The sequence below is a fragment of the Thermobia domestica genome, chromosome 8 (assembly GCF_964235325.1).
Source record: "Thermobia domestica chromosome 8, izTheDome1.hap1.1, whole genome shotgun sequence".
NCBI lineage: Eukaryota > Metazoa > Arthropoda > Insecta > Zygentoma > Lepismatidae > Thermobia > Thermobia domestica.
In genome coordinates, this window is record NC_137461.1 from 26867851 (window position 1) to 26920288 (window position 52438).

The 52438-nt window shown below is 36.4% G+C and overlaps 1 protein-coding gene across 1 annotated transcript; it reads left to right on the top strand.

Moving 5' to 3' along the window:
• The first annotated feature begins 8259 nt into the window (after nucleotides 1–8259).
• LOC145692071 (uncharacterized) lies at nucleotides 8260–37822 on the top strand. Its single transcript, XM_081767361.1, has 6 exons — nucleotides 8260–8331; nucleotides 17130–17175; nucleotides 21475–21518; nucleotides 26460–26508; nucleotides 32227–32664; nucleotides 35296–37822. The coding sequence occupies exons 1-6, from the start codon at nucleotides 8260–8262 to the stop codon at nucleotides 35562–35564; spliced, it is 918 nt and encodes a 305-aa protein (XP_081623487.1). The 3' UTR covers nucleotides 35565–37822.
• The last annotated feature ends 14616 nt before the right edge of the window (nucleotides 37823–52438 follow it).

Genomic DNA, 52438 nt, shown 5'->3' on the forward strand with positions numbered 1-52438 from the left:
CGCACGCATGAATATTCGAACTCGATAAGAAATATCACAAGGAGAATTGCACGCATGAATATTCGAACTCGATAAGAAATATCACAAGGAGAATTGCACGAATGAATATTCTAACTCGATAAGAAATATCACAAGGAGAATCAAACGCATGAATATTCGAACTCGATAAGAAATATCACAAGGAGAATTGCACGCATGAATATTCGAACTCGATAAGAAATATCACAAGGAGAATCGCACGCATGAATGTTTAAACTCGATAAGAAATATCACAAGGAGAATTGCACGCATGAATATTCGAACTCGATAAGAAACATCACAAGGAGAATCGCACGCATGAATATTCGAACTCGATAAGAAATATCACAAGGAGAATTGCACGCATGAATATTCGAACTCGATAAGAAATATCACAAGGAGAATCGAACGAATGAATATTCTAACTCGATAAGAAATATCACAAGGAGAATCGAACGCATGAATATTTGAACTCGATAAGAAATATCACAAGGAGAATTGCACGCATGAATATTCGAACTCGATAAGAAATATCACAAGGAGAATCGCACGCATGAATGTTTAAACTCGATAAGAAATATCACAAGGAGAATTGCACTCATGAATATTCGAACTCGATAAGAAATATCACAAAAGGAATCGCACGCATGAATATTCAAACTCGATAAGAAATATCACAAGGAGAATCGCACGCATGAATATTCGAACTCGATAAGAAATATCACAAGGAGAATTGCACGCATGAATATTCGAACTCGATAAGAAATATCACAAGGAGAATCGAACGCATGAATATTCGAACTCGATAAGAAATATCACAGGGAGATTCGCACGCATGAATATTCGAACTCGATAAGAAATATCACAAGGAGAATCGCACGCATGAATATTCGAACTCGATAAGAAATATCACAAGGAGAATCGCACGCATGAATATTCGAAGTCGATAAGAAATATCACAAGGAGAATTGCACGCATGAATATTCGAACTCGATTAGAAATATCACAAGGAGAATCGCACACATGAATATTCGAACTCGATTAGAAATATCACAAGGAGAATCGCACACATGAATATTCGAACTCGATAAGAAATATCACAAGGAGAATTGCACGCATGAATATTCGAACTCGATAAGAAATATCACAAGGAGAATCGCACACCTGAATATTCGAACTCGATAAGAAATATCACAAGGAGAATCGCACGCATGAATATTCGAATTCGATTAGAGAGGATCATTAAACCACTAAAAAAAAGGCTCAAGTAATGCTGTCGAGTTGATATTTCAGTTGCTTCTGGGTCAACGGACCTGTCTGGGTTATCGAATCCATATGAGTCACTAGGTCTGGCCGTGTCAGACCGGGTTTGAAAAGAGAAATTCATACCTGCTTAATCCAGACAAAAGTTTAGACCCAAGTTACCCTTTGAGCTATGCCATTTCTGCCAGTGATATAATCACTTTCTTATATTTGCTATTCCTTAGTCTTCCGTTAACCTAACAACTCTAGAAATTATTTTGAAGACACAACCGCCCTTTCTAGAGACATTTTAAACAAGATATTAACTGTTGGCAATGTTCTGAAAACATCATGTTAAAATATTCGACTTTTTACACACAACCCCGTTAAGCTATATTGCAAAAATTTATTGTTCTGGTTAACTCAGTGAATTCTAAGCCGTTGACAAATGATAAACATGGTTTCAATTTTCCGTCGCTTAAAGGGCAAGAATTTTGTTTGTCATACACTTGTACCTTCTAACGATCAACCACATTACAATCATTCACTCTTGTAAAACAATTACGATCATCATGAATATTTTAGAATAGAAATTATTGTAGAACTCGAAGTATGATTTTTTTTAAATTTTCATTCTCAAATAGGGGCACGTTAGTAAGTATGTTCTGAAATCGTTATCACATCGCATTTTAATATCAAAATTTGATTCTACTTAATTATGAAAATCTTTTCTTTTAAAATAACATATGGTTTGTATGTTTGCGAAACTTTTAAAAATAATATTCGCTGCTATATGAAAGGGAAAAGAAAGTAAGAAAAGAAAGTGATTTTCGTTTACTAACAAAGAAATGAAGTAATTTTAAAACTGCATCTACTTGAATATTGTCATTTATTCTTAATTAGCACTTAAGAGTCTTCATCCCGGCGAAATTAAAATACCGCTAATTTTACAGTAATTATGTGATATCTTCAAATAGATAAAAGATAATTGAAATATGGAACAGAGCGCCCTAGACAATATTATTTTGCGTGAGGCACCGTTATCACAAGTCACCTAGCGGCTTTCTGTTTCCAGCTGTTTAGAAACGCGAAAATAAATGTCGATTTTGAAAATGGCTCGAAATCGAAAGCAGATAAGTGAGTCGTGATAACGGTTTCTCATGTAAAATAATATTGTCTAGGGCGCTCTTGTTCCACATTTCGATTATTTTTTATCTATTTGAAGATATCACATAATTACTGTAAAATTAGCGGTATTTTAATTTCGTCGGGATGAAGACTCTTAATTGTGTATTTTATTTACTTCAACTTATTTTATATAGTTAGTCGCGTTAGCAACAGAGGATTTTGATGCATTGATACCTAGTTCATGTGTAATTCCTAGAACTGTTTGCGATAGAACCCATAATTTCTATCACTTAGTTTCCATTAGTTTTTAAAACGTAGTGTTTCGCATTTTCTTTAGTTTATAATTCTGAAAAGAGACTCTTTTCGACACATGTATATTACAATTTTCTTCTTTCCTTTTGTTATAAGTAGAGCATTATTCTTTCCGTGTAACGTGGGCTCTGTGTGTAGGACAATTGACCAAGTCAATTTTGTTTTATACGTGGGTTCCTGTCACCACGGCATGGCGCGTCCTCAGGTTGCGGATCGAGGAGAAGGCCTCTAGATATAGAGGTTAGCTGCGAATATACTGAATAAGCAGTCGCGGACAGACGACTAGGAGTGGTCCTCCAGCTTGGGGGTTTGGGTAAGGCTAACACCCTCATCCTGTAAAAAAAGGTACTTGTTCAGAAACATTCACAAAAGCCTCGGACAAGGACTGATAACTTGGCACGACATCAGTAAAAGAAAATGGACATGAGATTTGGAACATGGAATATTAGAAGTCTTTATAGGGCAGGCGCGTTAAAATCTGTAACGAGTGAGTTAGAGAAATACAGGATGGACTTAGTAGGAGTTCAGGAAGTTAGGTGGGAAGGAAATGGATCTGAGAATTCCGGAAATTTTACGTTCTTTTACGGGGAAGGAAATAAAAATCACCAGTTAGGAACAGGGTTTTTCGTTCACAAACGAATATTACCAGCCATTAAACGGGTTGAATTTGTTACTGACAGACTCTTTTATTGCTCTTAAGGGACGGTGGTGTGATATTATTGTTTTAAATGAACATGCTCCAACTGAAGATAAGGGCGACGATATAAAAGATAGTTTTTACGAAGAAGTGGAACGGATATTTGACCAACTCCCGCGATACCATATGAAGATTCTATTAGGGGATTTCAATGCGAAGGTAGGACGAGAGGATATTTTCAAACCGATTATAGGGAACGAAAGGTTGCATAAGGAAAGTAATGACAACGGTGTTAGACTCGTGAACTTTGCAACATCCAAAAACCTAATCGTGAAGAGTACAAAATTCCCACATCGCGACGTTCATAAATACACTTGGACATCACCAGACGGAAAAGCACATAATCAAATTGATCACGTTTTAGTAGATAGAAAAAGACAATCTAGCATAATTGACGTCCGGTCGTTTAGAGGGGCTGATTGTGACACTGATCACTACCTGGTAGCAGCGATAATACGGGAGAGATTATCGTTGAATAAAGGTAATACTCAATGTCCGAAAACGGAGAGATTTAATTTAAAGAAATTCGAAGAGAGCCAGGTAAGAGAGGAATACCAGATTGAAGTTTCGAATAGATTCTCGGTTTTAGAAGACTCGGAGTGCACTAGTGTTGAGGATACTTGGATTGAAATTAGAGATAGCATTAAAAGTTCAGCAATAGAAAAACTGGGTCACGCGGAAATACGTAGGAACAAACCATGGTTCGACCAAGAATGCATTAAACTAGTAGAGAAGAGAAAACAGGCAAAATTACAGTGGCTACAAAATCCGAATGAAATAACTACACAAAATTTCGCAGATATCAGGCGGGAAACTTTTAGAGCAAAGAAACGGGATTTTTTGAAAGCTAAAATTAAGTAACTTGAAGATAATAGTAAAAATAAAAATATTCGGGACATGTATAAGGGGATCAGCGAATTTAAGAAAGGCTATGAACCTCGTGCTTATATATTAAAGAAATCTCACGGAACAGTTTTCACTGATACGGATAGCCTCTTAAATAGTGGAAAGATTTCTTTGACGATTTGCTGAACACGCAGCCAAAAACTAATGTGCGTGGAGAAAAGGAGATACACACCGCAGAACCGTATATTCCAGAACCCAATCGAATAGAAGTGGAAGCCGCTATAAAGAAATTAAAGAAACACAAATCTCCGGGTGTAGATGAAATTCCGGCGGAGTTAATTTTAGCTGGAGGCGAAAAATTGTGGAACAAGGTACACAAACTCATTCTCCTTATCTGGAACAAGGAAGAATTGCCACAAGAGGGGAAAGAGTCAATCATTGTTCCAATTCACAAGAAAGGCGACAAAACTGACTGTAATAATTATCGAGGCATCTCTCTTCTGTCAACATCCTATAAAATCCTTTCAAATATTCTGTTAGCAAGATTGACTCTATACGCAGATGAAATTAATGGAGATTATCAGTGCGGATTTAGACGGAATCGATCAACTATCGACCAAATATTTACCATTCGCCAAATACTCGAAAAGAAGTGGGAATACAATACCCCGGTACATCAACTATTTATTGATTTTAGAAAGGCTTACGACTCGGTTAGGAGAGAAACATTATACAACGTTCTTACAGAGCTTGGAATACCGAGAAAGCTAATTAGATTAATTAAGATATGTTTAAGTGAATCCCATAACAAAGTCCGGGTAGGAAAATTTTTGTCCACGAGCTTCCACGTCGAAAATGGCCTGAAACAAGGAGATGCGTTGTCGCCATTATTATTTAACTTTGTGCTGGAATACGCCATAAGGAAAATCAAAGATAGCAACCAGGGCCTAGAGTTGAACGGTATTCACCAGGTTATGGCATATGCTGATGATGTAAATTTAATAGGGGATGATAGGTGAACAGTAGAAATAAATGCAGAGATATTATTAAACGCTTGCAGGGACATGGGTTTAGAAGTAAATGCAGAGAAAACTAAATACATGGAAGTGCGTCGGGACCGTAATACGGCAAATTGTGGAGGCGTTAAAATATTAAATAATACTTTTGATAAAGTGGATACTTTCAAATATTTAGGATCAATATTAACAGACGAAAATCATATTCACGAAGAAATTAAATGTCGACTAAAAGCAGGGAATTCGTGTTACTATTCGGTTCAAAATCTCTTGTCGTCGCGAATTCTGTCGAGGAATTTGAAGCTTAAAATATATAAAACGATAACCATGCCTGTTGTTCTGTATGGTTGCGAAACATGGTCGCTTACTCTGAGGGAAGAACATAGACTGAAAGTATTTGAGAACAAGATCCTGAGACGAATATTCGGACCCAAGAGGAACGAGAATGGGGAATGGCGGAAGCTTCATAACGAGGAACTACATAGTTTATACGGTTTACCCAACATTGTTAGGGTCGTCAAGTCTAGGAGGCTTAGGTGGGCAGGTCATGTAGCTAGAATGGAAGAAAGTAGAAACGCTTTCAAAGTCTTGACTGGTAGACCCATAGGAAAACGGCCATTAGAAAGACCTAGGCGCAGATGGGAGGATAATATTAAGATGGATCTCGCAGAGATAGGAATACAAAGTAGAAACTGGATCCAATTAGCTAATGATAGAAGTCTGTGGAGAGCTTTTGTGAACGCGGCACTGAACCTCCGGGTTCCATAGGCCATAGAGTTAGAGCATTATTCTTTATATTTTGTTTAATTATGTTTTATTTTTCATTATTCTTTCAAATTATTCTTTATTATGCTTTATTGTTAAATTCAATCATTGTTTTACATTAATCGTGTATAATATTTATTATTCACCGGATACTCAACAAGTGTATAAAATTTTCAACAACTTAGTGTAAGCATATTTCTAGTGTTGTTGGCGAGACGGATTTTAACATCTGCCCCAGTTTAAAACACCTCTTTGATAGTGACCAAGATAATATTCACTATACATTAAATATTCTAAATATCTTGATCTATTTATTAATATTTTATGTAACCGGTTTCTTTTATATTTAATGAACTTTCTACTTAATGCTCTGTAAAGAGATATGCTTTACTCGAGTCAGTTTTTTCTATCACTTAAGTGCGCCTTAGAGGTGCATATACGTATACAGAAAGGGAAAGTAAAAGATGTCACTGAAAGGTACAAAAAGTGCTCAGGTTCACGAGGTACACATAATAGTATAGTGTGGAGTTCTTGTGTACTATCTATCCATTGTTAGCGGAAAGTTTTCTTCTTTTCCTTTTTTTTTTTTTTTTTTTTTCTCCACATCAAAGGATTACAACGAAACAGGGAGTTGTATTGTTTGTAGCGGGCCATATTCTTTGTGAAGTTTTCCCAGGCAACGAATGTCATTGGATTTTATATAAGTATATCTTTTAAAATGGTAGTGGAGGGAGAATAGTTACTTTGGAGGGAGAATCAGCACTAACTTTGGATTTCTTAGAAACAACACTGTCGCGCCAAACTGTCGGCCTTTGTTGAAAGTAGTGTCTAGGAGATGTTATTTACTGTTTCTGTGTACTATTCTTGCCAAATCATTCATTTCGACAGTGTTTGTGAAATCGAATATACCACTTTGGAACAATATAGGAGGGGGTTAGAAGCGGTACTACGAAAAAAAAATAGTATAGTAATAAAATGTAAAATATATGCTAGGTCTTTTTTTCTCTGTTGTAGGGTAAACAATCACTGACATTACGGGTTGAATATTTCGCTTCTTTGAATACGAGGAAGGCATTGGAAACAGACCAGTGATGCATTTCTTGGATATGCTTCTGCTGAACAAGCACAGAAAGTTCTGATAACAAAGATCAACTCCACAATGTTACAAGAAGAGATTTATACGGAAAATTTGTTTACAGTTTAATGATAAGCCACGAGGTGCATTATTGGAATGAATTACAACGTTTTTCTTTTAGATCGCCTACCTCAGTCTATCCTTGGCGCCGTGCCTGTTCAGCATTAGAGCGATTGAACATGTGAGAGGAGTCTCTGATTCGACGTTATTTTTGGTAGATGACATAATGCCATGAATTCCCATTGCCTCCAACACTCTCATTCCATCCATTATTTGATAATCTCTCTCTTTCGTTACTTATCCATTTCAATCTAAAGAGCATAAACATTGGACCTTTTTGTATTGCTTAAAGTGATTTTTTCTTTTTTAAAAAATAGGAAAATATACCGAGAGTTCGTGTTGTACAGAATAATAGTCACAACTTTAACACAAAAGTGACACAACTCGAAAATGACTCTCATCAAAGTGGTCCTGAAGGATACAAGAGTTTAGTGTAAAGGAAACCATCATCTTCACTTCGTTCTTGGGAATAATTGTGTCATTAGTTCGTCCCAGTTAATTATTCAACTCTGGTGTGTAGGGTTCCTGATTCGATCCCCACTCAAGTAAGTTTCTGGTGGACAACATTCTGTTCATGGGTTTCCTCATAGTACTCCCGTTCTCTTCCACATTATCATTCCACCAATTATTCCATCATCATTAACATGTCTCAAGCATCCGTCTCCTTTAGCCTAAAGAGCATAATGGTGGAACGTAAAACTTAAATATTTCAATATTTCAAATATTCAGATCGCTCTCCAGAAAAATTGATGATTTTGAGTTGTGTTAGTTGTTCTGCTAAAAGAGCAATATGTGGCAACATTGCTTTGTTCGCTCCGTATTGTAATTTACGGTTGACTGAAATGGCTATATATTTTTTTTTTTAATTGGTCATATTAAATAGCTTTTATATTTTTAAAAAAGAGCAATAACGTCAGGGAAAATAACAAGATACTTTTATTTTAAAATCATTTCCTGACTCCATTTTTTTCCTAAAATACTATTCAAGTTTAAAGTGTTTTTTCTACTTTCAAATACTAGGTATATATATATGACACTCAATGAGGTTTATAGACAAACTTGGCAGTATGGGAGCTTCGGCAGGAATTCTCTTTCTTGCGTTTCTAGCAACGGTAAGAATTTTCCTACCTTTACTGCATTTAAGAGTTTGGGAGTTTTATGTGCCAGTTTTTCCGAAAGATTGTGATATATGATATACAAGATATATATTAGAGTTAGGATTTGAAATTAGATATCATGGCTATCTGTATCTATGGCAATGTTAACCCGTCACATACGAGGAATGACGTCCTTAAGCGATCACATTATCCGAGGAAAAATAAGAAAGAAAGGATTGGGGAAGGAAGGGGCCTGGGGACCTGCATGCTAGGTATCATCCCAGTATTCATCCGGTGTAAACGAAGAAAATCCATGAAAACCTTACTCAGTACAGCTGACCTAAAAGAGATTTTAGACTTTTTCGACCGAGTTTCCCTCATACAAGGATATATGACAGAATCTGTGGTATTTCTTTTTAACATTGAAGTAGACCCATTTTGTAGTGTATTTAGAATTCATATTGTCAACTAATTTCCGGCTTACGGCGTTCTTTAATATGTGTCCTTCATCTTTCCGAAATGTTTTAGAAAAATAGCTTTCTACGATCTAATGCAACTACGATAGTTAACAAGGGTGATAAAAACAAAGTGGAAAGAGAGTACCAAAGCGCATTGTTAGGATTTACTTTAACAGGTTGACTACCAAGGCATTATCGTGCGCATTGCCCCGAGGTCACATTACCCTTTTTTACATTATCAGTTTCGTTTGACCCCACAATTGCAAAAAATGCAGACTTTGGTGATGTATGCAAGTTGACGACGTAATTATGCCCGAGAGCCATCTTCGGTACTCATGGCCACCGAGATAAATTTTTTCTCTTCCCATCTTCTGGAACAGATCAAATGTTTTTGTTTGTCTAATATATAAAAGATGAGATTGATTTTGTGGATGAACGAATCACGGGAAAACTCCTGAACCATTTGAAACGAATTTTGGAATATACTCATCATAGCTCGAACTAGGTTTTTTAAATCAAATTAATTTGATTAGAATGCGTATGCTAAGGGGGAATGAAGCATACATTGTGCGAAAATTTGATATAAATGACATGAATTCTCCAACTTAGGAAAATGGAAATCAGTCCACAAACTCATTATAAATAAACGGATACTAGTGTTTCAACGGTTTTGAAATTTTCCATTTTAAAGTTTATTGCAAGTATTACATATTAAGAGAAATGATATAGAAATACGTAATTATTTCTTAATATTTCAATCTTTAAAAAAAAAACAGAAAAAAACCTTACAACAATACAAATCTTACAAATTTTACAACAATAATTTCTGGGAAGAGTTTTTTTTTTTTTTTCATAGGATTTCCATAAAACTTCTTTGAAGCGATTTTGTTGATATTTCATTAATACGTGTAACTCTTGTGGGTGATTCTTGTAGACAATTTTGTTGAACACTGTTCAAGCTATGTTGTTTATATTTCATTTATAGTAAGGTATACACCATTTTTATTGGTAAAAATTACAAGAGGTATTTTGTTCTTTGGATGATTTTTTCTTCTAAAGAAGTTTTTTTTTTTTTTTTTTTTTTTTGTAGTAAGCTTGGTATAAGTTTGTTCATTTTCTTCAGTAATAATTGTAGCGTGACATGGTTTAGTATAAGACATGGGAAGAAAATTACAGAACCACACACAAAAGGATAAAAGTTCTGAGTACCGGACGTTAAGGTATGGATTAGGGATGGCCATTTCCGGAAAAAGAGTTTTCCGGTTTCCGGAAATCACATTTTCCGTTTTCCGTTTTTCCGGAAAATTTTCCGTCTTCCGATTTTCCGAAAAATTTTCCGTTTTCCGATTTTCCGGAAAATTTTCCGTTTTCCGGTTTTCCGGAAAATTTTCCGTTTCCGTTTTTCCGGAAAATTTTCCGTTTTCCGATTTTCCGGGAAAATTTTCCGTTTCCGTTTTTCCGGAAAATTTTCCGTTTTCCGATTTTCCGGAAAATTTTCCGTTTTCCGTTTTTCCGGAAAATTTTCCGTCTTCCGTTTTCCGGAAAATTTTCCGTTTCCGTTTTTCCGGAAAATTTTCCGTTTCCGTTTTTCCGGAAAATTTTCCGTTTTCCGATTTTCCGGAAAATTTTCCGTTTCCGTTTTTCCGGAAAATTTTCCGTCTTTCCTTTCTAATTATCCAGTTTCCGGAAGAATTATATTCCGTTTTCCCTGAACATGTGGTCATCCCTAGTCTGTAGGAAGTTTAACCTTTTAAAGAGTTCTGGTATATTTATATACAATGGCGTACTATCGTCTTTGACCGCTTATTTAGGTTCTATAACAGGTATTTAAGCCGGGATTTTTTTATTATTATTTTTCAAGTCAAGGATAGACCAAAGAACACCGCAGATGCGTTTTGGAACCGGATGGTCAACTTGGCGGCGCCAAGTGGTGCGAAGGGACGTGACTTTTTTTCTTAAGGCAAATTTCAAAATTTCTTCACGTCTTTAGTTCTCAAGATATCAGATTGAAACTTGCATAAGGATTGTGTGTAGACCTATCTTTGGATATTTATCATTTTTTTTAGATCCCTACGTGAAACCGGGGACGGGCCCGAGGGGCCCAAGTGTTACGAAGGGGTGATTTTTCAGAAAAATTCCTTTTTTTTTTTTCGATTTTCCGGTTAAGGTTTATGATACCGACACGTGGTACCGTTGGTAAGTATGCCCTATCGTGAGAAAAACGAGGTATGAACCATGATCCGACGATAAATAGTAAGGAAGCAGTAGCTGCTTGAGTGAAAGTCTAAAATTTTGGACATCCTTAAAGGGTTAAACTTTTTGCAATCTGACGTCTTTGCTACATTTCTATCTGATAATTCATTGTTAAGAGCTCTTCTTTGTTCTATCAATCTCTCAAGCTTTTCATGTATGCTGTTCCACCGAGTTTTAACTTGCTGTATAAGGAAATGTACTTCCAATCCTAATAACCTTTACTGTTTTTCCAGTTCTGACGTTGCCAACGTACTATATTTAAAGTGGAAAACAATCCGACTAACAACACTTAACATTTTCTCGATTTTGTCTATTGCAATCCCTTATTTATAGAGAGTTGTAGGGTCTGAGCAAAACAACATATGCTTGCATATGGAAGTTCTCGTACTGCACTTGTGATATTACTAGCATTGTCATAGACAATTGCATGTATTTTATCTAAAATGTTCCACTACTCTGCAACATGTGCTAAGTGCTGAGTTGGGTTTACCCTTGTGTGCCTCACTTCTATTTCAATTATTTGAAGGACTGAACTTATTGAACTTAGATGGAAGCATATAGTGGGCTGTGATTGTAATATAACTTTCCGTAGCCTGCGAAGCCCAGCTATCTGTTGTCAAATCAATCGATTCCGCAGCCACACTTCTCCTTAGACAACAAGGCCTCAATATGGCGAGTTACAGTTTGCCTGGATGGTGAGTGGTAACTTGGTTCTACTTCATTCATAAATTCAAGAAACCGAATTGCTTCAACGAAAGGCAAAGGAAGTAGATCCTTTGGTACCATATTACTTATTTTACTATGAAGCATCTCTGCTCTTGCGGAAGAACAAGGTTTAGGGTCTCTGAGATAATACAGAATTCTTTTCTGTTTCTTACGTACTACTATGTTCCCTTATTTGTAAAACATTTTTTCTGGGATCTTTCTGTTACTTTAGATGCATTTGAGCGTGCGCCAGGTGAAGCGATAATCTGAGATATAGAGGTAACAGCACCTAGATTATCATCTACGTTTATGAAATAATAATAATAATAATAATAATAATAATAATAATAATAATAAAACACTTTGATTGCATTAGTTCATAATTTAGTAACAAAACATGAATGTAGAATAATAAGTAGAGCAACCCACATTATGCTTTATTTTTTTCCAAATTATGCTTTATTATGCTTTATTATTAATTTCAATCATCGTTTTACATTAATCGTGTTTAAAGTATAATATTTACTATACATTAAATATTCTAAATATCTTGATCTATTTATTAATATTTTATGCAACCAGTTTCTTTCATATTTAATGAACTTTCTACCTAATGCACTGTAAAGAGAGGCTTTACTCGAGTCAGTTTTTTTAATCACTTGTGTGCGCCTTAGAGGTGCATATATACAGAAAGGGAAAGTAAAAGATGCCACCAATAAGTATAGAAAGTGCTCAACTTCAAGAGGTACAGATAACAGTATAGTGTGGAGTTCTTGTGTACTGTTCATTGTTGGTGGAAGTTTTCTTCTTTTTGTCTATTCTTTTCTCCACGTTAAAAGATTAGACCAAAAAGTTTACAGAAATAAAAATAAGCTTTTCATTGTTGCATTGTTATGTTCTCAATGATTTTGCATTGTAAATATTGTTTCTTAAAAATATTAATACAGTATGTTAAACTTGAAGTTAAAGAGATTTTTTAAAGAACTGCGCTATATCTTTTAAATTATGCTTTATGCTTTATTTTCTAAAGTTATGCTTTTAAAATTAGTTTCTTCTGGACCCTTAGACAGTCACAAGCATGTTCAAGGTACCAACCATATGTGTAAATAGCTATTATGCTTTTTATGCTTTGTATGCTTTTGGGTTGCTCTACTAATAAGTAAAACTTTCAAATGCATACAGAAACATAGATAATAAGTCAGCATTGAGAACTGAATTGATGTATCGATGACTAGGTGGAATCGTCCTTCAGTTTAAGAGAAATTAGCGGAAAAAGTTACGAAGAGAATTATGTGGAATAGATCATTATATGAATAGCTGGCGCTAGTTTCAAGTAGTGCTACATACTATGGTATTTATAGTCAATAGTACCGGTATTTGGAATTCGTGACGCTTATAGTTGCAAGATGGTAACACTAGGGTAAAGTGTAAAATTGAATTACATCAGTAGAATTGAATTTATCTTACGGTTAAAAGTCTATGGCACAGGTCGGATGTAACTGAGTAATAAACTTACAACAACAACAACAACAACAACAACAACAACAACAACAAAAAATCGGGACGATAGGGTGCTCGAATCGAACATCGGCCTTCTGAATGTTAATCCGGTGTTCTAACGCCTGAGCTCAGTTGGAATACGTAGTGTACTCCCGCCAGTACCAAAGTGACCAGAACTTTTACTTTCAAAAACGGGACGCATACGAATCGGCGACGGGGGGGGGGGGGTAACTTCCACATTGCATTTTGGGACTCAGTAGTGTTTTCAATTTACAAAATACACAAGTAAGAATGATAACACAACGTTTCTAACTTAAGTACTACCCAAAAATACTTTCAACTACTTCAACTCTCAGAATTACCACTCGATTCCCACTTGAACCACAGAATACTCAATTCTCATTTGAATATTCAGAAGTTCTAGGCACGGCTGAACCTTCCCAATGAGTGTCGGTACAGAAGAGCGTAGAATTTGGATTGACCATTTATATTTTGAATAATAATTACGGGACATCTGGTTCATTTTTGCTTAAAAACGGGACATTTAGGCGTCCCGTTTGAGAATCAGAAAGAAACGAGACAACGGTTGAAAATAAGGGACTGTCCCGGCTAAAACGGGACGTCTGGTCACCTTGGCCAATACTACTGCGTGTGGATTCTATAGAATCAATCTAGGGCGCCGATTTCTCTGTAACTTTGGGGATCCATTCAGATGCAGAAGGTATATATGAGGGTTTTAAGACAAACTGAATTCAAATTGTGCAAAATATTGTATATTTATAAATAGATTGCGGGGTCCACATGAACTTTGAGGGGGCTGCCCCCGGCTCCCCAGGATCTGTGACCTTGACAGGTCACCGTGATCACGATAAGCAATGAAGAAATGGTTGGAATATAAACATACCAGTTGTATTAATAGCACACTGCCAGCTCTACTACCAGAGTTCTGCCCTCAGGTACACGCATAATCGGGGATTCCCCGAAACACACGCATGATGGGAATTTTCCGGTGCAAACGAATGATCTGCAAGCTCTCACGCAAACAAAAAAAGTACATGATTAAGCAAGTGTACAAATAGATGTAGGAGGAAGGAATGTTTCGTCGCTGATTTACTCGACCTTTTCTCTCCTATCCACTGTTAAGTTTGAGTTGCGTTTCTTTAGCACTAGATGGTGAAGAGCATTGCCTCATTTACAGGTTGTTTTCGCGTAGCATTTTTCGTTATATTTCTTAATGTAAGACGACCAATGTCACTATTCCAAGTGAACATTTTCATTTTCCGGAAAATTTTCCGTCTTCCGTTTTCCGGAAAATTTCCGTTTCCGTTTTTCCGGAAAATTTTCCGTTTCCGTTTTTCCGGAAAATTTTCCGTTTCCGTTTTTCCGAAAATTTTCCGCCTTCCGATTTTCCGGAAAATTTTCCGTTTCCGATTTTCCGGAAAATTTTCCGTTTCCGTTTTTCCGGAAAATATTCCGTTTCCGTTTTTCCGGAAAATTTTCCGCCTTCCGATTTTCCGGAAAATTTTCCGTTTCCGATTTTCCGGAAAATTTTCCGTTTTCCGATTTTCCGGAAAATTTTCCGTTTTCCGTTTTTAATTTTCCGGTTTCCGGAAAAAATATTTTCCGTTTTCCGTTTTTCCGGAAAATGTGGCCATCCCTAGTATGGATTCGATGTATTCCGTTGAACAGAATCCAAATTTCAAAATCTCAGGACGATTGACCGTTTCAATTCCTTCTTTTGTGGGTGAAAAACTTGAGCGATTTTGGAGAGGAAAGACACACATAATACAATTTATGCAAAAATGAAAAGAAAAATGTTCAGTTCAGCTTTCCCCCACGGTATAGATTCGATATATTAGATTACATAGAATCCAAGTTTTAAAACTCTACACACAGAGCCCGAAACAACTCAAAACGACACAAAAATGCATGTCTTCAAATTTGGACATACTTTAATGTGTACAAATGAATTGCCTTCTAATGGTGGACATAAGGAAATATGTCGATTTTTTGGCATTACGGATATGTCCGCCATGAACATAAAACACGTGAGCAACTATATAGCATGTCAAAATGATCTACTGCCTTGTTTTCATTAGTTTTGACGGATTAGTATGTTATGTTTTGATCACTGGGGCAATGTTTGAGATGATATAATTGTACGTCAAAAATGTATACACATTCGCGGGAACGTGAGGCGGTTGTCGTTTGTCTCTTGTTATCAGTGTTACGAGTGTAGCACTTTGTCGCTTGATCTAGAAATTTCTAAGGATGTTTTTATCAAAAACATTTTTTTATTTATATTATTAGAACAGAAATTTAGCACCTTTTAAATGCTGTCTAGTGACTAAACTAGCATTATTTCCACTAAAATTAATATTTCTAGCGTCTTCTTGCAATGTGTTTACTCATAGTATTATTCATGTTATTGGCAGTGTGTTTAGTATCATTCCACATGGGTGTGTGCCCTATAGACTGTAACAGTAATGACGTCAGTTCCTTTCCGTTACCATGGTGATCGCCATGTTTTTTTCTATACAAACGTGTGAAGGGAATGGTGTATTTTAAGATTTAGTACAAATAAGGATAACGGCTGTAAATTTAGTTACAATTATAAAATGTTTTAACGGCTAATAAAGTTGGTAGGAAAGGGTATAGATTTAGAATATGGAAATGCGTTTAGGAAACTACGAATAAAATCAAGAAAATTCATAAAGAAAGACTAATAACTAAGTAACTTATTTCTAAAAGAGCCACATCTCTAAGTGATAAGGTAGAAATCAAATGTAAAAGTATTATGTAAAGTAAAAGTTATTATCATGTAATCCACCTTAAGAAGCAATTATACACAATACTCCCTAACGTGCAAATGAACAAACTGTCGACACAAGGAAAACTGTAAAAATATACGATTTTTAAAAGGGAAAAATATTTTAGAGCAATATTAATTTTATTGGCCCATTTACTTTTCGTATGACCACTTGTACACCATATTAGTATCTACAATATTACAAAATAAAGGAAAAAAAAACAAGCCTTTGGAAATTTTCAATCCGGACTATTAGTGGATATTGGTCAGATATTTTTTTTTTTATATTTCCTGTCAACCTTTAAAAAAAACATTTAGAAACAGTACAATAAGAAAACATCCAATTATAAAAGGTTCACCCATATATTATAAACAACTGTTAAATATTAATCATGTTCATATACGCAATGTTGTAATACTTATATCAATGAATAAAAAAATTCCCAGAATTATTTAAGATTAATATCTGATTATGAATAAGATGAATACATTTGTTTTCTCTTTGTATTTTAGTTTCATTGATTTAAAATGTTTAAAAAAAAAACTTAAATATTTCATTCGCTCTAATGTTTGCAATTTAAAAATAGTTTATTTCTGTTTTCGCTTTGCATTTAGGTGCTTTGTTATTTAGGCAACTTGTTATTTAGAAAATAAAATGGCGATCACCATGGCAACGAAAAGGATGTGACGTCACACTATTTCAGTCTATTACGTACAGGTTTGACATATATTTTGTATGCCATACCTTGTCCTTCGGGCTCTGTGTGTAGGACAATTGACCAAGTCAATTTTGTTTTATGGAAGAAAAATGTGTGTCCTCCCTATCCAAAATCTCTCAAGTTTTTCGCACGTAACAAAAAATTGACATGGTCAATCGTCTTGGGAGTTCGAAATGTGAATTCTATGTAACAAAATACATCGTAACCACACCATGAGGTCTGCTGTACAGAACTTTTTTGTGTGTGCATGTTATTAATACGTTAGTCCCGTTTGTTATTTTATTATTATTTAAATATCAGACCACAACACATAATCAAATTCTCTAAGAAACCTACATTAAGTTAAATAGGCTTTTTTCTTATTTTCAGGCTAGGTTGCAAGAAGCTGTTCCTCCTCAGTCAAATTTAGATAACGGTAAGTTTATTTTAAACTTTTGGCAACAATATACGTATTTTGTTTAAACACTGTAAAACTTTTAGAAAGTAATACGAGGGTAAATCAAAACGTTAGTTGCACTGCTTAAGAAAATACGATAGAAATTTTACAATAACTTTATTTGTATCGTAAAGTTCCATTCACAACCTACTTTTCAACGTAATTATCTAAGTTATTTAAGCATTTGTCAAGGCGTGGTGCATGTTTTTCTATGCTTTCTGCAAAGAAATCCTGTCCAATGCCCGATGATAATTCTTGGGTTGCTGCTTTCACCTTGTCATCCGAGTGGTATCGTCGCTTTGAAAGTTTCTTATTGTTATGCATCTGTTTGCAAGAATGCATTCATTCACACGAGCAGCAATGTCCGGATTTGTCGCCGTTGATAGCCTTCCTTCGCGCTCAGCAACGTCAATATCTGTACGTCTAGGGTTGCCATATCACCTGATTTTAGCGGGTGTCACCCGATTTTCAGGTCCTATATTTGTACCCCGCTTAATAATCATCTGTTAATCACCAAAAAGCACCCGCTTTTTTGGATTGGAGAAAAATCTAAGACAACTTTGTTGATAAGGTGTTGTTATATTCAACGTAAACAGCTACATTTCTGTGTTACGATTTCAATTCCGAATGAGTTAAATTTGGACTCGCTTTTAGGCTCAGGCTCTGAGCGATTTCCCCAGTGCGCATGCGCAGAGCTCTTTGCTAATAAGAGATTTGCTCTAATGCACAGTGTTTTTTCTCTCTTATGATAAAAATTTAGAGATTATTCTGTGTTTCTTAGGGGAAAAAACCGTTTGAACAATATCTGCCATATATCGCTTTCTTTCTTTCTTTTTTGTTTGAAAACTTACCTTACAGATATCCTTACAATTACAGATATCTTACTGTATTACTTACTTAACACTTGCTTTACAATTTGAGACTCACATTTGTTGAACTTAACAAAACATTAATGGCAAAAACTAAATTTGCTTTACTTTAGTTTCGTTAGAAAAGTACTTTGGAAGTGTCACTTAACAAAAGAATAAAGTGGGGGCGCGGTGGCTCAGTGGTAGAGCGTTCACCTCCGGTGCTTGGGGTCACTGGTTCGATCCCAGCTCGCGTCGTATGGACTTTGTGGTGGGTGTCGTGCTCGTGGGTTTTCTCGGGGTTCTCCCGTTTCCTTCCACTTTCTTCATTCCACCCTTTCATTCATTTCTCATCTTCACCGTCTCCTTTAGCCTAACCGGCATAACCGTGGGACGTTAAACTTAAAAATTTCATTTCATGTCAAAAGAGAAAAAAGACCGAAGGATCCCAGGTCAGTATTTGTAATACACAAGTTGACATGAATATTTACAGTTTAGAATTCCCCACTTTTCTAAGTTTAAAATATGGCAACCCTATAGCACGTCCGTTGTCAAACACGTTGCACCAGTTGGCGATACCTTGAGGTGACATTCCGTTTTCACCATACATTTCATGCCACTGTCGATAAATTTCAGTACAGGTATATATCGGTTTCTAAGAGGGTTGGTTTCAAAATGGAATGGTTAACTTTAAATATAATTACTAAAAGGTTACTAAAGGAGTTAGCATTGTTTCCATAGTGATATTCTAAAGAGAGTTATTGACTTGATATTGGTAGAAACCTGATATTAGTAGTATAGTGGTTCATTGTTTTAATTTTAGATTTTCAAATACCTCATAAATTAAATTCAAATAGATGCAGATTTATTGAATAACAAATCAAATATTACAGAAGTTGCAGACATGGTAATTGAATATTGTCAGAACTTAGTACACTAAATGTCTGCTATCAATAATTACAAAATTAAATAAAGCTTCACCAAGATCTGAAGGATCTGGTAGCATAGATTGGCCTATCAGGAGACCTCCATGAGAACTGATAAAATACATTCTCATATCAAGAGCAAATTCAACATAAAGAAAAGGTAAACTTACATGAAATAAATCGAGAACGGATAATTCTCAAATCTCGAAGCCAGAAGTCCTTTATGTTTCATCCGTATCTATCGTCAGTGTTTTCTCTATAGCTTCTTTGTCGCTTCTCCGTCGGTTCTTCTCGACAGTAAAATTTGGGAAATATTTATATGAAACATGAAGTACTTTCACTGGCTTTTACTACAAAACAACTCGGACGTCATACATCCTTGAATTCTATTTCTAAGTTGTTTTCGTATTTGAAAGTTTTCTTCACATCCTATCTATACACTATATATGAAATTGCTGTACATACATGATCAAAAGTTTTTTGATGCCTTTAATTTTAATAATAAAAATTTTAATATTTCATAGATCTTTTTAAACGTTGTTAACAATAGTTAACACAGGTACACGTTTTCGCCCCACAAAAACCGAATCACTGCACGCATTTTCAATTCAAACGCCACTTGCAAATATCGAGACATGTTTACAATTGATTATCAGAACATCTCCATTTGCCTCGTGAAAGCGTCTATGTCACACGATACACCAGACATTGCCACACAGTTTTGCAGTATGTCGTCTGTGCCGTCTTTAGCATTGCCACACAGTTTCCTCATAATAACCTTTGATCGAAAATATTTACGAAGGAGTGCAACTAACTTTCTGACTGACTTACGTAGTTGAACTTTAATTTTCTAGTAGAAAATTTAAATTTAAGTACAGTAGAACTCCGATTACCGAATCAATTGGCACCGGACCCCATTCGGATAATCAAAAATTCGGATAATTGGATTTTTTTCGAAAAAAGGGTCTATTTTAATTAATTACTGTATGTACTATATGCTACTTTATATGTATAATGCTGAAAATGAAAAAAAAATATTTTTTCAAAGAAAAAGAGCTTTTAATTAATTAAATGAAAAGGCAACACTTTTACATATTAAGCGTACCTAGATGTAAGCGTATGTACAATTGCTGTACATTAGTACAGTATATACTATACTATACAGTACATGTTCACGCTGGACCTACACTAACTTCGCGGAGGGAAGAACAATAGCGCCAGTATATATAATAATTTCGCGAATCGCAGTACGTTTAGGTCTTTTATTCCTAAAATTCTGAAAACGATTCGGATAATCAGCTATTCGGATAATTGGAGTTCTACTGTATATTATAAACTTTATTGAATTAATTTCCGATGTAGATTCAGAACGTGGAGACTACCTTTTCCAAAACTTATGGGAAAAATTTGTTGGTTATCAAAATAAGGATTTAGAACCCTGCTTATATTGGTCGCAATCATGGAAGTCATGTACCAAGTGTACTTAACAACCATGATTACGTACTTGTACCTCAGATGCACTGAATTACACGTAGAGCACTCGCCTCTAGTGTGACGGGTCCATTAGTTGATCCGAGACTGTGTGGGCTTATGATGGGTAACATCATGGTGTGGGTTTAATTATATTAATAATAGTAATTAGGATTTTGATTGTAAATGTATGAAATCTGTTGGAAGAGTATCCTACTTTTGTTTGGCAAAAATACATTTATCGATTTGGAAATCCGAAACACTAATCTCCTTCAAAGTAGTCTCCTTGGTTATGCACACACTTCTCTCAGCGCTCTCCTACCATTGTTGGAAATAGTTCTAGAATGGAGTTCTTAGAATAGCGAGCAATCGTGCTGTCGTATTCCACATCATGTCTTCTCTTGACTCAAATCGGGTCCCTATGGGGCGCCTGACAACACACAGGACTGTTGTGTTTGGCGATGAAAACCCGAATCAAATTTCGTAGACATTCTCCTCATGCCCAAATTCTCGTTCAAAATTGAATGTTCCGATCGGATTGAATGGTTTCCGCCTGGGTTTTGCCAAGCTTTGGACAAAGTTTGATGCCATATCGCTGCTCAAGTTTTTCCTGTCATTATACAAAAAAAAAAAAAAAAGAAAGAAAAAAAGAAAAAAGAAAAAAGTAAACTGAAATCTGACGACCGCTCACTACACGTCTTCACTCGTTGGCCGACTGCCAGCGATTGACGCTTCGTGCAGGCGGGAAAAGGAATTCACGACTGCGCATGCGTGTTCCCTCTACATCCAGACTGAAGAAAGCATCCCACCCTTCATTGGTTTACGCTGAATAAAATAAGGTTCGATACTTTTTGAACTCACCTCGTACACTGTAAATTTTGAAATCCATTACAAACATTCTATTTTATTATTCGCTCAACGCACAAATATAACATGTAAATGTAACATAATGTAATATAGCATAGGCCAAGTTCATTCCCTAATTTACTTATCAATATTAAAATGTGTAACTATTTTTTTCTTTACATTTACAGATGAATATCCCCAGCTATATGAACCTTCCGAAAACTTGGCTTTGGTAAGTACTCTGATATTTATATTGTATATTTAGGTAATATGAATTAAAATGATGACCTGTCGGATATTTTTTTGTGAAATGTAGTTATTCTATAAACAAATTCGTTGCTCTATATGTTGACTTGCTGATTTTCGCAAAGAATTTGATCGCGAGCGCTAAACCACGACATGTACAAGAGACGAAACAGATGTTTACAAAATAGCCCTTCCTTCACCTCCGAGAACTTGGAGACAATTGAGCAATCACTCACTCGGTAATGGACTTACACTACCATCGATTGTGGCGAATAGAACCAGGAGCGTAACTACTATGGCGCGAAACCCCGGTATACGGGGAGCCCGATACTTCCAAATGGCCTTTTCACCTTAGTCTCCTAATAGGTCGAATCAACATGCTTTTCAGTTTTGTATTAGTCGGCAATATTCAGCCACTCTCTCCTTTTTTTAGGCTATATCTGAAGGAAGAAGCAATTAAACTGTGTGAAAAGTGGAATGTTCAGACATCATTTAGATGCAAACGATTCAAAAATATCAAATGTCATTTTGATGAGTTGTGTGAAGATAGTAGTTCCAGTGACAGTAAATCAAAGATTAGAATTAGCATCTATATTAAACTATTTGGCATTCTAAATTCACTCATGTTGTCGTTTTACATCTATGTGTGATACAGTATCCAAACTTTCCTTTTTGTTTCCTGCCAATATAATTCATCTCACTGATGATGAAGTTCTAAGAAGGGTACAGATACTTCAAGCAACTTACAGCTGTGACATTGGTTCTTTGTTCCCGATGGTAGTAATTTGTTTTGTGAAACAGTTGAAATCTGAAATAAGTGGTCAGCATTCTGTGTTTGACCTACCAAGGCTCTTAACTGTGAAATATAAATCATTGGCGTCTAGCTTTTCTGAACTTAGTACCGCGTGTTTGTTGTTTTTGACGCTTCCTGTCTTTTGTCAGTTCTGTGGAAAGATCGTTTCCAAAATTTAAATTAATAAAAACTATGTGAGAAGCATAATGGCCAAACTAGATTAAGTAACTAGATTTGCTCTCAGTAAATGTTGACGAAGCTGAAAATATGGATGTAGGGAGTTAGTAAAGGACTTTGCTGACAGGAAAGCAAGAAGGAAACCATTCAATTAATTCCTGATACTTTTCATGACAACTGACGTCACTGAATGCAAAGAGTTAAGTCCATCTTCCTTTCTGAAGCTTATTGAATTAATTACATGTATAACTAAGTGGTTTCCATTTATGAATATTTAAGCCTAGTAGTTACATGCATTTAACTCATTATTCACAAATACAAGGAAATATAGTTATTTATTGTTATCTATCATTTCACAAAAAATGTGTGAGTTCCCTGGGTATTCTCTTGCGGGGGGGGGAGCATAAAAGAAAGTTACGCCACTGGATAGAGCGCACTGTAACGTACAATCGCTTCACAATAAACTCCATGACATTACTTTCGGAACAGATCTTCTATAATTTATTAAGAATAAAATGCAAAAACAATAATGGAGCTATTAAATGACCTTAGAACAAGTGTAAAACATTGACTGTCAGCAACAGAAGACAGCACCTATCTCTGTTTCCAATGTATTTCCTAGGAAACTACAATATTCAAAAATAATTAAATCAACTTCAAAAGTTGAACATTCAAACTTTGTCCAATTTCATTTCAAAAATTAATAAGTTGAGAATAACTAAACAGTACACTTTTTGATTATTTTATTTTCTTCTTCATACAAAAAAAATTAATTTCACTCTGCCAAAGCATGGTTCCCACAATAAAACTCTCACAACAATGAAAGAAACGAATTATCACAAAAATGCACAGATTATTAATTCAATTTGTTCTTGGATAAATCTTAAATATAGTAAAATTCTGCTTATGCAGGTATACGTATAGCTAAATTATACTCCGGAATCGTTTCTCCCACTATGAAACTTTATTTCAAAGTTCCCTTTTCTATAAAGAGTCTATCGCCCTGCGCCTCGAAGAACCGCTATTTGACGTTTTTGTCAAAAATGACTTATGCCGTGAAAATAAACTTGAAAGCTGTAAGGCAGCGTCCCTTATAATGTGATAAGTGAATATTCAATTGTTTCGTCACAACTACGAAAAAAATACATTGAAATTAGACTTCAAGTTCTAATCACGTACGTATATTGATTCTAAATGTGCTTATAAAGGCACAAAAGATAAACCGACATGTGTTACGTAAACATAAAAATAGTAATGTAATATTGTTGAAGCAAGCTACAACAATGTCCAGTGCATAATATACGCCGAACCAGTTTTGTTCTATTTTTCAAGTGTTTCCGTGTATATTTGGCAAACTTTAAAGTTTGGAATTGATTTTGTTTCTTCTGGGAAGTTGTGATTTTAACACATAACCGTCCTTCGAGGCCCAGCGACGATATTACAAAACTCACCATGATGTAAAATCCTCTAATACTTGGGTAAAATATGGTATCCCAATGTCCTAGCAGCTAAGGGAAGGATCTCCATAAAGCTCCGAGTATGCTAAGTGGAGTAAATTTAGGATCCCCAACTGTCCAGAGAGCAAGCAGAAGGGAATTAAAGGTACAAAGCTCCACGCAAGGTGAGTGACTGAGGTTTAGGAGTCCTACAGAGTTCCGAGCAAACTAAACACTTTGGGTTAGGTTCCTCTCAAAGTTCCAGGCAAGCTGAGAGGGTGGAGGTGAACCAGCCGATAACTGATCAGTGTTACTGTAATCCTCCTTGTCAAATAGGTGCTCCAATGTAGCGGTAGCGCTAGCGATCCATTGTCACATGACCAAGATATCACTAGTGTTCCTGTAGTCTGCCAATGTAGCAAGTAAAAGTAGGACTCACATGGTTAATGCTTCTAAACATAAGCACGTGTAGGTTGTTTGTCAACAGAGTCACGTGAGGGATGTTACAATATTCATCTCTTGCTTTGATCGAATTATTCCCTCCAAAATACACTGGAAACACAAGAGATATGTGTTGTCATTTGTTTCTGATTAGCTCTCATTTAAACTTACCTGAAATTAACCCATTTCCAGAATTCAACAACAGTAGTGCGAATAATCGGAATTTCTGAAAAGCTTCCGCATTTTGTCAAAAATAGAATATTTATTTTTCCTAGTTGTGAGAAATTTTTCCACATTTTGTATACGTGGAAACTTTTAAGTTGGATCTGAGCTTGTCCACTCATTGTTGTTTTTAAACACTAAGCTATTTGCCTACTTTGCAACCAGACACCACGTTTCATTAAAACGGATGCATTTTAGCAAAGTTATCTAGAGCAAGCATACTATTGGTATGTAATTAAACTATGGCAGTTAACTGCTATATACTTGTAATACAACAACAAAGCAGTTTCTTTCCATCCATGAAATTTGCCAATGCATGCATCGACCAAACAGATCAATAAGACCCGCTATTTTTTGAACCAAGTCGTTGGACTGATGTATGAGTCACTTGGCACAGCAGAACCGCTCGTCAGACGGTTACAGTGCTCTAACTTGAACAGTCAGTGTGATGCTCCTGAGTACAATGAGGAAGACCACCGATATATAGTTAAATAGAGAGCAGATTGTGATGGCTAGATAGCTGGAAACAAGCATCCCGGAAACAGCGCAATTCATTAAGCATTCGTGGTCTTCAGTGTTACTGCTTTCCAAACATGGGGGAAGAATAGTGAAACTAGCAGGAAATCATAAGACTTGAGGCAGACATACCTCAATAAAGATGTCGAACTTAGTAGACTAGGGAGAGGTACAATAGGATATTGTGCAAATTGTTATATAATTAATAGGATACTTTAACAGACTTTACCAGTGGACAAAGCAAAAGTATGTCTGTGCACACAGTTAACCGTACAGTGTTCGATATGGACCTCCATAGCCGACGTTCCACACGTGTATCAATGTTAACAGAAGGCATCATCGATAACGACAGTATAGGCATGTGACTATCATCTTTGAGCCGCAGAGCAATGGCACAACATTCCTGGTTCGATGAATCATGATGCACCTACCTTCATCACATCAATGTCCGGACTACAACTGTAGTCTTCGAGAAGAACAGCTGTCGACGTACACAGTAGGATGACGACAGACGACGGTGGCTTCATTTTGATTTGGGAAACCTTCTATGGTGTGCATGCATGTGGAGGGCACTATGACGACCCTGGCTATTAGCAGCTCATTACTGATCACGTACATCCAATTATGTCAATCATATTTCTAGCTGGGAATGGCTTCTTTTAGCATAACAACTCTCCTTGTCACAAGGTGAACGTTGTGATGCATAGTTTCGAGGAGCACAGTGGTAAAGTTTAATTACTGCAATAGCCACCAAACTCACATGATCTTAATCCAATTGAAATCATGATTGAACGTCAAATCCGAACTTACCGCAGAACTTATAGAAATTGAATTATTTACATGTAAACATAATGTATCATGCCTCCAATTACCTACCAGGCTTTAGTTGCTTCCATGCCAAATAGCATTGCTTCTATCCTGCGAGTCAAAAGTGGACATACCAAACATCAAGTCGGTAATTATAATGTTCTGGTTGGTCATGTACTTCCTATCTGTATTATTTCGGGTTGTATTTTAGGTAGGTGATATGATTATGTATATCATAAAACATTAGGATGTAAATAGGAACTTCAAATAGTTACAAGTCTATATTTTCACTCTATAACGTTAAGAGGAAAATACCTTAAATTACAATTTAAATATCAATCTTAAACATATTCTACCATAATCAATTTGAGAACATTGAGCACAGAGAACATACTTACTTATTAGGCAGTTGCTTGGGTGCATCGTTATTATCATTTCAGTACAAGCGCACCAAGTTTTATAATTACAAAAAACTTTTACATACTTTATCAAATAATAATGACGTTAATAAGTTTCTTTTTTCATTACATTTTAGCAAACCGATGAGCAACCATTAGAAGAAAGAAAGTATTTGCCACTTGCAGGTAGGTTGGACTATGTATGATAGTAATAACAATCAAAGTTTTATTTTCATTAAAAAGTATATTAAACAACGATTTTGCTTCCTAAATGTATTGAAATCTATTACATCTTCTTTAGGTATTTCTTGTATGATACAAGAATTTTGTTAAGCATTTAGCCATGAATTAAGTATTTAACCGCTTTTAATCGTATTAGCTGTCCTTAACATTAACATAGTTGAAAACAAAATAACCTGATTAAGCCATCATACTGTCATGAAAAGAACATCCAGCATTAATGCGGTCGAATACAAAACAAATGAATTATTAAATTATGGTAAACACAAGAAAGGAACTTCAAACATTAACTTAAACTAAAACAAGCAAAAAAAATCTGATTATATCAGGATAATCCGATAAAAGATGGATCTAACATTGACCTAATCTAAAACGGAAACAAATTAAAACCTTGAATAAAATATAGTAAACCTATAAAAGAAATCTTGAACGTTAACTAGTCGAAAACGAAAAGTATTCATATTCAAAAGATTTTCGTTGTGTTTGTCTCTACTATCAGCAATTATTAAAGTAAATGTAAAGCTTCTCCATAACTTTTATCAGGTCAGCTTGATCATTATTCAGTTTCCCAGCACATTACAAAGCAAACCTTTTACTCTGCGTACCGCTCGTCATTGCTCAAAATCGCATCTTAATGTCTTTAAGTCAGGTTTAAAATTTTATTTGTTTTAGGCAAGGTCAGCGATAGAATTTTTGATAGATATAAGCTTAAGTGTTTTCAAAACTATAGCATATAGCATAAACTATACCATAGTCCGTACACAATCATTCACTCGTAAATATAAGTATAAAATATAAGTATAATATAAGTATAATATTGATAAGTATAAAACGTTAAAATATATATAAAAATACCTTGTTAGTTTCACTGGATTATAAAAATGTTAGTTGGATACACGTCGCATATTCCTGCAACACCCTATTATATTCATGAACAAGGTGACTCGTAAATCCCTGAAATCCTTGGCTAGAATACCAATCAAATAACATGCAACACGTAATTGTTTGGAGATGCAAATATAGAATCTCATTGATATACTATTAAACAGTTAGTGGCAAACTAATCAGAACAGTTCCTTCTATAAGACGTAGTCCATTAGATCCCTTAGGAATTATAAAGATCTGGTTTGTTGATGGCTGACAGTTATTGTGTTTTATACATAGGTTTAGGACGGTTGTAGGATAATGAAGAATTTAAGACAATATTGTGAAAAAAGCAAAGAGTTTATAAAAGTTTCCTGTGTTCACGTAATCTATATTGTGTTAATAGGTTTGTGTGTCACTAATACACATGTTTAGAAAACAACTAGACTTTGTCGTGTAACTTTCTGATTTACCACTATATTCAGCTTTTAGGTTATAACGTACCATATTTTATTACGCTAGAATAATAGCAATCTCTTCAGTTTTGTTTACATAACTCGCAAATGCTAAATGTTTCGACTGTTGCAGAAGTATTACACAATACTCAATTTCATCTCGTATACATGTGGGAAATTATAGGTATTACTGTCACAATAATGTGGTTGCAAACTTCCTGATGATTAACAGCAAATGAGAGCATAAAAGCACAAATCTCTATAGAAAATTGCTCAGCGTAAATCTGGTGGCCGGGAAGACAATCGGAACTCGTCATCAAGTCTGTTCGTCCAATCCAATCTTGTTGCAAGTTTGCTTCCCGTATTGTCAATGTTGAACAAGATAATATGACAGAAAAGCGTCTTATTCTAAGAGGAATAAGAATTATATCTTTATTGTATTGTGTTCAGCTACTCTTTAATATGTTTAAGAAAGTAATCCTTCTATATATCATCTGTGTATGTTTTCGAAGTTATTTCCTTTTAGTGAATTCTGAACATGCTCAAAGATACAACGTATCTGTATCGATCTCCAAAATTTTCAGATTACACTTATTCCTTCTCCCTTTACATACAAGATTTTTTTATTTCTTCTTATATGTTTCATCTTGAGTATGAAAGAATTAAAGAAAATATGAACTTGAAAAATCTTCTGCATTTCGATGCAGAACTCATGATGCATTTCTTTGCTGTCATTTCTGAGGATGTCGAAGCTTACAAGATTTAACGCTCCACCTCCAACGTGGAATTTGCCACACTATTTGATTGTGAGATATCAGTTCCTACATTTGCAGGTCTAATAAATTTGAAAATACTATGAACATACACTTGTCTAAGAAGATTCACAGTTTTTTTAATCGGTTCTGGTTTTCGAAACAAGAAACGTAGTCCAACGCCACCTTCAGCAGGAACCTTTTTCTGATTAAGCAATGATATTGTTAAACATATATTCAGCTTTTCTGTAATTATGTTTGAAATTGTCGTTGTACTGTTAAAACAGATATAATTTTTAGATGTCTAAAATGACGAAACATTCTCATGCTGATTCTATGGTCTATGTCAGACATTTTCAACTTGTCTTTACATAAAAACGAAGCAGTTTCTTAGAATATAAGAAATGATAGAGGAGCAGGTAAAGACGGTGAGAAGATGAGGTAGTAAATGGAATAAAGATGTGTTGAGATTGTATTAGTAGTCATACATCCATTAGCGTATATCCAAAACCTTGGTACTACGCCTGTTATATTCTTGTTTCCCTGTTTTCATTGTCTATATAAATGTCCAAGATCCATTGCATGCTCGTCCTGTGTTCACGTTTTTTACTAAGAAAGACTAGTAATAAAATATGCAGTTAGAAAAAACTGTAATATTAGAATTGTTCTATCTGTCTCCTGAATGCTATCAGGGCAATTACGTGAGCAGCCAGGGTGTGGATTCTATACTTTTACTTCACAAAAATCGACAATGACTGCTTTGAGAACTGTCTCAGTGAATTCAGTACACATTCATTTGCATAAGAATCTGCATATATTGACATTTTGTTTTAAATACTTGGAGTATTCATGTTTCCATTTCGTGAGATTTTATATAAATGAAATGTTTAGTTTAATGTCCCACGTTTATGCACCAAGGCTTAGGGAGAGGGAATTTATATAAATGGCCATTCTTTTTTCAGAATTCATATAGTTTGTAAGTGTAAACGATAATTTTTATTTCGTTATTTTCTCTGAATCGTGTAGGCTTTTAAACGCAAAATTAAACCTCTAATTGTTGCAAATAAAACATACAATTTTGAGTTAATTATTAAGTTTCTGTAATTCGGGCTTATTTCGGGCTCACTTGACTATCAAACGAGCTCGGGCCGGACTCGAGACTAAATGCAAAAACATAATTTCGGACTCGGGTCGGGCCTCACATTATGAATGCATCAGCCGGGCCCGTTCGGGGTTAAAAATTCCGGCCCGTGCAGACTTCTACTGTAGGTCCCATGGGAGTTACGCGTATTTTAACATATTTAAAGATTATCACGACTGATTACATTTAGCTAAAAGCCTGTGTTGAATAGGATGGTCCTGTAAGGTGAGACAGTCTCGTAGGAAACGACATTTAGAACGAGAGTTGATTTTCCATAACAATCACTTCACCCGTCTACTGCACAAGATTCAAATCTTAGCCTGGTTTCGGAGTTCACGTTAATATTGTAGTCCCTCCTTCATAACCATGGTGTTGCATAAGGATAGAAAACACAAAAACTCAATCCATTTGGAACAAAAAACCTTCCGTTAAAAGTATAATATAATCTAATAACATATGTACTTGAAAATTATATTTTTATTATTTATTTACGTAAATTTCATTTGCCAATTCATTTTGATTTTATTTGCAATTGCATTTTAACAAGATTCTCATCAGTTTAAAGATACAAATCAACGTTTGAAAGTTAGAAATATATCACAAAGCCATTAAAGAATTTTTGTGTACACCTCTTTCAAATGATACTTATGCCAACTGCTCTGTATCTAATATCCTAAATTCATCTCTATTTGAATGTAGATGTCTGTTTCTTTCACAAAGATATTACTGAAGAAATTAAGCGAGATAATTATTTTTCATATTATATTACTTCAAAATAACATATTATACTAATTACAAAAAAGTTCGTATGCTACTTCATTGCAATGCATGAGACATTTTTTTCAAATAATACTCACGTAATCATGAAACTTATTGGTATATATTTTACTACTGAATACTTTTGAGAAAATATCCATTTTAAAGGATCCCAAGGTCCTCCTCCTTTGGCGCGGTGGCTCAGTGGTAGAGCGTTCACCTCCGGTGCTATGGGGTCCCTGGTTCGATCCTAGCTCGCGCCGTGCGGACTTTGTGGTAGACAAACGCGGGTTTTCTCGGGGTTCTCCCACTTTCTTCATTCCACCATTTCATTCATTTTTCATAATGATCGTCTCCTTTAGCCTAACCGGCATAATCGTGTGATGTAAAACTTAAAGATTTTATTTCATTTCATGTTATCCGGTATATAATGTGTGTTTATGATGACACAGGCAGGTGGATCTTACCAGTTTCAACCATATTAATTTGGCATTTTATAGGCTCAAGAGGTTTTAATTAAGCTCGGAAGCTTAAAGTATAGATCAGTTTGGCATTTGAAATCTTATAAGAACGAATTCATCTGTACAGACAATCGCATATTTTCGGAGTACTATTTATTCGTAATAATTAATCCTGAAAGATAGATTAATGGATTAGAATTGTCATTCTCTTATGCACAGGAAGATCGACGACAGAGTAGTTTGATGACCACTGATATATTGATTAATCACTGCCACTGTCTGTTTTGTTAATCAATATCATAGTTGCTTATCAACAAGAAAAGATCTGGATAATTATGCAGAAACTTACATAGTCCATTTCCATTACAAACATTTGATGTGCTTTGACAGTGATACCATAAGCTTTAACAGTGCGTGTGCTCAAACTAAGTGGTTTAATTTTTGTTGTCCATTCTTTTGTATCTCTAAAAGCGTTTATACATATTGCAAGGTTGTATAAGCACCTAAAGTGTAAGCAACCTCTATAAACACGTGCTTCATTCACAACCACGTACTATTTGGTTCAAACATTATCACCAGCAGACAATAGAAAGAGAACACCAGGAAGGCACGAAGTTGTTTCCGAAGAAACCCGAAGATGGACGACCCTCTCCTCACGTACCACCCCTTCAGAGGACACTTATAAAAGAGAACCACAAGTGGACACACAAGTATCAGTTAACAAATTATCATCAACCTACCAACACCTCTCTCCGTGGGCCGCATTCGGCTATGGAGATATCATACTAAACCTTATCTCTGGAAGCTGCATTCGGCGAAAAAGATATCCTACAACGACCTTCCTCCTGGGGCTGCATTAAGCTACGGAGGAATCCTATCTCCCGAGGTTGTGTAGGACAAAGGAGATTCCTTGTAATCACCTACCTCTGAAGTTGAAATGAACGAAGGGGCTTTTACTTTAAGCTAAGACGACAATACCTATATATACGAAGCCACTACCGTGTGCTGAGGATTCTTTAAACACTAAGAAACATTTTAGTTATTACACAGAAATTTTCTACATTATTATGGAGATATATTTTTAAATAGGTGAAGGGCTTAAATCCCGGACTGTTGTATTAGATTCTACCGAAAACATTGCAATATACTTGACTCATTGCTTTTATATTAGAATATGAAGTGTTAACTAGGAAACATTCAGAAAGCTACACATAAGCTTCTATTCTTTGTTGCAGCATCAGATGGCTCAGATACTGTTGGCAATTTGGCACTTGACTCCATCTCTGAATTGCGAAGACACAGAAGATCAGCTGAAGTTAGAAACAAGGAGAATGAGAATCAAGAAAATCGCAAAAAGCGTGACAGTTATGATACTAGGCGTGAACGTGACCGAGATAGATATGACGACCGTAATTCCAGAGGTCGAGACAGAGGAACTGATGAATCTGATCGTTATCGATCCAGAAATAGAAACAGTGATAGATATGAGTCTGATCGTTATCGTTCCAGAAATAGAGACAGTGATAGATATGAATCTGATCGTTATCGTTCTAGGAATAGAGACAGTGATAGAAATGACTATAGTAGTTCTTCCAGATACAGTGATCGACAGAACAGCAGATATGGAGATAGGCGAGAAGACAGTTACAGAAGCAATCGTCGAAACAAACGAGGTATGGACTAATGAGTCGATCACTTCATGTGTTATGCTATTTCAGTCTAAAGTCGAATCAAACTGTAGCTTCTGACGTAATATGTTAAAGATCTCATGAAGGGATAAGTATTTACTAATTTTACCTGTAAATATTGCTAAGAACACGTATTTTAATACAGGAAATCATTGATCCGACTTAAACTCTGCACCACAACCACTATTATGAACTTTGGCTGTGTTAGTAGAATATATATATATATATATATATATATATATATATATATATATATATATATATATATATATATATATATATATATATATATTTGGATCTAAATTGGTTGGAACTTTTGTGTCCCTTTCACAGCCGAGGCTATGTAAGACGATAATCTTCAGTTTAAAATAGAATCCGAGCCACAGTAATGGGTCCATATTTTAAAACCATTGCACATGAAATCTAGAAGTCTTATCCTTAGTTAGAATTAATACTTCAATTTGGAACGGCAGTAATATGCATACACATTTCGGAAAATAATTTTATATTGTTATACGATTCTCATTTTCGAAACAAATATTAATGCTAAATAGCGAAAAAGCAACACAAAATTTCATTTAATTTAATTGTACCTAAAATTCTAAATATCTAGTTAAAGTACATAAGATTTTAAGGCTTTTAGGGTAAAATTTAATTGATAAGGTAAACTTTGATTGATAAATTTTGTATCAGCTAACTTTTGCAATAGTTTCTGGATCGGTATGACTGACCTTAATGTCCACATAGTGACCAATTGATTCTACATTCATTTTCTTTATTTCGAAATTAAAATTATTATTGATGTGAACACTAAATGTAATACTGTCCTTAAAAATACAAAAATGTTAAACTTGTCTAAAGAAGTAATCAATTAACGGATTTTAAATAATCTCCATGATATACACTTCAGAATTAAATCGCCAAAATAGCATTATTTACAACACATTGCATAATGACATATACTTCATCAACTTCTCTTTATCTACAGAATTCAATTGAGAAGCCTCAAAGTGAAATGATAAAAACACTCCCAGGTTTGAACATCACTTACATTGAAAATTTGATCGAGATCAGTCTGGTGCTTCAAGAGGTAGGAAGTCACAAACATAGTCATTTTCATTTACATAAATATGCGCAGGATCAGATCCAGGATTGTCTGACGGGGGGTGCACAAATAACTACCAAAATAACCAATCACAATTTAACTCTTCAAAGTGACATGTGGCAATATTCCTTACCCCTGATAAGACTGATGCATAGAACGGAGGAAAGTATTTTAAAGAGAGTCGCAATGGTTATGCAGGAAAAAAAATGTCCTTCTCTCCTCCTGGCTTTTGTTTCCCTACGTACTTGACAAATGCTATATCGTTTTGCTTGGTGCATCCTTTTCCTTCAAAGTTTTGAAAATCGACTTAAACTATTGCTTTTGCAAAGCTCTGCTTTCTTTTAAGCCTCAAACGGAAACATGATGGCAAAAAGTTTCGGAAAGTGTTGCTATTTTCACTGCTAGCTACTCATTTTAGATAGTGTATATTTACAAAGAAGGGGAGGGGTGCACGTGCACCTTTGCACACCCCCTATATCTGCCCTGCCTAGGTGCATCGATAGATAGATATAACTTCACTGGCATGTTGACTGTTACGAACCTAAAGCAAATAGTAGCATTTTGTAAGTGGGGGAAGGGTGGGGAGAGGTATTTTCTCAACATACATGTGTAGGATAAAATTGCAGCAAAACTTATGTTGAATGGAACTTGAAGGAAGAATAAATACATCTATAACGAAAGAATTTGAAAGTCCCTTGCTCTGTTACTCATTTGCTGGACGACGAACGGCGATGTAACATGACTGGGCGTCAAGAAGTAGTTAAGAAACGCGATCAATCTTATAACACACCACATTGAATCCATACTTTTATGCAGCTCCGATAGGAAACTTGCCACTTGCATAAGCGCAAAATGCGCATTGTCCAGTAAGAAGGAACAAAATGAATATAGTTACTTTAGTATAACTCGACATAGATTTCTCTAATTTATATATGGAGGGACTTTCTCCAGCATGATAGATTGGAATGGATTACATAGGAGTAAACATTTTACCACAGAGACATCGTTTCTCCTCTCATCCGCAAAAGTGTGTTTTCAAAGATGAATCTATTCTATTCTATTCTAAAGTAAAGTCAATTCTATTCTAAAGTAAAGTTTATACAATTCATTTCTAGTAGATGCTCTGTGACGTCATACTCACCATATCAATACAATCCACTCATGGAACATATGGAAGAGATGAGAAATCTGACGTTCATAATAGCAGTGATGGCAGACAAGTAACAACATCAATCGTTTTCCAAATACAGAAGTGATCTCTCCATAATTAATCGTACACTGACAACACTTCTAGACTTTTATTCTCTTGTGTATTTACACTTTATATTTTGCTCTATCTGTTTCTCTGTGTAGCTTCTCCAAGAGTCAAAGCTTCCTATAACATAATACATCTTTCAATTGAAAATTAGCTTATATATTTGTATTCTGACATACATCTCTTTATTATTATGATTGTTATACGAATTTTCATTTGTCTTGCAATTTAATTAATCTTTTTTTACTTATATTAGATTTGGCCAATGTTGAGGGAGCTGGTCCTTTGAACTTACCGTATGAAGTAGTGCCACGCCAGAAACGTTCTCCGCAAGAGACAGAAGATGATACTGAAGACACTGACACCAAGAGAGAAGACGAAGAAGACAAACGGCAAGATCGGCATAAACGACGAAACAAAAAGTGGTTTATCTGTTTTGAGAAGGAAAGAAAATGGAGAGATAGAAGAAGAAATCACCGTCGCGAACAAGAACAAAAAGAGGAAGATGATAAAGAAGAACTCTAAGCAGCACCAAAATTAAGATGTTTATATTTCATTTTTCACTTGTTCAATGAATATCAGTAGGAAGTGGGCCACTTGTCCTAGCTTTTCTCTGATTGACTGAGGGACATCACGTGTCCTAATCACATCCTAATGTTATAGGGGTCAATACTTTATTGATTTTAACAGTGATGGTTTGGCCCACTCCTAAATTTTTGGAAGGATACACAGTACCCCCCACTTTTATTTTGAAAATTGTCAAACTTAAAAGTTGTGTATGGCAATATCGGACAGAAGTATGCACTTGTGTAAGTTTGGGTAGTGAATCTTTTCCCTTTAATAGATAAAAACTGGCCAAAAATGAAACTTTCAAAAGGTTTGACTTATTTTATCTCCATTGCTGAAAGTTTAACAAGTTATATAATTATGTAGCTGAGTATAGGGGTCCATTATCGTTCATAAAAGCAGGGGACATTCACGCTCCTTCTTAAACTTTGGGTTGGCTATGTGGGATCACCCCATAACGTTTGGAAACTTTCAAATTTAAAAGATTGATATGGTAGTATAGAATTTGAGTATGTACATCTATAAATTCGGTTGATGCATCACATTTTCGTTTATACGTACAAAATTGAAAAACTTCAAAATTTGGAATTTTTTGACCTAATTTATCATCTTTAATCAGTGTATATCCAACTATATGGTTATAAGTTGAGTACAAGGGTCCATTCTCTTTTGTAACATATGGGTACATTGACATACTTCCCTAAATTTTCTCGAAGGGCACATTGGCCCACCCTTTAAATTTGGGAATGGTCAAAAAACAAAATTTGATAAATGCTCGTTAGAGCTGAAATATATACCCTCATAAATTTTGATGGTCCTTCTTATCCCTTTATGTGCTAAAAAATCGCCAAATATTAGGATTATCACATGTTCTCCACGTGGTCGGTTATTGACCTCATTTACTTCTTTGATGGCCTTTAACACGTTGCATATGTATATGGTTGAGCAGAAAGCTGCATTCCTTTTCAGGACATAATGCTCCCTTCTCAAAATGTGGACGGGCTAAATGGTCTTGGATGCCGAAAGCCCAAAAATTTAAATCCTAAAAAATCCTCAATATTTGAAAGGGTATGTAGGTCTACCTCTTGAATTTGAGAACTCAAGAAACAAAATTGTGTCTCGTTTATCAATATTTTATAGATTAAAATTGTCAAAATATTCATATTCAAATGTTGTCAACTCAAGCATATAAATTGATAACGTATTAAAGGCTCATTATAGCTAAATTAGGTCAATGGCTGACTACGTGGCGACTAACACTTAGAAATTATTTTTACAAGGGAATGGAATAAGTAGGACCACAAAAATTTAGAGTAGTATTTATTTGGATTTTAGAGAACATTTGTCAAATTTTGTTTTTAGTCAATTGTCAAATGTAAGGAGTAAGCCAATGTACCCTTCCAAAAATTTAGAGAAGTATGTCAATAAACCCATATCTTGTAAAAAAAAAAAAAAAAAAAGAATAGACCACTATATGCAACTTTATAACTGTATAACATGATAAACAATCATTGAAGACGATAAATTACTTAAGGAAATTTCCAAATTTTGAACTCTTGGTATTGTTATGCCTATAAAAAGGAATGAGATAGACTAACCAAACTTATAGAAGTATACCCAGGTCTTAAAATACCTTAATGAGTATTTAAATTTGGAAATTTTTTAAATATAAGGGATGGTCCTATGTACTCCTCCCAAAGTTTAAGAGGAGTGAGTAAATGCATCCATTTTCTATAAAAAAGAATTCATCCGTATTATCAACTGTATAACCATAAAAAAAACGTGCTGAATCCTCGTCAAAGGGGATAAACTTGGTCAAAAACATACAAAATTTACATTTTCGGCAATTTTACACCCTTAAAAGGAAAAAATGATTGACCACCAGAACTTGCAGAGTTACACACCTCCGTCCTATACCACCATAACAAATTTTAAAATTTGACAACGTCCAAAATTTAAAGTCTGTGATCCTACGTATATACCCTTTTTAAAAGTTGGGAGGTGATCCAAGATACTCCTGCCAAAACCAGGATTGAATGACCACTATGATGCCATATCACCTGATCGGCAATGAGAGAAAAGTTAGTCTAAGTGATCCACTAACTACTATACCAGTTTCAATATCTAGGTAACACTGTTACTCAAATTGTTAGAATGCCAAGATGTTACGGTATTTACTTGTATTAAGTAATTAGAATAAACATGATTCAAAAGTATGCTTTGTGGCCGTTTATAATACCCTGAATAATTATTAAGTAGCTAAGTAAGAAAAGACAGTTTACTCACTTAAAATGTAAAACTGCTTGAAGCAGTCAAAAGTACATAGCCCACATTAACTCAGGTGTTATATGAACTTAGACACCAACGAAGCACTATTTTTCTTATGTTCACTTCAGTTACCTATATTTGATATGAAAATATTTATAGGCAATGATTCACGTTCGAAATATATTACTTTAGAAAATGATTTAAGAGAAACAAATACTTCATGGCCATACATGGATGATTAGGTTCTTTAAAACAAATATGTTTTATGTGCCAAAATAGTGCTAGATACTCTCAATTATGCTTTAAAATGGTAAAAACAGGCTATAAAGGAAATACTTTGAATGATATATTACGACCTAAGTACAAACTTTAAGACAGAGAAATGCACACACACTTGTCATGCTCATCATACACGTTACCTTCAAACCTGCTGAGAACCGAAATGCTGAATTTTCTTAAACCAAAAACTGTAAACAAATTTTATTTTCCTGTAGGTGCTATCAAATCTTTACTACAAAACACATCATCTTCACATTTCTGTACCTTATAAGTCGTAATTGGTATTCCAGCAAATATAAAGTACTTTCTCCAGGTTTACAAGGCTGAAACGGTGGTATTTGTTAATGAGAATGAACTTGTAAGCAGAGAATGAACGTTTCACATGAACTGACGTGATGGTGAGTTAACTTAAATTCGGGCACATGATCGATTAATATTTCGCATTAGTATTCACTGTTCTCCAGTCAGAATGTCTGTTTCTGTACACAAACCCGTGAGTTCCAAGTTTGTTTTCAACATATTTTCAACTTTTACCTGCAACTTCATCGAGCATCCAAGATTTTTTTTGCTTTACTTTCTGAGTGAACTCAATATTAGAACTCCCTAGTGGTTAAAAAGTAGCTTAAGCTTAAGGTAAGTGGGAGTCATAGTTCGACTTCCAGCCAGAGTTCATGTGCTTGGGATCTCACATTATGCTGTAGGTTCACGTCTCATATAGCCTCGCTGCTGAGAAAGATGCTAAACTCAAAATCCAATCAAATGAGCTCAATATTCTTATGAAGTAATATTTCCTAGAATCCTGATAATGCAATAATCCTAACAAAATATGTGTAATACTGTCTGATGTATGCCAAATCAGTAGGGATAGAGGAATAATCCATTAACTTTATTTTAGCAGAAGTAACTCTATAAACATCCCTCACTAAATTTCCAAACTTTACTCTAAAAATGTATTTCCACCCCCGAGTACAGCAGTAAAGCGCAACAGGTGGGTTCCCAGGTTTACCGGCTTTCGAAAATGTTCACATATTTACTTTGCACAAAATAGCAAATCGAAATAGGGCCTAGGCACTAACATTCGATTTGGCATTTTAGGCATAATAAAACTTGCTGTTAGTTCTTTAATTTGTTACGAAACACACACGACTTTACTGTTCGTTCTGAGTTAAGGAAGAAATAGGTTTTTACCTAAGGATTCAATGTCTATTCACACGTTAAGCTCTTCAATGAAATAAGAGTGGTGTGATGATGTTACATATGTTCCTGGCACAATTTTTTGACTCGGTAACACAGTTAGGAGGCTACTATTTCGGTACCCTATTTGAAATTAGTACCATCTAATGGTGCACAGGGGTATAAGGATCGTAAGTCATAAGTGAGAAAAATACGGAAAAATGGTCTCTCAGAGACGAGAGCTCCATCGTGGCTAAGCGGTTAGCACACGCGCCTTTGGCGCGGGAGACTCGGGTTTGATTCCCGGCGGGAGCTCATGTTGTTCGGATTCCACGTTAATCAGTAGGTCCCGTCTCATATAGCCTCGCTGCTGAAAAGGACAAACTCAAAATCAACTCAAATGTTTCAGAAAGCTATCAGGAACCATAAACGAAAGTTAAAATTAGTAGTGAAGCACTTAACTTAAAAACTAATCTTTAGTTAACAAATTGTACAGCAATTAAGGGCAAATAAATAGTAATAAAATTACTTTTTGTGGCATTTAAACAATGGAATAAAACAAAAAAATGTTTAATTGAAGGTCGTGCTTTCGAACTTAAGGAAAAGAGACCGTGATACTTCGGGGAGAGTAAGCTGAGCACTAAATCGATTTCCAAGTAAGAAAAGCATCATTTCATATTCAACTTGGTATTTATTATAAGTTTTTGTCCATAGCTCCTGAGTGTGGTAATAAGAGCTAGTACTTCCATTATATCTCAAGACAATCAAAGCCTTGATTCAATGTTCAAAGGATGAAATGCTATAAAATAATCAGATTCCTCTCCCTCCCCCCCCTCTCTCTCTCAACATGGATTCTCCCGTAGTCATTCTAGTTAGAAAACGCACGATTAGAAGACAATAAAACTTCTCCTGTAGTTATTCTAATTCTGAAAGTCAGCTTCCTGATATTTATTTTTGCTAAACGAGTTATTTTAGAACTACATTGTGGCCATACAGTTAGCGAACGCGTCTACAGCATGGGAGGCCTAGATTCGTTTTCAGGTTGGAGTTCATGTAACTTAGATCCCATGTTAAGCTGAAGGTCTATGTCTCGTATGGCTTCGGTGCTGCAAAGGATGTTCAATCCGAATCCAACTAACGAATGATTGATATTTTTTGAGAGCAAAACTTTAACTTTCCTGGGAAGGATTCTAAGAAAACTCTAACATAAGATGAAGACATGTCAATGAACAGTCCTCATTTTGAGATTTTTACGTCACTGGTTCATAAGAACAGACGACAAACATTTTTTGGGCCGAAGATTAAAATATTCCTCATTTGGAGATTTTAAACTAAAGTATATAGTAAACAGGTCATCTCCAAATATCAAAGGCAATATAGAAGAGTAAAATCATTTTAAAATAGAAATGACATGTTTTGTTTAAAAACGCAGAAGGTTTAGAAAAGTGAAATCAAAATCACTTCATAAACAATCCTAGTTTCAACTTTCAGTTCCACGAATAGTAGAAATGAAAGTGCAAGAAAACAACTATATAAACCTTAGACAATTTAGTTAAATCATCAAATGTCTGTCAACCATACGCCTCTCAGTGACTACTCGCGTTTACTCGAAACGGAGATTAGTGGTTTCGGAAAGTGCTGTGCAGATTCTGTTTGCAATAGACATCATCATTATCACGAGAACATCGAGATTGATCGAAATTTTTATAATTTCGAAGATTATACATTGTATTATTAAAAGTGAATGTCACCCGGAAAAATACCAAACTGTGAAAAATAAGTTATTATTGGTTTGGTTAAAAAACAGGAAGAAGGACACCAGGAAACTGAATAATACCCATACGACAAAACAATTTCTTCAGTGAAAGTGTAAAAGATGTGTTTTCTATGCATACGTCACAAAACTATTATTTCATAGTCTAGAATGTACTGGCCCGGAAGGACATGAGAAAGAAAAATAACAAATGAGGCAAATATAAAAACTCCTGGTTTCTAAACCAGGGGGTTCAGTTTTGGATGCAGGCTCGTTCAGTCACGTTCAGCCTTGTTCAGTCTTAGATCGAGTCTCGGTCGGTCTTGGCTCGATCTGAAAACGCGGTTTAGTCTCGTCTCGAGTATACGCGAAAGTCTCGTCTTAACGATTCTTGGTTAAGTCAACAGTATTGATGGACCAGAACATGTAAGTTGTGTATTTTATGGTTTTTCTTAATTTTACACATCAGTATGGTCAGGCAATGCAATTCTCACAGTCCTCGTAACCGTAGGTTATGATAAACCCGAGTAGTAGTATAATGACAGTAATAATAATAATTGTAATAGCAGTATTCTATTGTAATGCTATGCATTCTTGATTTATTTATCGATTCATGTATTGCTGCTGGATAATTACGTCTGTTATTTAGAACATTGAGATAATGCTAATAATCTATTCACAAGTGGGTGACTCACATATTAATCCGTCATCATTATCGGGTCTAGAATAGCCCTGTAAGAGTCACACCCACATCTTGTATAGATAAGCTCACATAATAAAATGAGATAGCAAAAGGTAGATTACTGAGTACTCATTGTTTCTCATAAATAACGATAACCCCATTCTCCTACGTCAGGTTGAGTGAGTATTAGTATTCACATAGTAAGTAAATACTATATGACCGAGGTAAGCACGAGTAAGTGATAGATATGGATAAATAGGTTCTGAATAACCTTAATCATCAAGATAATTACGAATATAGATTATCACAATATCTGAGATGTTATGGTGATATTATCTGTGATCTGCAATTATCTATAATCTGTGATATGGCTCCCCGAAATGAATAAGAGGACTTATGATTGTACTGCCTGAACATAATTATGTGTAATGCATAAACCTTATTTTTATGTGTAGTGTTGGTTACTTAAAATTGTGATTCGCTCTCAGTGCAATTTTCATCTTTCATTTTGCTACTTTCACTAGTTAACTATGGCTAATACTCGATCACAAAGTAGGTCTAATAGTGCAACACCGGTTTCCATGATCCTTCCCCCTGTCTCCTTAGATGTATTTTCCGATGGACCGTCTGAAAGTGTTGACAGATTTTTGGCAAATTTTGAACGTTTGGCCGAGATCAACGCGTGGACACCCGATCGGATTAAAGCTATCTTTCCCACATGCTTAAGTGGACCGCCTTTGTATTGGTACAAGACACAGGAAGAGTCTTTACGTAACAAAGACTGGGCGGGTTTGAAAGCAGCGTTTGAGGAGCAATTTGGGTCTTGTCAGATACCATTAACAGCACTTAATGCCTACAGATCGCGAGTTCAAGCCCCGGGCGAACCACTAACGCACTACTTATTTGAGAAGAAGTTCTTGGCAGATAAGTACAATCCCACCCTTCCCTTTAAAGATTTTATGGCAGATGCTGTTATTGCTATGCTTCCCCAACACATGCATTATTTTTCTCAAAAGACGTTCGCGAATTTTGAGGCATTAATTAAGGAAGCATTTACCAGACAGAAGGCTGACCTGTTATTACACCAGCGCATTGCGGAACAACAGCGGGTCGTGTCATGTGACCCTCAGCTTCCCCCAGTGGCCCCGCAAGCTACTGCCAACCCCACTGTATATTCTACTCCCCAGGTTAGGCACGCAGACCCATACGCCGAAATAATGGACAAGCTGGACAAGTTACAGCTCCAGTTCAATTCCCATAAGGCTCATGTACACTTTGCAGAAACTTCATTCAGACCCCCCACCCCCCGCGCAACTTCTCCTGCTCCGTCCTATCAACAGGATTACCGCAGAAGCCAGGAAGCATGTACCAATTGTGCTAAGTGTAATCATCGGCACGATAAGCCTCCTGCGCCAAAAACTAAACAGGGCAACAAGAACAAGGAATCGAACTCGGCCCAGCAGGCCAAAGTAAAGAACCAGAAGAAGAAGACGAAGCAAAATAATACATTTTCAAAAGGCAATGATAATTACCACGCGTATTATGGACAATTTCCGCCGGCATACCCTCCGTATGCCCCACCATATCCGTATTACGGATACCCCCCACCGACTCCTTACGCTTTCCCACCCCATCCCCCTCCCCCGATAGCCCAACCACCTAAACCGTTCGAACCTGTTCCCGATCCAAAAAACTGAATTTGCCTCAGGAGCCTTCAGCTCCTGAGCCAGCCCCTTCAAGTCCATCTCAACCGCCAGTCCCTGACCATGATACCTTATCTCCTACCATTCTCACCCTACCACTACAATCCGAAGGCCAATTATTTTACGTTCAGGGTTCGATAGGGAACGTAAAACGCCGTTTTCTGATTGATACCGGAGCAGAGAGTTCCCTGTTACCGTGGACAGCCTTACCACGCAATGTGACTGTATTTAAGATGGAAACAAATCTGTATGGTGTAAGCGAGAAACCGTTATCGCTTAAGTATGCAGCATACATTAAGATTAATTTGGCCGGAAAATCATTTACGGTTTTATTTAGGCTTATTCCAATTCCTAAATTTCCTATTATTTTGGCTAATAATTTTCTGAAAACTCATCAAGCCGTAATTGAATATCAGAATAATACACTCACATTACGTCATTTTGGCTGTCGTCCAAATTCAGATCAGAATATACCCGTAGGCTCTACTCAATTGCCTCCTGCAGTTGCTTCGAAAGTGCAGACGAATCAACACTTTACGTTGGTTTGTAAACAAACCACAACCGTCCCTCCACGCTCTGTTGTTTTCATTCCACTTGACATACCGTTAGGTGTCAATTTTAGTGCTGTTCACATACATACACCTATCAACAGCAACCTAAAACGTTGCTTTATTGCTCACACAGTAGCTAGTACAGACAACATAGCGGTTCCCGTTGTAAATCTGGCTTCCAAGCCCAAACACTTTCACAAGGGCCCAAACACCTTTGGCTATTGCGTCTGTTTTACCAGACATTCCTGAGTCGCTACATGTAAACACAGTACGTAAGTTGTTTACACCGACTGCTGAGCATGCACATCAGAAAACAAAAGAACGGCTTGCGAAAATTGGTCACCTTATTGATTCACAACAATTCAAAATTAACAAAGAGTTGAGTAATGAACAACAACAGAAATTAAGGGATGTGCTTATTAAATATGCCAGTGTTTTCAAATGGTCTGACACTGATTTTTCCCATATAGATGCATATGAAGCCACTCTTGACTTAAAATCTAGAGAACCCTTTCGATCCCCGATGTTTACGGTGCCACACCGATTACGGCCTAGGGCAAAACAACAAGTACTGAAATTATTAGAGATGGGCATTATTGAATTAAGCAATTCAGCAACTCGGAATAATATTCTAGTAGTTCCAAAACCTAATTCTGACGATCTGCGTATTTGTTTGGATTTGCGTAGACTCAATCTTGCCTGCCATCCAATCCGGGATTCCCCAGCCAATATGGCGGACGTTATTGAGAACCTAGCAGACGCTACGTACTACTGCTGTTTCGATTTATCGCAGTCCTTTTTTCAGGTCCCCTTAGACCCTGAGGACCGTCCTTTTACTGCATTTTCCGTGCCGTCTCTAAATCTTAAGCATTCCATGTACCAACTGACAGCCATGCCCATGGGGCATGTTAAAAGCACGATTATGCTCCAACGCATTTTGCGTGACATTTTTGAAAACGTGGATCCCAACCACCTTACTATGTATGTGGATGACCTTTATTTAGGGGCGCGCACGTTTGAAGAACTGTTGGTAAGTCTAGAGAAAGTACTAGCGACTGCACAACGTTACTCGGTTTTGTTCAATCTCAAAAAATCAATGTTTGGCGTGACAGCGCTAAAGTGTCTTGGCTTTATAATCCGAGCAGGTCATATTCAACCAGACCCAGCTAAGATTGAGGCTATTTTGAGCATCCCCAAGCCCCAAACTGTCAAGCAATTACGGTCTTGGTTGGCCTCGGTGAATTTCTTTCGAACTTTCTTTGCCAATATCTCACTGAACCTAGCACCGCTTTATCAAGCTCTAAAAGGATCTCCGAAGAAATTGGTGTGGACAGATGAATGCGAGAGTGCATTCCAACAAATGCGACAGGCTCTAACTAACCCACCCCTTCTTCAGATATATTCAACCCAAGATACGGAGCATGCCCTGGTGGTGGACTCCAGTTTAATTGGCGTCGGAGCCTGTTTATTACAGAAACGCGCCTCTGATGCCGATTGGCACCCGGTGCAGTTTGCATCATCCCGTCATCCGCCAAGGAAGACGCCCCCACCCATCTATGAGCTTGAATTATATGCGGTCTATTTTGGGCTAAAAAAATTCTATAAATATTTAATTGGACAGGAATTCACCATTTACACCGACTCACTAGCGGTCACAGCCATGAAAACCTCGAATCACCTCAGTCCCAAATTACTGAGGTGGCGAGATTTCTTTAGCACATTCTCTTTTAATATCAAACATTTGACCGGAAGCAAGAATGGATTGGCAGACATGATGAGCAGGAACCCACTCCCGGTTACGCAGGAAACGATAGCGGAAGCGGAAGAAACCCCGCATGAGTACCAAATGCTGGCTCTCGACAAACGAGTTGATGTAGGTGAACTACAGCGCCAGGACTCATTTCTAGGGAAGATTATACGCGCCTTACAAACTGAAGATACTTCTCAGCGCCAATATAACCAATGGAAAAAGCAATTCACGATTTCGAATGGTATCCTGTATAGGAAGATCAAGGCCATACCTAACGACAGACTAGTACTCTGCGTTCCTAACAGATTACGGGATTCGATCTTTGATGAACTACACACGCATTCATTAACCCACCCGGGATTTACCAAATTACATCTGCTAGTTAAATCAAAGTATTACTTTCCGCAGATGAAACAATGGCTATATCGGAAATTAGCCAGGTGTCACGAATGCTCTCTATTTAAAAGATCGTATAAACCGTCTGTCGAAACAGTGCAACAACTACCCCACGACACCATCTTCAAGTGCTTTTCCATTGACTTGGCCGGGAAGTTAATCGCTTCCGAACCAGATCAATATCAGTACTTCTATTTGGCGACAGACCATGCCAGTGGGTTTGTTATTACTGCACCTGTAAGATCCCCAACGTCAGAAGCTTTCATTAGTTTCTTTAAGGACCATATAGTGACGCCCTACTCCTGTCCATCTCTCCTTTTCATGGACAAACAAACATCCCACACGTCCACAAAAACGCGGCAATTCTTAGCAAGTATGGGGGTAGAAGTTCGTTACGCCCTCCCCCACCATCATCAAACTTTGGGGCACGCTGAGAATCGAATCGGAGCCATCCAGAATGCATTGCGTTTCCTTACCAAGGAACAACACGCACGATGGCCGGACTTTCTACAGACCGCCACTGCTAGTGTAAATAAGACACCCCTCACGGAACTTCGCGTCAGTCCCTTCTCGATCCTGTTTGGTATCGAACCTGCGTTCATTATTGATCGTGTGCCTAATGCACCCGACCAAGAACTAAGCAATCACGAGAGGCTAACTCTTGCACGGGAAACGCGGGACTACGTGTTATACCGAAGGAATCAAATATTTGAACGACAACTCGAAAAATTGCATTCTAAGAAGCAACCGACAGAGTTTCTTCCTGGATCTAAGGTCGTTGTGCGACGCCTATATGCCAAACCCGGTGATTGCAGGAGTATTCAACAACTATTTGATGGCCCCTTAAAAATTCACAGCCGCCTAGATGGTAATTCATATATGGTCTCAATGAATGGTCAACAGGTTCCAATAGCAAAATCACGTCTGAAATTGTATATAACGGATGAAAGTCCGAGTCCCGAATTTCAGACGAAGTACAGACAATATCTGTAACCACATTCATTGGTAGCAGAGTAATCGTGTAGCATTCCGTGTATAAATGCACCATATATATATATATATATATATATATATATATATATATATATATATATATATATATATGCTCAAACGCCCGACTTTGTCTCTTGTTTTCACATACATCATACCCTGTCTTAGTATCCTGAGGTTCCGCAAACCCCACCTACCCGTGTCTACCCCTCTACCTCCGCCACTATCTAGTGCCGTAGTTCCCCCCAAGCCCCTCCCATGCGGGTTATTCGTAGACGAAAACGGGGCAAATGACTATCTCCAGCCATTGCATGCACATTTCTACACTTATACATAATGACTGCTTGGTCCACGCCAGCGTGCATACGCGTAGCAGCCATATTGGTTTTCTAATCCATGTGTAATTGATTTCATTTTCGTCACTACTTCATGAACCAGCTTGTTATTGAGTGTTACTTGCCTACTTAGGTTCTTATACCTAATGCGGACACGTCTCAGTGTATATGCAGCTTGTGCAGCTATTCGTTCTACGAGTAATCCTACACGCTTCGTAGATTACCGTATGTTACCCTCCTCTTATCCTTTCAGAGACAAATGATCTTACGTACATATATATGATGCATTTATTCATACAAGGAATAGCTTATTTAGACTTCCATACGTTATATTATTTACTTTTATTCTCAATTGTAAAAAAAAACTTAGGCATATACCCACGGGTTTCAGTAAGTTCATCACGGTACTTCACAATTGGACCACGCTTCATGTCATCCCATGATGCATTTTCCAACATAACAACTGTTTACAGAACGAGTTTGTTCACTGTAAAAGGTTTGATTGTGTATAAACAATAGATAATTCAAGGGAGACATGCGCCCCTTGAATTTTAAGGGCTTTGGTTCCCCCCGAATTGTACGAGTGCACTAATTACATGGGTCCCCCTAAGATTATTAGGGCTCTGGTCCCCCTGGTATCTCGAGGGAATACCCACCATATTGACCCCCAAAAATGGTCACCATAATAGTTACAGTATCTAATATACTTCATCCTCCCCACATTTCCCTCGCTCCCATCAACATTTGAGTAATTCCTATGCGAAAGTAACTACAAACAAATACAAAATTCTCTGACCAATATTTTGGATCTTTTCTCGGCGAACAACACTAATCGCATAAAATACTATACGGTAACACGGGACATTCATTCATTTGATTTACATGAGCCCCCCCCAAAAAAATATATATATACTACACTGTTACGCATAACAACGATATATATTCCATTAGGTTTCTTACACATAATTTCCGTGTAGTTCAAAAACCCCTTTAGGCATCAAATGCATTTCTTTCGGAAGAAGGAGAAAGATTTAGATAGACTTCAGCATAGGCTGAGTTTCTGGGTTTACACACACACACACACAAAAAAAACGAAAACAAAATATAAAATATCCCCAGGAAAATACAACATAGGTTGTATGTAGCCCTATTCCCAGACCCACCCATTTCTTCTTTCGCTCTAAGCAAAAAAAAAAAAAGAGAGGGAGAGAATGTCTCATAAATAGATAAGGCAATAAGTAAGCTCATTCCCGTGGCAATAAACTTACATTTCTTGCCTCTCACCCCACTGAATGCATTTGTTCCCACGTTTTCCCGATACACATTTTCGTGTGTACAAACACAACACACGAATCCATATACAAACACATAAAAGAATATCTTTCGCGTCGCGCCCAACCGAAGTGTGAATTAATAGTACCTTAGTACTCACCAAGCCACCCGCTTCGAGCATCTTCAGCACAATGTGCACATAACAGACTAATTACCTTAATGTACAACCCCGTTTGATTTGCATAGCTTGGGAAATACTTTCACTCAGGGTTTCCCCCTCCTTCCTGATCTTTTACGGTCGTAGTCAGGGGCCTCCCAATGCAAGTGCATTCGCACGCATCAGTGAATCCTGCGCCAGTCAGGTGGCTATCCTGCCAAGAAGGAATTCCCACCGTGACCTTCACCAGGTCAACGAATTCTTCTGTACTAAAATTAACTGTGTTATGACCCCAACTCGTACAGCTAACACTTGGGAAGTAAATTATTGCATGCCATAAGGCAAGACATATAATAATAATAAAAAAATAGTACTAGAATTTGCATTTTGTTTTAAAAGCTCAATTGTAGACTACCTGTAAGACGAGTTCGTTTTCTCTCTTTCAGGTGGCTCGTCTATATTTTTGGCCTTATTGCAGTACATCCCGTGAGGGCCCAAACCCCCTCCGATATGGTAACTCTGGTTACAATTATCAGTGCCGTGGGTACTGTAGGATGTGTGATATCCATTATCTTTTGCCTCTGTTGGTGTCGATATGGCAGACCCAAACCACGTTCCAGATTCTATAACTCGAATATTACATCACAGTTCACGCATCCTCGCCTAAGTGCTTCTTCCACTCACAACAATGGGGAAGACCCCCTTCTGTTAACACGTTTGGAAGGACGCCGTGCATCAACACCTTCGCCACACGATTCTGCGCCTGATTCCTGTACCACTCCATCCAGACCTGCGTCTCCTCCTGTGGATTCATTGCTTAGCCCGAGATATTTCTCACAAACACCATTGTAAATATTCCCTAATATTAGTTGGTGGTGGTATCTTCCATTCGTCTTATCCTTTAAAAAAAACTTAAAAAACCGTATGCTATCTCCCTTTTCCTGATCACATTCTCTTATGCCTATTAACCTTTTATTCCCCTTCCTTTAACCCTTTCTGCCTACATTAACGTTTACATTCATGGCAGATTGCACTGAAAGGGAATTACAGGTGCATCTTGGATGCACATTAATTTCCAAAGGCTAAGGTTTGTGCATAAAGGAAAAACCAGTGGAATATACAACATTCCCCTGATATTTATGTATCTATGTATTTACTTTATTTAGTTGATTTATTTTATGTTATATATGTATATATATATATATTTTGTGTTTATATTGTTCATATCTGTAACATGAATATAATGATTAACGGGTGTGATAATCCATTGCCTGCCATACGAGTCAGACAATCCTTTTTCTACAATGTTTAAAGGTAAATTGATATGCAACTTTTAACGCTTTACTCTTCTGGATCCCATCGATACATTTAATTATAGGTTGTTCGTCCTTCTTGGACATACTCTTTCGATGTATTAGTCAGGGTACTAAAGGTGTTAACGCTGGATTTACACCGCTATTACAACCTTATGCCTCATTAGCCACCCTTGGTAGCAATCGCTAGTTAATGTTATTCCTCTTCCCTCTGTCCCTGCACCAAGCATTCTAGGCATGAAACTGACGTTGCATCTAGTATATAGGAAGTGTGCCTCACGAGTTTCATGACACATAGTGTTTTTCAGTGCCTTGCTGAACTCCTTATACAGGGTGACCATCGACCTATGATCGAAATTCACAATTTTGGGCATCCATTACAGGATTGCTCAGTATTATTTTTTAAGTGGGGGAATATCACGAGAACATCGAGATTGATCGAAATTTTTATAATTTCGAAGATTATACATTGTATTATTAAAAGTGAATGTCACCCGGAAAAATACCAAACTGTGAAAAATAAGTTATTATTGGTTTGGTTAAAAAAACAGGAAGAAGGACACCAGGAAACTGAATAATACCCATACGACAAAACAATTTCTTCAGTGAAAGTGTAAAAGATGTGTTTTCTATGCATACGTCACAAAACTATTATTTCATAGTCTAGAATGTACTGGCCCGGAAGGACATGAGAAAGAAAAATAACAAATGAGGCAAATATAAAAACTCCTGGTTTCTAAACCAGGGGGTTCAGTTTTGGATGCAGGCTCGTTCAGTCACGTTCAGCCTTGTTCAGTCTTAGATCGAGTCTCGGTCGGTCTTGGCTCGATCTGAAAACGCGGTTTAGTCTCGTCTCGAGTATACGCGAAAGTCTCGTCTTAACGATTCTTGGTTAAGTCAACAGTATTGATGGACCAGAACATGTAAGTTGTGTATTTTATGGTTTTTCTTAATTTTACACATCAGTATGGTCAGGCAATGCAATTCTCACAGTCCTCGTAACCGTAGGTTATGATAAACCCGAGTAGTAGTATAATGACAGTAATAATAATAATTGTAATAGCAGTATTCTATTGTAATGCTATGCATTCTTGATTTATTTATCAATTCATGTATTGCTGCTGGATAATTACGTCTGTTATTTAGAACATTGAGATAATGCTAATAATCTATTCACAAGTGGGTGACTCACATATTAATCCGTCATCATTATCGGGTCTAGAATAGCCCTGTAAGAGTCACACCCACATCTTGTATAGATAAGCTCACATAATAAAATGAGATAGCAAAAGGTAGATTACTGAGTACTCATTGTTTCTCATAAATAACGATAACCCCATTCTCCTACGTCAGGTTGAGTGAGTATTAGTATTCACATAGTAAGTAAATACTATATGACCGAGGTAAGCACGAGTAAGTGATAGATATGGATAAATAGGTTCTGAATAACCTTAATCATCAAGATAATTACCAATATAGATTATCACAATATCTGAGATGTTATGGTGATATTATCTGTGATCTGCAATTATCTATTATCTGTGATATCATACTGTAAGTACGCTGATAAGAACTCTGTTGATTACCATAGTGAAATTCACACAAGAGAGTCTTAACATGAAAGCGAGAATATGAACCTCATAAGAATCATGATACTATTATTCATTTCATAGGCACCTTGGTGATGGTTAAAATTTATATACACTTTTGTTACGCATAATTCCAATAAATCAGTTTTTTTTCTATATCATGCATGCCCTTAATGCCTAGTTACTAGCTCTATACTACCTGTCCAATGGCTATCCTAGCATAGACTATAATACGTGTTAATGTCTTTCTGGTGGGTTTCAAAGACATGTAATACATTTATAGAGCTTGTCGTTGTTTTCTGTTAACTCAACAATAAACAATATTATAATTAAAGAGAGAATTGGAACTTTTGTTTTAATTCCACTACAAAGAACTTTGAAGACCAAAGGATCGAAGATGAACTTATTTACATGAAAATATTGTAAAATACACACCGGTCTATGTTTTTCTTACCCAGCAGATTGTGTTGCTCGAAACCGAAAATGAGTTCTAGAATCTTGCTCGTAGCGGAAGTGGTGAGATTGCCTTACTGATCCATTCGTCTCCAATCCGTTGAATTTGCTGGATTCTAAAATAATCTCATTTCCTACTACTGGAGCGACTGGATAGTTGATTAGTTG

Coding starts and splice junctions, on each gene's coding strand:
- LOC145692071 (XM_081767361.1), top strand. CDS start 8,260: ATGAGGTTTATAGACAAACTTGGCAGTATGGGAGCTTCGGCAGGAATT. Junction 21,519..26,459: donor CTTCCGAAAACTTGGCTTTG/GTAAGTACTCTG, acceptor ATTACATTTTAG/CAAACCGATGAGCAACCATT. Junction 26,509..32,226: donor AAAGTATTTGCCACTTGCAG/GTAGGTTGGACT, acceptor TCTTTGTTGCAG/CATCAGATGGCTCAGATACT.